Below are 72,089 nucleotides of genomic sequence, written 5' to 3'. Positions count from 1 at the left end.
TCGCTGAGCAGAGACTGATAGCCAAGTTCCGCACACATGAGGACGGTCTCAACAGGGATCTTGGGTTCATGTCGCACTATCTGTAACCCCCGTGACTTGCCTGGGTTTGCAAAACCTCACTTACTGTACTGTCTGGAGACAATACACATCTCTTTAAACTGTGATCAGTGCTCCTACCACTCACATTGTCAGCCACTTCAGGTCTTGAACAGCAGGTTAGGTGTAAGGATTCGCATTTTAATCAGTAATCTCTAAACTGTCTGTGCTTTATATGCTCTGTCTGAGGCCAGAACTCTCCATTCACCTGACGAAGAGGCTGTCCCCTCGAAAGCTTGTGAGAATATTATCAAATAAATAGGTTGGACTAAAACCTGGTGTTGTCAGACTTTTTACTGTGTTTACGCCAGTCCAACGCCGGCATACCCACATCAATCATAGAACACAGAGAGTAGCAGTGGAAGTATGCGTTTCTGAGTGGAGGGCTGTGACAAGTGGCATTCCTCAGGAACCAGTGCTGAGACCTTTGTTGTTTGTAATATATATGTATAAATCATTTGGAGAAAAATGTAACTAGTTTGATTGCAGACGACACGAAGCTTTGTGGAATTGCGGATAGCGATGAGGACCGTCAGAAAATACAGCAGGACATAGATATGTTGGAGACATGGATGGAAAGATGGCAAACGCAGCTTAACAGAGCAAATGTGAGTTAATGTATTTTGGAAGGACTCGTGCAGTTTGGAAATATACAATAAATGGCAGAACCCTTAAGAGTATTGACAGGCGGAGAGATCTATGTGTACAGGTACACGGGCCACTGAAAGTGGCAACGTGAGTGTAGAAGGGAGTAAAGAAGGCATACAGCATGCTTGCACTCATCGGCTGGGGCATCGAGTTTAAAAATTGACAAGTCATGTAGCAGATTTACAGAACCTTAGTCAGACTGCACTTGGAATATAGTGCTCAATTCTGGTCTCCACACTACCAGAAAGATGTGGAGGCTTTGTAGGGGGTACAGAAAAGATTTACGAGGATGTTGCCTGGTATGGAGGGCATTAGCTATGGGGAATGGTTGGAGAAACATGGTTTGCTCTCAGTAAAATGACAAAGGTTGAGAGGTGAACTGAAAGAGGTCTACAAGATTATGAGAGGCATGGACAGAATGGATAGTCTGATTTTTTTTTTTGTCCCATGGTGGAGGAGTCAATTACTAGGGGGCATAGGTTTAAGGTGCGAAGGGCAAGGTTTAAAGGAAATGTAAGAGGCAAGTTTTCTTTACACAGAGGGTGCTGGGCGCCTGGACCTCACTGCCAGGGGAGGTAGTGGCAGCAGAATCGGGAGTGACTTATCTTGACAAATACATCAATAGGATGGGAATAGATGCGTTCGGTCCCCAGAAGCGTAGGGGGCTTTAGTTCAGTCGGGCAGCATGGTCGGTGCAGACTAGGAGGGCCGAAGGGCCTGTTCCACTGCTGTAATCTTCTTTGTTCTCTTTAATCTTTGACATACTTTAATGTTAGCAGGCGTCGCAGTATTACATCATGAATAGAAACTCCAGAAACTCGGCTATTATTCCATGTATTCTAAATTCCTAAATGGGAATTTGATAGCTTTCTTTAAAAAATGAGTCGTTCGAGGCAACCAGATCTTTTTGTTTTTGGAGATGTGCACTGAAGAAAGTGGACATGGCCTCCAACTGAATGTCAGGCCTCTCAGAGCATTGATATGGAATGCTTTTTCGTGAAAATTATGCTGGAGCTGAGCAACCCTTTCCAACAAACTGTCAAAGCTATTAGCTCAATGTATAATTTTAAATCGAAGATCTGTTCCACAAATTGTTTCAGAAGATATGTAACCAAAGCACATGTGTGAGTTTTACAACCAGGTACACTGTTATCTCGAATGGTTGAAAAGGGTCAAAAGATTGGTCCATTCAGGGTTATGTATCAACACAACACGATTCCAACAGGCCCATTCTCTCCCATGACTCTATTTAAGTCATATGCGATTTTCCCAACCACGTTTGTACTCTACAGTTCGGTAACAGAACAATGCAAATCCATTGACACAGGCACTCTCAATAGACCTGCACTAAACCTTCAATAAATCAAGTAACAATTTCAAACAAATCTTCATATCTCTCTTCATAACTCTGTATGCATTAACCGCCATATTCACTCTTCCAGACTTAATGATTACACCTGCATAATTCCAAAATTGTTCCTATTGCCCAATAACTCTATTAAAGGGTACAGTTCATTCAAAATTACCTCAGGATTCCGGAGTACAGACAATCATTTCATAGCCAATGCGTTGGGAGACAACAAACTCAGAGAAAAAAAATCTCTGAAGAAAACTGTAGCCAACTGGACAACAATGAGACACTTAAGCCGTTGAAAATCAATTGGGCAGCATACTGTTTAAATTCTAACATTGCCCATTTTTGTTTCGTGCTCAAAGATTTACAGACAGCATGAGGCAGGGTGCCATTATTTCAGCAATCATCTGTTTTCCCTATTTCAAAGGACCACTTCCCAATGTATTTTTGCTCCCAGGCTTGGCCTTGCACTCCGTGCTTTGTGAAAGCACCGAAGTCACTGGGCGTTTTAGTTATCGGCCTAAATGTGTAAATAATCTTTGTTGACATCAACATGTCCTTTTCCTCTGAATGTGCAATTGTACATCAACTTTCTAAGAAGTTTTCTTCTACGACTCCTCAAGTTCATGTCTTCCAGATCGTACCAAATTTCAATTTGAAAATTTTTCCTGACTGCCTTTAAATTGATTTCGAAAATTACTTTAATTTTGTGATTACGCTATGGAAAGAAGATGCAATTTATCTGGACATCCCAAATGAAAACCCTCTATGAAAGCCTTCTGTGTATAGAGTGTCTAATTATATTTTATCAAGGACAGCAAGTCCAATATCAACTTCAACCTCTGAAATATCTGCAAGGAGGATTGCACCCTCATCCATGTCATCTTTCGAATCAACATTCCTTGCCTAAATCCTAACCGTACTCCATATTACAAAATTTCATTACACCAATAACAATTACATCAATCTCGAAAACATCTTTCAATGGGTATTCAACGTTCAGAAAAAAAACTTCAAGTGCAAGAAGACTTTTTAGATTTCTGATGAGAAATATCTGAATTTGCAACACTGTGATAGCCTACCGAATACGTCATCGTCAAATCCTACAATATTAAATTTCTGTGCTGGCCCTTAATACGGTGAGAAATATAAATAGGTTGACAGGATCAAAGACGTACTGCAGAATTTTGCAAAAAGAAATGTTGAAAACCTTCACTGTCATACAATTAATGGATGTTTTTCAAGTAAGAGGGAGAGAGAGAGGGATAAACTACATTATATGTCTCTGTAGTCCAACAAACATTTAATACCGGACTTCGTGAAGAAATTTCCCCCACAAATTTACCCCATACTCCAGTAGTATTGCCACCCTAATGTCGCAGCCAGCTCTCTTCTTGTGATCCTGACTGAATCAGAAAACTACCATATAAATTTCCTCCAGCTGGTATTAGTTCCAATTAATGACTAAACTCAATTTCCTGGTCTGGAGCTCCGCCGTTTTTCATGTAAACAAAACAGCTAATGTGATTTCAAAATAACTTCTTCATTTCATACAGTTTGGATCAATCTGTTGATGGCCAACTTGAAATTTATTCTTCATGCACAGAAACCATATGCCTTGCAAAGGAGGAAGGCTGAAATACCACAAATGTTGCATCTTAATGATCACGGAAAATCAGCAAAATATTGAGCAAACCTCATGTTTAGTTGTGAGAAAGATCAAATGCTATTTAAAAAAAAGAACTCAACAAATGATTTCAAGTAAAGGGAGGACTCACACCAAGGATGTAAAATGACGCTTCAGTGAAAAATTGGAGCTGGTTCCAGCAACCATGATATGGAAAAAAAGCGATACTGATGCTCAGTGACATTCGCAGGAACTCACTGCCGGCAAAATATTCCCAAGCGAATGAAGAAATAACGGGGGTCACAAATTCACAATCAGGGCAAAATAAATCTTGAAACATTTGAATTGTGTTACACTCTCTAATATGTTAATGATGGTATTGGATTATCAACAATATTGATCATAAATTGACTTTTATGTTCTTTGGTTTGCGATTTATTTTCTAAGGACAGACAACAACACCAGAATGACCTGTGACGGTATCGATGTCTCCATGGTTAACTTTCTGGAAACAAAAGAATTAAACTCAGGAAACGGATACCCGCACAAGCAGCATCAGAACTCAGACACTGCATCTGAGCCATTGCTGTGACTTCGCACCGTTAGCTTTTTCTTGTGGTCGTGGGGAAGGAAAGTGTTGAGAGTGAAAATTAGACGAATAGTTCCGAAGGTGATCGTTTTTTCATGTTTTATTGCTCTTTCAATTATCTTGGATTTAGGGTCATTTTTTCCTGGTCATGAAGTAACGTTCATAAATTTGCCTTGATGGACAGTTCCCCGGCGCCCGCAGGGGAATAGGAGAATCATCCAGTGACATTGTCTGTCATCAACTTCAGGCATTTAACTCAAAGGGATTATAGTGAGGAACTGGAACCGATAGTAACAATATGTGAAGACAAATTTTACCATACGGATATTTAAAGTACACAGTGAGTAATCGCTTCCATATTCACTGTCAAGGATGAAAAGGAAAAAGATGCAAACAAAAGCAATGAAGTTGAAAGACGGTGGAAGAGAGAGATTTGATGTGATGACCGAAATCCACCAAATACAGAAAGAAGTGGACAAACCAGAGGTGAGATGTCTTGTTTTATTTGAGACAGAAAGCTGCACACGTGGCCGAGGCAAAGGGACACCGCGGGCTTGCTGCAAATCTCTGGCGCGTCAACCTGTAGGCAGCCGCGTAGATAGAAAATATATTGCAGCCCCCTGACTGAATGGACAACGTCCTGTGTGAGGGAGGACGCTCAGCTAATTACTGTGCTTTGTACAGGAGATTGAGAAGTGGCAGAGAAGGATTGACAAATTGGGCAGAATGTGACAATTACATGCCAAGATGGGAAATGCTGATAACATTCATTATCGGATGGAGAAAGCATATTCGAACAGGTTCTGAAAGCCAGCACACTGGAGATAATCTAGACTTAGATAATCTTAAACACAAATCAATGAATTATGGGGAAGTGGCGGCCATGGGGTAGGTTATACAAACAAAAGTGATTAGAAAGCTAAATTAAACGTTTACATTCCACTGAAGGCTGCTGCTATATTCAGGAAGTAAGGTTTCACTGTACAGAGTGTTGCACAGCCGGAATTGGAGTGCATTCATTTCTCATCAGCCGAAGTCTCTGCCTTGCAGGTTTGCCATTAAGACTTAACGAAACAAAATTAACAGAGCTTAAAGAGTTGAAATATTGTTTCACTGTATTTGGAGAGTGGGTGGTGATTTGAAGGGTGGGCAGTGATCAAATTGTGAATGTTAAATCATTATATACTCGCTACAATGTAGAAGAAGGCCACGAGAGCTGACAGAATTAATTTCCCAGGCCCAACACGTAATACTATCCACGTAACCTCACAGATTTCCCACGGCTAATACATCTATTCTTCCCCTCCTTGGGGAACTAAGGGACGAGTTAAATGCCAATCCAGCGGACATATCAATCTTTGGAGTGTGAGAGGAAAGCGGAGAACCCAGAGGAAACCCATGATGATACGGGAAGAACGTGCAAACTCCACCTAGTAACCCGAGCTCGGAATTGATACCGGGTCCCGGGCAATGTACGAGAGCGGTGCGAGCTCGTGCAAAAAATCAAATACAGAGGATATGTCGAGCCTATTTTCTCGGCCTAGATAAAATCTGACAAGGTCACACATTTGTACTATTCAGGCGTGCACGTGGAAAGAACTACTTCACAACTATATTCATGGACGACTACATCATACAGTCACTCTCTCTCTCTCACTTTCAACCACGTTCTCTTCCTTCATCTCTCTCCAACGGCACAATTCAGGTTCCAGGGTGGAATTCGGCTTGATAGATCCTGAATTTGATTGTTTGGATACGTGGCAGAAGGCTACTGAACAGTCACGGAATTGATTTTGCCAAAATAATAAAACCTTTGTTAAACTCGGAAAGATGCACCAGAATATACTACCTCTTCATCCCCGTGATACTTGCAGAATTATATACAGATCTTTAAGGCAAGCACACTTTACACATTCATTCTTATGCATGAATTTTCGTTATAATTTCACAGTCCGTGTAAATCAATAGTCAAAGGCGTGCATCCTGTGAAACCAAATGGGAGATGCGTTTCAATTCTACCTCTGATTTGTTCATCAATTCTGCCAAACGCCTCTCACACTGCAGAACTCGCTGACCTTGCTGAAGCTACGCCCTTCACACCAGAGTGTCCGATCTTCACCCTGGAAAACAACACTACAACACCTTCTACCAAATGAAATTTTGAATACAACCCCCTCAGGGTTGTATCATTTACGACTGAGGTTCCTTTCCTATGGAGGGCCACGTTCATTCAAGTTCCACAATCTGTCATATGCCCAGACAGACCAAAGGAACTCCAATAGTCCGGAAGACAAAAATAATGTTTGTCCCACTTTTCCGTACACTTGGTATTCTGTATTTCCCAAAAGGAAAGTTCTGGTACTCTTGCTTCCTGCAGCTTAGAATTTTTTGGAGTATTCTATTGCTCCTCACACTGAACCACATGCAACAGGACCTGTTTCCGGTTCCTGTTGATGTTGATCCATTGAGAGGTCTTCTTGGGACTTTATATTGCACCCCCCTCCCCCCAACACCCCCACTGGTTTTGGGACCTTTCTGCGAATCAGTTTGGGTTTGTTCTCTGCAGTCTCCCAACTTAACTATTCTACAGACTGTGTGAATACATGCTTGATTATAGGCCAATTTCTTTCAACTAAGTTAAAACTACTTTCTGTTTCCTTTCAGAATCAATGTTATTATACATAAGCTAGTTTTAAACTCTTTGTTTTTTACATAAAGTTGTAAAAGCTCAATAACAATGCAGACATTCTGTAAAAAAAAACCTAAAATTTAGTTTCCTGAAGAATTAACTGCAGTAATATCAATTACGCTTGAACAGAAAGAGACAACTAATGCAAAAAAACACAAATCCTATCCTAATAAGGTCGGCAAGGTGCCACCGTGATTAGCACTGCTGCCTCACACCGCCAAGGACCTGGGTTCGAATCCCGGCTTGCCTCACGGTCTGTGTGGAGACTGCAAATCCCCTCCCCACCACCAATACCAACGCCCCCCACCCCCACCCCGCCAGTACCCCTCTCTGTGTGGGTTTCCTCTGGGCGCTACAGTTTCTTCGCACAGTCCAAAAATGTGCAGACTAGGTGGATTGGCCATGCAAAATTCTCGCGCAGTGTACCGGACCCAGAATAAGGAGAATAAAAGATTTTCACAGTAAACTTAATTGCAGTGGTGATGTAATTCTAACACTAAATAAAGCTTTAATTTAATCAAAAGTATCTGTGTTTGCTCACAAGCTGAAAATAAAATCTCACTGTGATGGGTAGGTGATAATTTGCTTAGCTCACCAAGGCATTCGAACCTCAGGTGAGGAAGTACAGACGAAATATTAAGCTGACATAATCTGTAAAGAACAGCGCAGCCCTGTGTTCCTTCATCGGTGACCTAGCAGTATTTGGTCGCTAGGTGGCCCCAAATGCTGTAATGTATAAGTAAACATCTCGCTTTGAGCACATCAAAAACCAGAGTGCACGAACAACACATCACCGCTTATCTTGGTCCTTTAGTTTATTTGATTTAGTTTCGTTCTTCACCGCAATGCCATGTATCATGATTGTGTTTTAGGATAACAGCAAAATGCATTCTCCTGAATTGAGTACCTATGATGCTATGTTCTGTGTTAATCTTTCCATTTTAACCTCGTGCTTTTAGCCAGCGCGGATGTTGCTGTGCATTGGGAAATTGTTCCATGGTATTTAGGATCATGCGAACGGTTTGATGCAAGTTGCTCAAAAGCAATGCTTTAATAGATTCCGAAGATAACATCAGACAACTTTTGCGCCGTTTATTCATTTACAACTGGACTTCGAATTCACTATCTTCAAATGTTCAAGTTTAAACCCTTTTTGTTTTCAGGAACTTTATTAATTATATAGGATGTGAACAAATGGCTGGTTCTTTCAACAAATTTCAACTTTACATTGCACAAAATAGAATCCCTACAGTGCAGAAGGAGGCCATTTGGCCCATCGAGTCTGCACCAACCACAATCCCACCCAGGCGCGACCCCCATATCCCGAGATATTTAGCCGCCAATCCATCTCACTTACGCATCTCAGGACTCGAAGAGACAATTTTTAGCATGGCCAATCAACCTAACCCGCACATCATTCGACTGAGAGAGGAACCGGAGCACCCGAAGGAAACCCGCGCCCACACGAGGAGAATGTGCAAAGTCCATACAGGCAGTGATCCAAGCCGGGAATCGAACACAGGTCCCTGGAACTGTGAAACAGCAGAGCTAACCATTGTGCTACCTACATGCCGCCGACATAAATCCAGTCATTTTCAACTATTTTCATTTTCAACAAAGCACACAAACATTTTGTTCATTTTTTTAATGGAAACAATCATGCTCAAAAAGTGTGAACACTGTTCGCAGTAAATTGCATTGAAATATCATTTGGATTAATTGGAGTGGCATTAGACTTTTGGTCGAATTTACACGAGTAAAAAGGAAGAAGCTCCAAGCAAGTTACTGTTTTGGGATTTTTCCTTTTGCCTTGGATTCGGCATGGCATGCTTGTTGTTTTGTGGAAAGACTGCCGACATGCTCTTGGATCGACTTGTTGCTTAATTAATAATGGCAATTCAAAACTGGTTACAGAGTGACCAAATATATCTTAGCCATTTTCCCAACCTCTCTCTCTCTCTTCTCTCTGTCTCTTGTACTTTTCTCCTCTTTCTCTTTTTTCTCTCCCCTCCCTCTCTCGCTTTCTCTTTCTCTCCCTCTCTCGCTCTTTCTGTTCCCCTGTCCCTGTCTCTCTGCATCGATGTCCCAGTCTCTGTGTCTCTGTTTCTGTATGTCTGTCTGCACTGTCTCCTTGCCTCTGTTTGTCTCTTTCTACCTCCGAGTGGACAAGACGAATTCTTAGTGGAAAACTGACTTGATACACCCTCATTGAATGAAGAAAAGTCTGTGAGACCTGATCGATTTTTTCAACACCCTGTATTGGTATAACACTGAAGTGTCGCAAGGCAGCCCATAATGCGGCAATATATAAAGTAGCATCTTAATACATGTACATCAAAAACAAGAGCTCACAAACAGTGTCCTGGCAATACACATAATCAATTCTATTGGCTCATCCGTTCTTTTTTTGGTCTTATTTCTAAATTCCATGCATCAAGATTGTGTTGTAGGACTAAAGACATTCTCTTGGATTCAATTTCTGTGATGTGTTAGTCCTTTATCCCTTTAATTTGAAACTGGTGCATTTAACCAGTGCAGGCATTGCACATATGAAATTTTACCATATTTAAAATCGGGTGAAGGTTAGAAAAAAATTAGTGAACGGCAATACATTCAGAAATTACGAGTAGATCATTGACGATTTTTCAGCTCTGTCTATTCGCCTCCAACTGGACTTTTTTTTTCTTTCCTGAATGTTTATTAACTGTGATAACATGAAATAACTGATACTTTCTCAGCATCCTTCAAAATACAACGTTGAATCACATGGTATCTTGTAACTTGCACATATTCAGTACTTGTACCAATCCTGGACGAGACATAAATTTGCTCCAAATAGGGAAAACACTAGTTGAAGGAAATTTCATTGCAGCAGCATCAAGACTGATAGTGGTGGCATTCAACTTTGGGTCAAAGATACTCGAGGAAACCTGGAAAAGTTCCAAGCAAGCTTATGTGCTGGCATTGACTTCCTTGACACTGAATTCTGCCTCAGCATGGTTCTTAGTTCTCGGAAAGACTGCAGACATACAAACATACGTTTTCAACCTTAATTATTAGTACTATTTCATAACTGTTTACAGTGTACAAAACTATCTGTTGTGCACCTCCTGCATCCTCCATCTCTCTACGTCCCTCTCTTTTTATTCATATCTCTCGCCAAACAGACGATTAGCTTTTCTCGGTGGTGCCTCATTAACCCACTCATCTACTTACATATTCAATGTTTGAATGCTACGTAATCCAGTTCTAACATAGTTGCAAATTAAACTGTAATCGGCATGTGGCTTCCGTTTTAATCTCGCTTAGATGACTTGCTGTCAGATATTTGAAAGGAATCTGTGCAGCATGTTACAAGTTTTTCTAATGGTTGTGTGTGAGTTGAAAATTGCTGGTGAGGCCAGCAAGGCATTCTTTACTACTCTTTTGCGGGATGTGGTCAAAGCTAGGCGACCATTCATTATAAATTCTTCGGTTCCGTTGAGAAGCAGGTCATGAGGTGCAATCTTGAACCGCTGCAGTCCCTGAGATGTAGTTACACAATCGTGTCCTTCGGGGTGGAATTTCAGGACTTTGAATCAGCAACAGTGAGGGGACGACAATATATTTTCACCTCAAATTGGTAACTGACTCAGAAGGGAGCCTTGTGTTTGTGCTCCCGAGGAACTTGTAAAATCTACAATGCAAAATGATGCCATTCAGCCCGTTGACCATGAACCGACAACAATCCCATCCTAACCCTTTCCACTTAAACCCATGTATTTTACATGCTAATCACCCTCACACCAAGGGACAACTTAGCATGGCCAATTCACAGGACCTGCACATCTTTGAATTGTTGGAGGAAACGGAACACCCAGGCGAAATGCCCACAGACACAGGGAAAATGTGCAAACTCCATCCAAATGTGCAAAGTTGCCCAAGCCGGGAATTGAGCACAGCTCCCTGACACTGTGAGGAAGCAGTGCTAACCATTGCGCCACCGTGCCACCCTGCTGTTCATACCCTTTCAGATGGTATTCGTCACTGGTTTGCAAGGTTCTGAAGATTAAACCTGAGTGACTTTCTGCATGTGCAACTTGCAGGTGGTATACACCTTTTGAACAATTCGGCAGTGATGAAGGGCTCAATGTTTGTGGGTGGGGTGTCAGGCGAGCTGATTCTTCCTGAATAATGTCATTTCATTTACTCTTGTTGAAAGTGCACTCATCCACGCAACTGGAGAGTATCCTATTACAATTCGGACTTGCACATTGTGGATAGTGGGCAGAGTTTGGGGATTCAGAATGTGAGATACTCACCCTGGGATACTTAGCCCTTTGCCTGCTCTGTTAGCAACAAATTTTATATGGTTAATCACGTTCAGTTTCTGTTTAATGGTAAGCAAAAGGATGTTGATAGTGGGGAATTCAGCAATGGTAATGGCATTGACTACCAAAGTCAATGTTTAGATCTCCCATGTTGAACATTTTTATTGCCTGACATCTGAACAGTGTGAATATTGCGACCTGTTGCCCATGCCTGGATATTCCCATGCTTTGCTATTTTTAGACATAGACTGCTTCACTATCTGACAAGCCACTGATAATATTGAACGTTGTGCAATCGTCAGCGAACATCCAGTCTTCTGACCTTATGATGGAAGGTCGGTCATTGATGAAGCAGCTGAAGATAGCTTGGCTTCAGACAATAACCTGAGCAATACTATGATGATTACTTGGAGCTGAGATAATTGACTGTCAATCAACACAATCATCTTACTTGGTTCCAGAAAGACTTGAACCAGCAGAGCACCACCCCCCCCGACGCCCCCCCCCCCCCACCCCCGCCAACCCCCACCCCCAATTTCCATTCTCTCTTCTTTTTTTCGGTCTCCTTCATGCCATACTCTGCCAAATGCTGCTTCGGTGCTAAGTGCAGTTGACGTCACCTCTCGTCTGGTAATCAGCTGTTTTGTGCATTCTTGCACTGAGACTGCATTGGGTAATTTCACAGCAATTTAATTGCAAAGTTAATGTAAGCCTATTTGTGACATTGATAAATAAACTTTAAAGTTGAATGATATTCGGAGCTGAGTGATCCCGACAGGACCCAAACTGAGCTTCTGTAAGCAGCTTAATTCTGAGTCAGTATTCTTGAGCGCACTGTTAGTGACCCATTCCATCACTTTACTGATGATCGACGGTAAACTCATGCTGGTGAATTGGCCAGGTTAGATTTCTCCTGTTTGGCTTTAGAGAACAATTAGAACACTAAGTTAGGCCTCATTTGGAATATAGTGTTCAATCCCGGTCGCCACACTACCAGAAGGATGTGGAGGCTTTGGAGAGGGTCCAGAAAAGAGTTACCAGGATGTTTCTCTGGTATGGAGGGCATAAGCTATGAGGAGAGGTTGGAGAAACTTCGTTTGTTCTCACTGGAATGTCAGAGGTTGAGGGGCGAATTGATAGAAGTCGACAGGATTATGAGAGGCATGGACAGAGTGGATAGTCAGAAACTTTTTCCCAGAGTGCAGGAGCCAATTACTAGGAGGGCATGGGTTTAAGGTGCGAGGAACAATGTTGAAAGGAGGTGTACGAGGCAGATTTTTTTGCACAGAGAGTCGTGGGCGCCTAGAACTCGTTGCCGGAGAAGGTAGTGGAAGCGGATACAATAGTGACTTTTAAGGGGCATCTCGACAAGCACATGAATAGATGGGAATAGAGGGGTATGGTCCCTGGAAGGGTAGGGGGTTTCAGTTAAGTCGGGCAACATGGTTGGCGCAGGCTTGGAGGGCCGAGGGGCCTGTTCTTGTGCTGTAATTTTCTTTGTTCCTCTTCTTTGTTCTTTGCAGGGCAACTCATCGTCTGAAACTGTGTTCTCAATCCTGTGCTTCTGCAGGGAGCTGATCAGTCACACAAAAGTTGCAACTGTCAATTTTGTGAAAGCAATAATAATAACATAGATTGAGGCAGCTGTTGAATGTGACAGAGACTTTAAAGTCAAATAAACTTCCGAACTAGCACGCAGATTTAAAGATTCGTTCCAAAGAGTGAATAGCAGTCTGAAACATAGCTTGAAAAAAAAAACTTAACAGTGAAAATGCTGATACGTGACACTTGCCATCATGGAAGATCTAGCCGCTCAAAAACTGGGCAGCCGCCAGGCGCTGTTGGAAATCAGAAAATCTTTTGGGTCTTGCCAATATAGCAGCTGATCCAATATTAAACCTGTCATTTTCCTGTTCTGGAAGGTGTGGACAATGGGGAGCAAGGCGGCACGGCGTCACAGTGGTTAGTACTGCGACCTCACCGCGCCAGGGACACAGGTTCAATCCGGCCTCCAGTCACTGTCTGTGTGCAGTTTACAATTTCTCTCCGAGTCTGCGTGGGTTTCCTCTGGCTGCTCCGGTTTCCTTCACAGCCCAAAGATGTGCGGGTTTGGTTGATCGGCCATGCTCATTTGAGTCTAATGTCAGGGGAATTAGCAGTGAAACTAAATAGGGCCTGGGTGGGGTTGTGGTTGGTACAGACTTGATGGGCAGAATGGTCTCTTTCTGTGCTGAAGAGATTCTATGATAAAATGATAATCACGTTTGAATTGATAAATGACAAGTAATATTCGTTCCATACAAGTGTCAGCCAAAAGCCATTTCCAACATCTCCAGACCTGCTGATTATTCGCATTTATCATGCTAAAATTTCCCTCAGAGATTACTACAGTTGAGAGGCTGAACTGAGCCAGCCATTCGGATCTCATCAGGAAGATCAGGTCACAGGATGTGCACTGTGCTGTGAGCAAATTTTGGACTCCCTATCATCTACAACTGCAGCTCAGGAGTGTGATGGAATACTTGTCAGTAACCTGGTGAATGCAGCTCTAACAATATTCAGTGAACCCAACATCATCCAGAAAAATGGTGGCCCTCTGTCCACCACTTTATTCATTCACTCCCTCAATAAGTGACAGGTAGTGTCAGCAGAATGCACCACGACAAGATGCACTCTGCAACAACATACCAGGTTCACAATGACAGCATCCTCCGCGTCCGCAACCGACACACTTCTGTCTAGCAAATAATTTGCCTTTCATTCGTTGTTGTTGGACAAAATTCTTCTGGTTGCCTTCGGAATATCAGTGAGGTTATGCCTGAACCATACGGACCACAGCAGTTCAATGAACTAGACCGCCACCACGGTTTAAAGGGTATTTAGACATGGTCAATAAATGATGATCTACGTAGCAACATCCCGTGAGCAGTTTAATGTTTCCCAACTGCACTAATATTCGAACTTCATTCCCATTCCTGTTCCAAATTGGCGCATTCGTCTCATGTTGTGCTCCTGCAAAACATGCGTCATAATTTGAACTCTACGGAACAAGAAAAACGCGCAGGCTAACTCCATTGGCCATGCCAAATCACCCCTCAGTGTCAGCGGCATTAGCAGGCTAAATACGTCGGATTATGGTGTTAAGGCTTGGGTGGGATTGTTGTCGCTGCATGCTCGATGGACTGGTGTTTGTTTTGCACCGTAAGGCTTATATAAAGTGCAAGCGGACTATAGTACATCAGATTGTTAATTTATCAAAATAATTATCAGAGCGGAGCTTGTGAGTGTTGATATCGAAGTCACCAAGTGTGTTTTAATTAATATAATACTTCTTAATAGAAGTGTTCAACATTCAGGGTCATTTCCAACGTTTATGTAACATGTCCAAGTCTACGCTGCGCTGTTCCATTAAATGGTTCTTTCAAATGAACGGGGCTTACAAAGTTCGTTGTCTGAAACTTTGTATGTTGGTGCTTTATTTGTTTTTTCATGTTTCAGCATTTAAAATGTGTACGCATGAGATTCATTGAGTTAATCATCGAAGCACACAAAAACCTCCACTATGTTTAACAGAAAAGCATGTGTTCGAGAGAAACTGGTATATTCAATGGACAGAAACACGGAATCTAGTACGAAACACAAACTTTATTACATTTCACGTCTTTTACCTTTCGAGAGTCGATAAATTGCTTCTACACAAAAATACAACATCAAAATTCAAAACAACCATTAGTACAAAATCTATTGAAGAGAATATGCAATAGCCACACGACCATCAATTGGGCAAAAATTTCCAATATTTCTGTCATTTCACTTAGACAAGTCAGTGCAAATATTAAATTTCAGGTAAAATCAACAAACGATCATTAACCGCAAAGTTAAGGTACATGTCACACATTGTCTAATCTAAAGGCCAATTGTTGTGCAGAATACACAAAATTCGCACTGCAAAAACAAAATATTCCTTTTTTATAACATTCATTCATTTTACATGACAATTGATAAGTACATGAAAGTTAGGATTTGAGCCTAAAATTATATCGAGGAGGGAATCTATCTTCTTGCTTTGGGCATATGCTTCACAGGATATGCTACAGGTTCTACCTTATATTACTGAGAACAGATACTCTTAAAATGCGTTATAATTTCTCTCAGACCCAGAGAAATTAGCCTGGAAGCACTCTTGATCATAAAATAGCAAGGTTCCTTAAGAATTCGGAATCATGCTTCGTATCAAGAATCAGTATTTAAATTACTGTTCCTTCATTACTATAAGTAGCGAGTCAGGAGGCATTTCAGCCTTTCGGTTCGGTTTGGTGTCTGCAAGGGTGGAGTATTGTCAGTATGTCAGGAACAGTTGTGTATGCTAAGCATGTGCCCATGGTAAGCTATGGTGCAATTTTGTGCTCCTCTGGGTTCTGCATGTGAGCTATGTACACACAATTCTTCAAAATGTCTCAGTCTGTATTTCAAACACGCTATGCTCAGCTATGATAGGCTAACAAATGCGATAAAAAATGTCAAAGACAATATTTCCTTGCACAACAGGAATGTAAAGTAAGGTTGTACTAAAGAGAAACATCTTCCTCTTCTTCATCCTGTTTCCAATCTGCTCAACGAATGTCATTGGTTGATTACTCCAATGGGTTTTTATTCGCAGAGAATGCTTCGAACTTCGGTTGCAGCTGACGGGCATAAACTCATCCAAGATCAAGTTCCACAACAACAGCGTTTGTCGATGTGATCAGGATGTGGTAAGGACATTAATCATTTCACATTTTTCAATTCAATTTGACTGGAAAAGTTTAACATATAAAGGAGCTAAGCAAGGCAACTTCTATTTCAAAAGCACAATCAACTTAGCGCATCATTCAGTGATGTATTTACAATTAATTTCAATTGGCTCAGTGGGATTTTCCGAAACACTGCTTTGTTTGACCAATAATGCTTAACCGAACATTGTGAGCCAATTAAAAAAAATGAAGCCAACAAGTTGACATGGATTGGATAAGAATAGATAGGAACATATGATGAGGGGTCGCTGTGGAGCAGCGGTACTTCTGAGAGGGTGAGACAATTTGAAACAAGCAGGGTTCGGAGTTCGAGAGAAGTTCCCTTTGAATATGTGCCAGAAGTCTCTTCAAGCCAAGCAGCCGCTATTTCACCTGCAGTGGGGGGGAAAAAAATGCACTTAAACCACGTGAGTTATTTAAGGAGACAGACGATGTACAATCCAAGGGAACAATCCAGAAAGTACAGACACAATAATAAATATACTAGGTATTATGGTAGTGAAAGATGAAGAAGATTCGGGCCCCCTCAATCAACAATCGTAATCCGAAGGAGAGAAAATCTCACGAAGTCATGTGCTTTCTTAACCTTATCAATGAGAATTGAATTGTATGATTTCACTTTTATAAATACAACACTAATTTAGAATGTTTCGGGGGGAAAATGAGATGATTCTTCGAATAAGTGATTGCTTGTGAGCATACCTGGTGCTGCCTATCTGGATTTGACATGATCTGAGCATGCAATTTCAAATTTGATGTGATTGCCATTTTCTGCTTACTGAATATCTGTTGGTCTGAAAAAAAAACTCAACCTCTTTCCTGTGTTTCGTCAACTGCTGGATTTGAAGCAATCTGCTTTCTGGCGATCTGCACATCACATTGCCGTGTCTGTGTTATTCTGACATACTATTCCGACCCGCAGAACAACATATCCTGTCTGCATTATTGAAATGTTTCTCATGGTCTTTTGACAATTTAATGCAACACCATCCTTACTTTTGCCAGTGGCCGTTTATACTCTCCCACGCCATGACCCTCTCGCCCTTCCCTCTCTCCTAGAAGAAGGATGGAGTCTCCATTGCTTTTGAATTTCACCGCACCAGCCTGCACAAGCAAAGCATAATCCTCTGCGACTTCCGCCAACTCCAGTGTGATGCCGCCACCGAACATATCATCCCTTCACTCCCTCTCTCAGCATTCCGGAGAGACCTCTTCCTCCGGGATAATCTTGTCCACTTCTCCACTCTGCCCAGCATCAGTCCCGTCGCTCATGGCACATTCCCATGCAATCGCAGAAGGTGTAACATGTGCCCCTTTACTTCGTCCATGCTTACCATCCAGGGTCATAGAATCATAGAAACCCTACAGTACAGAAAGAGGCCTTTCGGCCCATCAAGTCTGCACCGACCGCAATCCCACCCAGGCCCGACCCCCAATCCGTACATATTTTACCCACTAATCCTCTCTAATCTATGCATCTACGGTTAATTTAGCATGGCCAATCAACGTAGCCGCACGTCTTTGGACTGTGGGAGGAATCCGGAGCATACCCACGCAGACACGAGGAGAATGTGCAAACTCCACACAGACAGTGACCCAAGCAGGGAATTGAACCTAGGTCCCTGAAGCTCTGAAGCAGCAGTGCTAACCACTGTGCTACCGTGCCGCCCAACACTATTTCCAGGTTAAGCAGCATTTCACTTGCAGTTTTTTCAATTTCCTGCATTGCATTCACTGCTCCCAATGTAGTCTCCTCTATTTAGGAGAGACCAAGCATGGACTGGGCGACCTTTTTGCTGTGCACCTTCAGTCTGTGTGAACTCAGGACCCTGACCATCCGGCTGCTTGCCATTTTAACACACGATCTAGTTCCCATGCTCACATGTCTGTCCTTGGCTTGCTGCAATGTTCCAATGAAGCTCCAGTGAAGCTCAGTATGCAAACTGCATATTCAGATCGCTTTGCAGAGCTTGGCCTGGTGCTGCCGAGTGCTCGTGCACGGCCCCTTGGCGAATTTATTTAAAAAACGATGAAATCGGAAAGTGTAAAAATGAAATGCTTGAGGGAAGTTGGCCGTCAAATTGACTGGTGTTTCTGCAACAAGAAACACGAGTCTCAGTGGTGTGAAGTAACATCACTGCATACTGAAGATAACATTGTGAAGTAAAACAATTCACAGCCCATTTTTCAGACAATCATATAAGGGGGAGTAAAGACGAAAGTACTTTGAAATCGCACTGGCATCTGCAGGAAAACATGGAAGAAAGCAATCTCTTGGTGACTCCAGCTGTTAAGGGATAGTCAGTGCAGCAGCAGCGAAGTAAAATATTTTATTATGGGAGCTGTGAATATTTTGAACAGGTGTTGCACATTACAAGGGCATTGGCATCAGTTTGGGGTCGGTTGAAACATGGCACACCTACAGGGTTACATCTAATTTACCTGCCAGAATGTTCAGGAATGCCGTTGCAGAGAGTTTCAGCTAATATGGAAGAGAAGGGCTAACAAGACACACCAAATGAAGAATTAGATGACAAGTGTAAGATGGAAGGATTTAGCTTCTGGAGGCATTGGAACTGATTCTCGAGAAGGTGCGACATGTGCAAGTGGCATGGGCTGCACTCCAGCAGAAAAAACAGCAATTAGTGTCGTCGATTAGTTATTTGCTAGTAATGCTGGGAATGGGAACCTCTGCGTGGAGACAGGAGAACGGCAAACAAAGGGAATTGAAATAAATAAAATAAAGCAAAAACAGAAAGTAGAGGAAGCAAAAATAAGTAGCAAGTGAGGCCATTGTAGAAAATATGGTGTGTAAAATGTTAGAAGGACTTGTCTAAAAGCACTACAACTGATAGCACTGATCATTCACGGTCAAGAAGATGAATTAAGAGGCAAATAGATACAAACGGGTATGATATCATTGTAATAACAGTTACAGTTAGCTGCAGAATGGCCAATGTTTGGAACTGAATGACCAAGTGTTCTCGATGTTTTGGAAAGATAGACATAAAGAGAAAGAGATGACAGGTGTTGTTACTTAAGGATTAAATCGGTACATTGTGCGAGAGGGTATTAGGTCATAAAATCTAAAAGTTGATTCAGTCTGGGTGGAGATAAGAAGCAACAAGGGGTAGATAAATAGTACGCGTTTTCTACAAGCTTCCAGGCTGTAATGACAAAGTTGAGTGTGGCATTTAAACAAGGAATCAGAGGTGCACATAACAATGGGTGCTACAGTAATCATGGGTGACTTTAATCTGCATACAGATTGAGCTAATAAAATTAGCAGCATTACGGTGGCACATGAATTCCTGGAGAGTGTACGATTTTCCTTTTTCCCAGAAAAGGGAAAATTTACGTACCTTCACACCAGTCTGTCCTCCCCCAGTAGTGGAGGAAGTTTCAAATACCATTACTCAGTGCTCTCACCAATGTTGAGTTGTATCATTCAGGATGTTTAGATTTCGGTAGAACAGCAATAATATTTACTGGAATACTACCAGGAATGAAAGAAGACAGTTAGGGGAAACAGTGAAGAATAATCGGACAGAGGCGTTTCTGAGGAATTTTAAGTAATTAATGGAAACAACTTCTATTGAATTGACACCAGCACGGAGGGGTCGTCTGAATTGTGCCAGACAGTCTTCAACATATTTATCAATGAGCTATGATGAAGGAGAACCATAAACAAAAATTGCTGACAATGTAGCATTAAACAGCTGCAAAGTGGATATAATCTTTGCAGATGTGAGAATGTGGTCAGAGGGTGCACAATGCTATTGAAATACCGTATAGAAACGTGATGACGTCTAATTTGAAACAAAAAAAATGAAATCCTCGTTATGTTACAAACAATTCGATGATTGGAACTGTAGAGTTTGGCATTCCTTTCACATGAATCTACAAAGCTAAATGGCAATGCTTACAATAGCTAAAAGACAAATTGAGCATTTGTTTTAACGCCGGGTGGGCGAAGTCTGGTACAAGGAGGTAGAAGTTTTGCTTCAGTTGTATTAATCACTGGTTATCGAGTTCAATTCAGGGGACAAACAACCCAGTAAGTACTTAGAGGGGGACAACACAAGTTCTCCACCATGACACCGGAAATTAAGGCAGTTGACATTATGCCAACGTGACGTCATATTCGGCTTCTTTTGCCAAGGAAGTTACAGGCCGGCCTCATAGAATCCCGTAAGAAGTCTGACAACACCAGGTTTAAGTCCAACCGATTTATTTGATAGCAAACTCGCAAACTTTCGAGGTTTACATCTCTGTAAAAACTTGACGTCTGTGTCGATATGTGCACTCTTCTTGGAGATCCTCTTCACTTGGATCCGGCAGTTTCCGTGTCGATAGTAGTCATGATGTGAGATGCTGGCGTTGGACTGGGGTAAACACAGTAAGAAGTCTGACAACACCAGGTTAAAGTCCAACCGATTTATTTGAGAGTAATTTGTGAGTTTGCTATCAAATAAATCAGAAAAGTGTTCTTCACACATTGGGTGGACAGAATCTGGAACTTTCTCCACGCAGAAAGACAAACAAACTGATGTGGCTTGGCCAGATTCGTTTGAAAACTAAGTTCCACAGACTTTTTTTTCAGTAAGCATATTAATAAAGCTGGTGACGATGCGTTGTTAATCAGTTAAAAGACTGAACAACCCATTATAAATGGGGCGGATAGGTAGCCCAGTGGTGGGGTGGCATGGTCGCACAGTGGTTAGCACTGCTGCTTCACCGCTCCAGGGACCTCGGTTCAATTCCCAGCTCAGGTCGCTGTCTGTGTGGAGTTTGTACATTCGCCTCGTGTCTGCGTGGGTTTGCTGCAGGTCCTCCGGATTCCTCCCAAAGTCCAAAGATGCGCAGGCTAAGTTGATTGGCCATGCTAAAATAGTCCCTTAGTGTCCTGAGATGCATATATTAGAGGGATTAGCGGGTAAAATACGTCGGGACGTGGGGGTAGGGTGTGGGTGGGATTGTGGTCGATGCAACCTCGATGGGCTGAAGGGCCTCTTTCAGCACTGTAGGATTCTATGATTATAAATGTGTGGTGAGCCAGGTAAAACAGCTAATTTTCAAAATTTCCATTATCCTCCACTGTCAATGTTTTTGTAATTCCATTTACTTAACTTTGATCTGAGAACCATAATATCTGTTTGATTGCTTGTCGTTTCCGTGCCCACAGCTTGCCTCCTTGTACTCGTTGCCTATCAAGCTGAAGGCTGATACTTTCTCCAATACTTCCGTTGCCAATATTTTTTTTGACAACTGTCAACAATTTTCTCCTCTCCCATCCTTCCATAAGAAATGTTTACCTCGTCCATCCACCATGCTCCAAGATTTCCTCGATAAACCTTTCGTCATCGTTTCAAAATGATTCATCTCACATTTTGTCAGTCACTGTTTTCCTCACCCATACACAATACTCCAAATTCCATCCTTCCATTATCAATAATTTTCACATTGATTCATCTCCTGTCAAGTTGGAGTCAATGCTTTCTTCACCTCTGCACAAAGATCCACATCGCCATGTGAAGCATTTTTTGCAGCTTCCCCTCCCAATAGACGTATCATACTCAACGCTCCTCCTTTTTTTCACGAGAAGACTATTTGGATCATTTCTCAAAAACATCATTTTTTTTACGTGTCTAATGATGTCCAATCTGGATTCAATGTATTTATTCATTATTTACTGATTTCCCGTTTTCCTTTGAATGTCCGTATGCATTCAATCTTCTCTTTAATCTTCATGTTCTGGAGGTTTATGAATTATTTCTATGCATCACATGGGAACGAACATTAAATTCAATTGAGAGAGAGTTAACAGTATAAATTGTGTGTATGTTGGAACATTTAGTTAACCATTTGTGCTACAGCAATATATGTGGATGACCTTCAATTTATGAACATATATTTACAATGTTACGGTACAATTGTGAGCCATTATTACCTTGATAGCAGTCACATATGCGCTGTACATCATACTGAGAACGAATAAGGTGACGAAAGCAACTACTGTTGATGAAGTGCTGAGATTTTCATCGAAGTTTTCCAATCCATCTTCCACTACCACTTCGTTCTCCACTAAGTCCGGTATTAGAGGGGTTTCTGTAATCAACAGATGAATGTATTTGTCAATTGAATCCTGTTGAAAATAGACTAGTTATTTTGCATTGTGCACTGAAATAATAGAACATGAAAAGGCCCAAAGATGATCGGGATAGATTTCAGAAAAGATGGAGACAGGTGCTGGTTGGCAATAATTGAAGGCTAGTAGGGGACAGAGAGCTGGTGATTTTTTTAAATGATACATGCATGTATCCTTCCTATATTCCCGTGAACAGAGCCAATCACACGTGTTGCATTTTACTTTCTTTGTTTTTCAACCGTCATAATCAAAGTCTGTCTATAAGCTGAAATCGGTTCCATTTTGAACAGAAGGGTTGAGTAGGGCTCAAATCTTTTGCATATTGACTTAGCATGTTCACATGCCAAATGATCACAAGAACTGAATATTAGAACTGGGAATGAGTCATTTTTCAGCTTAAGATTTGAGGGCTTCAAATTTGTGCAGATTGTATTCTCATCTGTTAAGTTATTGACATTTTACGGCAAAAGTCACTCATAGGATAAAGTCACGCAACTGCAAACCGGCAAAGCATGTCTACTTCTGCTCAATGGTGTTCAACAATGCCCATTGTCATTTGAATTCTTTGTTACACATAATATCAGAATTGCCATACGGCCAGACTTTGTAAGGCTGTACTGTCAAATTACATTTACAGTTCTCTGTTTACCAAGTTAGTGAGTTTTTATGGAATCCACATGCTTGTCTATAGCAGCTCTAGTATTCGGTCATTGAAAAATTCGGAGGTGTGGACACACAATCTTTTTTTATGGTTTCTGAATTACAACGGACATCAACAATTCTCTCAATCTCCTGAAGGCATCACTACGATGAAAGTCGATTTTTTTTTCAAACTGCTGTTTTGGATAATGCTGGTCGATATTTTGCGGAGGGTGTAATGTTTTTATGCTTGCATTAACGTTTACAGTTATTTGTAAAGCATCATAATCTTAGCATGAACTGCCCTACGGCAGGTTTTCTTTTGTCATCTTGTTTGAAATTTATTGTATAATTTAATATCTTCTGGTACATAAAAGGGATTGGTTTAGGTTAGTGGGTCATTGATTTTTAACTGGTCGGCGCAACATCGTGGACCGAAGGGCCTGTTCTGCGCTGTAATGTTCTATGTTCTATGTTCTATGAACTGGCATGCCACATGTTCTAAATAACTGTGTCAGGAAGGGTAAATGCCACCTCAAAACAAGACCTTCCAATAATACAAGATGAACATGACTGTTGCTCCTGCTCGACACATGCCACACTGAGCCATACATGCCCTTCAATAGTGCTAACGAATGAAACAGAGTAAAGTCCAGCGACCTGGTGATGGATCAGTGGTAGAGTAAAACAGCTGTGTATCCTGTTCAGCCACATATAAATCAACGTTAAGTACATGGATGCAAAATGCATTCACTGCATTTGATCAGTTGAACTTTTGTCAAGCAGGCTTTTGTCACCATGTAAAATACACAGCTGGTTACTTCACCCAGACTATGTGGCATGGATAGATGGGCCAAATATCCTTAGTCTGTGCTGGATAATTTCCACTCAATGAAATTTCAGCACGAAAAGCTACCAAACCCATTAGACACAGCATGATATCCCCCAGCATGGAGACACACCACACCACAAACAGCAACAGCAACAGTCACTGGAGGCACAGTGCCTCAGCAATATCTGTTTAACTCTGCGTCAGTTAAGGCAGGTCGACACAACTAGTCACTTCCACACGTTCTCCAACCTGAGAGCAAACGCGCTTTTCTATAAACTAGCTAACATTGATGAATTAATGGACCCTGCACTGTTTCGAAGCCAACTCATTAAGTCACATCAGAATACACACTCCAGTCGGGAGCAATGCAATATTCCCTGATTTGCATAATTTCTTCGCTGCAAAGGTTAATCCACATTATAAGAAGGCGTGAAGTACTCATGCATTGGCTGGTAAAGAGATCGACTGACGTATGAAATTGGTGTCAGTGCATCTTCCAACATCACGAAATCAGTAATGAACTGATGCAATAAGGGAATGGGAAGCCGCTATACAGTTTGCGGCAAGGAGTCAAGCAGCTGATTCCCTTGAAATATTCAGCTATTGATGTCTCCCTTGCCATTGCATAAACTGACAGATTCCGTACCCTGTTTTACATCATGTGGCTTTAGCCAGGTTGACGATCATGGCAACATATAAATATATTGCTTTATAGGTCGTCATTCCCCGGTTGCCGAAGGTTTTTAAGCAAACGATTTCATTTTTAAGTGTTTCAGTTAAATCCGTACAACAAATTTACCCCTCATAAGATGTGTCAAAAATAAAGCCATGTTGCAATTAATGGGATGTCAGTGTAGACAATGCTGCTTTTGGCCGCACACTGGGAGGGATCGCTGCTCCAGCAATTCACCAAAAGAATATTCAACATACATCTGAACAATCAGTTCAGGCCAGGAAGAAATGTTTCGATTGAAACACTGCACTATTATGGCTGCAGCAACACAAAGAGTGTCGAGCTGCATTAATAGCTTTGATGAAAGAGCAAAATGTTGGATATGATCTTGAATGAAACAACTTCTGAGTCAGAAACTATCTCAATATCCACGATAGAATTTGGGCCTTTAACGACAGGGCGATACATTCAAAGTCAATGCATAGTTCCGAATTGGAGCTTGCGTTCAATGCGCAACAACATCAAGTTCCATTTTTATAGCATTTTAAGAGTTGTAAAAGGCCCCAAATTGTTTTTTGTGGCCATCAGCTCACAAGCTTTGTTGCCAAGTCATATAAGCGGACCAGAACGTAAGTGAATGAACACTTTGCAAAATTTTGGTGATTTATATATCTTGTTAAATTAAGAGATTAGACTGGAGGACGTATAGCAACACTATTCTGTTCTATTCCGTCGGACTTGGCCAACTGAAATCAGAAAACCTCATCTACACGTGCACATGGAAAGATAGTAATAATATAGAAACATAAAATAGAAGCAGGAGTAAGCCATTAATCTCTTAAAGCCTGCTCCACCATTCATTTTCATCATTGCTGATCATCAAATTCAATAACCTGATCCCCCTGCCCACCCACCCCCCATAACGCTTGATGCCGTTAGCCCCAAGAGATATATTTAATTTATTCTTGAAAGCATTTAACTTCAACCACTGACTGTGGTAATAAATTCCACAGAGACATCACTCGCTGTGTGATGAAGTTTCTCCTCACCTCAGTCTCATAATGCCCTGATCCTAAAACTAGGAAACTTGGCAAGAACTCACACACCAATGGGAACATTCTTTCCGAATCCACTCTGTTCGAATTTTATAACTAACTATGAGATCCCCTCTCACACTTCTAAACTCCAAGTAATATAATTCTCATAGACATTGAAACTCCTCACATGACAGATATTTCATCCCAGGAATCAGCCCAGTAAACCTTCGGTGCACTGCCTCTATAGAAAGAACATCCTTCCTAAGATAAGGACACCAACACTGCACAGTTCGTCAGGTGTGGCGTGAGCAACGCCCTATACATTTGCAGTAAAACATCCCTATCCCTATTCTCAGATTATCTCGCTGTGAAGGAAAACACAGCATTCGGTTTCTTTACTGACTGCTGCACCTGTGTGCTTATTTTCACTGACTGATACATGAGGACACCAAGGTGTCGCTGAGTATTGACCTCTCCCAATTTGTATCCATTCAAAGAATAGTCTGCCTTCCTTTAATTGGATATACGGAAAGCCTCACATTTACTCACACTATTTTATAATGCATCGGCCATGCATATGCCCATTCACTCAGTCTGTCCAATTGACGCTGAAGCTGCAACCTCCTCACAGCTCAACACCCCCCATCCGCACATTTGGAGATGAAACATTCATTGCTCTCTTCCAAATCATTAATATCAAATATGAACAGTTTCGGCCCTAGCATTGATGCCTACATACTTGTCACATCCTGCCGATCCGAAAAAAAGACCAATTTATGCCAGCACGTTTCTCCCTGTTGCTAACCAACTTTCTATCCAGCTCAAGACAATACCCACAATCTCATCCACATTAACTCTACACAGTAATCCATTATGTTAGATCTCGTTGAGGGCTTTCTGAATTTACAAATAGATCACATCCATCAGTTCTCCTTGGTCATCTTTTCTCGTTATATCCTCCAAGAATTCCAATAGGTTCATCAAGCATGATTTTCCGTTGGTAAACCCATGCTCACTTTGTCTCATTCTACCACTGTTTTCAAATATTGTGCTATGAAGCCCTTGGTAATGGACTCCAGCAACTTCCTCTGTCCTGAGGTTCGGCTGCCCGGTCTATAGTTCCCTATTTTCTCGCTCCCTCCCTTTCAAAGTAGTTACTTGGTAAAACGGAGTTTTTAGCAATGGTGCGCCATGAGAAAATTCATCAATTATTGAAAAGAAAAATCATTAATATTTTAAGGTAAGGAAATATGCCATCCTTGCTTGTGTCCTCCAAATGATTTCAGACGCACAGCAATTTTTGATTCACAACTGCCCTCTGTCATAGAACATAGAACATAGAACATTACAGCGCAGAACAGGCCCTTCGGCCCACGATGTTGCGCCGACCAGTTACAAAAACAATGACCCACTAGCCTATACCAATCCCTTTTCGTCCATAAACCTATCCAGAGATCTCTTTAACGCCCCCAAACTAGACGCATTTACAACTGCAGCAGGCAGGGCATTCCAATCCCTCACCACCCGCTGGGTAAAGAACCTGCCCCTGACATCCGTCCTGTAGCTACCCCCTCTTAATTTAAAGCCCTGCCCCCTCGTGCTAGCTTTCTCCATCCGAGGAAAAAGGCTATCACTATCCACCCTATCTAAACCTCTAATCATTTTATATGTTTCAATAAGATCCCCTCTTAGCCGCCTTCTTTCCAACGAAAACAACCCTAAATCCCTCAGTCTCTCCTCATAGGACCTCCCCACCATACCAGGCAACATCCTAGTAAACCTCCTCTGCACCCTCTCCAACGCCTCCACATCCTTCTTGTAATGCGGGGACCAGAACTGCACACAGTACTCCAAGTGCGGCCGCACTAGAGTAGTGTACAGTTGCAACATGACGCTGCGACTCCTAAATTCAATCCCCCTACCAATAAACGCCAAGACACCGTACGCCTTCTTAACAACCCTATCTACTTGATTCCCAACTTTCAGGGATCTATGTACACATACACCTAGATCCCTCTGTTCATCCACACTATTCAAAGTCCTCCCGTTAGCCCTATACTCGACACCATGGTCTAGAAAACGATACAACAGGGCACCTTGTGATGGGCAACCACTAATGGCCTTCCCAGCGACTTCCCATGAAATAATAAAATAGAAACAAAGGAGGATCGATACAAGTCCTGAATTGGAGGCATATGGAGTTCGGAGAGGAGTGATTAACTCAAGAATAGAATTTAAAAATCCTCCTTGATTGGCAATGCGTTCACATTTCCAAACAATTTCTTTCCCCTCACTTTGATTCACAGTGTGGACTTTCTACAGCAAACACTGCAATCACTTCCCACGGGGCCTCAGATGGCTGCTTCCAAACCCGAGATCTCTACCGCATAATGGACAACAGCAGCATAGGACTATCACCACTACCAAATCGCCCGAAATATCTGTATTGGACAGCAAATTTCCATTTCCTGCATTATTTCTGGATCAATATCCTGTAATGCCTTACAGCGAAGTGCGCACGCATACACCATATGTGTACGTCAATTTGCTCGCCACGATCATCTCAAGGGAAATTATGGATGAGAAACAGATTTTGACCTTTCTAGCAGCATTAACAAATCCAAAAGGAACACAATAAACTGTTGACAGAGCATAGAAGCCGTGGACATATTTGAAAATAGAAGTAAGAATTTTCAAGTCATGTTGCTATTGGACCTGGGAGCATTAGAGGTGAACAGGCACAGGGTGGTGGGTTAATAGCGATATGCAATGAATTCGGAAGTTGGTGAAAACTTTTGGATGGTTCTGGTTGGACTCGGTAACATGAGAATGAGTCTAAGTGAGTCGAAAGATTATAATTTTGATGCTCTCAAAATTAAACTCAAGATTTGTCAGTCTCTGTCCACCTAATGCTGCATCAGATATGCAACGTCAAAAATGAGGAGCAGTGGAGCGTGTAGACAAAACGCAATGAGATACTGCTGGCTGGTATCTGCAAGCAAGTGCAATGGAAAAAGGTGTCTTTGAATTTTGTGCTCGAGAAGCAGCATCCGGTTATAGAATATGAGGGGGTTAATGTTGTGGAAAGCGAAGGCATTTCACTGAAACAGGTTGCCTTTCTAGAACTGGATTAAACCAGACAACCAGTGTTGGTGAATGAATGTGGCTCTATAGGTTGAACAGATACTCCTTCACCTTCATTCATTCCACTCTATGGGTAAAGACTTCATTGTCAAGGAATAAATCACAAGATCACTTGTCAGTAAAGTTGCCAAGACCGCTTATAAGTTAGTTTGATCAGGTGATAGAAGCCCTGAGCTTTTTTAACTGGGTAAATGCAAAGTTATTGCACATTTGGAACCTTACAGTATAGACATAATTTATCTTTTCCTGAAAATATAAATCATCCCCTCAAATATGTCACACACATAAACCAGGAATAGGCAAGTACGAAAGTTTTCATTTTGCATTTATTGCGTCTCGTCAGGCCGATACATATAGAAAAAGGGCACTAAAGCCTCCAAGAGGTCTTCGACAAAATGACAAATTGTATTAAATACTATTTTGCTCATTTGAGGATCTCAGATTCTAAACACAATTATCCTTCATTGAATGACATAGTTTTATGTGTTAGCAAAGTGACAAAGCAAGTATATGCTGCTCTAAAGCGTGATTGTGCCTTCATATGATTGGGAGATTTGCTCGTTCCAATTACCAAAAAGAAATGAACCGAAAGTGGTGACACTTTTAGAGAAAAGAACAATTGAATCGTGGCGGGCTATACACAAGATTTCAAACTGTCAGTTAGGGCAAGCGAAACATTAACTAAAGTTGGTTTACCATAGGAGTTATTTATACTTCGGATTAAATTCCTTTCAAGGGACGGGTGTCCCACTAAACAGGAATAAGTTGTGCCAGTGTTCCACTCCGCCTCTGTGAGCCTCAATCTGCTGGCAATGAAGCTGGAACCATCTCCTTTCTCGCTCACTGCTTGACCGGGGAAACCCGAATCTAAAAGCGTGTCATTGGCCAACCAAGCAATATAAATTTCAGCAGGATAAAAGCCAGTGGCCATGCACATCAAAGTTGCCATCTTCTCTGAGTCAATTTCGGCCGCTGATGGTGGCAGAACGTACACTTTAGGACTATTCATCGCACCAACTATAAAAAGAGAAAAATGCATACATTTCGTAAACCAAATCTTTATATTCCCTCATTTTCTTCTATCCAGTTACCTCTCTTAGAAATATCAGAGACTGCAAATGTGTAATGCTTCCTATCCCTCAGAGTTTTAAGGCATGTTTTCCTTGTTCATGAGCATCATTAATATTCATTAATTCGTTGTGGTTTGATGTTATTTTGAACAGATTAGAGAAATAACCTTTCAGGTACTGACACGTTTTGGGTTTGCAGCTCAGCGGATTCTCATATGGTAGTTTTTATCCATGTGGCGACTGCTGGGTTCCAGGACTATGTGAAGTGTATTATACGAGCATTTAATGATAGAATCAGATTTTTGTTTCCGTTTAACAACATTGATAATTGAACCAGTCTCTGAACGAGTTTTATCTACGCTTACCCTTTATTTTCCGAGTGGATCGCTTCTTCGGTGTTGGTAATTCACTTCCTTCTGCGATGCAGACATATTCCACCCCAGTGTCCCACTCTGCTGCTGTGACTTTCAGTTTACTCATGATCGTTGTTTTACTTCCACTCCATTCAGGAGATTGGGTCTCAACTCCTTCCGTTCTCATTGTCCCATCCACTTGCCAGGAGACACTGACGTTTTCTAACACAGTGTAACGGACTTCACAAACAATTGTTGCTGTCTTTTGGACCCAAATCTCCGCAAATGAAGGGTTCAATATATTTATGGAAATGTCTTCCTCGTAGCAATCAACTAGGAAGAATGTGAAGGGTTATTTTAATGTTTCATGTTGAAATCACTGTTGGCAACAACTACTCCATGCTGACAAAAAACAAACGTGGAAAATACTTACTGCAATATGCTTTGAGATTATATTACCTTGTTGCAGCTGAGCTGATGAGTTTCTGTGTGCTCCTTGCCGCATTAATTTCCTCCTTATGGCTCATTTCAATCATTTCCCAATGAATACATATGTGCAATCAAATGTCCAAATAAAGTAAAAAAAAGTTCCCTGCATTTCAGCTGAGATTATACCCCTAAAACCAACTTGCCCTTCATCCGATTTTGCAGATATGTCTCATCATTTGACACGAAAGTCACTCTCGCGTAGAATTTGGCAATGTTAAAGAGGAAAACAAATGCCAGTTAAGTTCAGAGTGTTAAGCATTGCTGGGTTTTTCAAGCAAATCAAGCATATTTGTTTTCAAATGTAGAGTGGCCACATATATATTATTATGATGATATGTCTGACCCTGAGGTTCACAATATTTATGTGTCTGAAAATGGGCCGGCCTTCTGTATTACATTCCATACCACTGGTTCATTGACACAGAGACAGCAATACTAACCAAAATGGGAAATAAGCCATTTAAATTTCGGTTAAAGACATATCTCTGGCCAGAGAATAAGAACATAGGTGTAGTTAGCACTGCTGCCTCACAGCGCCATGTAGACAGGTTCAATTCTGGCCTCAGATCACTGTCTCTCTTTAGTTGGCACATTCTTCCCGTGTCTGCGTGGGATACCTCCGGGTGTTCCGGGTTCCTCCCACAGTCAAAAGATGCGTGGGTTGGTTTCATTGGCCATGGTAAATTGACCCTGTTGCCAGGTGATTAGCAGGGTAAATGTGTAGGGTTACGGGAAAAGGGCATTAGTGGGTTGGTGGTTGGTGCAGACTCAGTGGGCCGAATGGCATCCTTCTGTGCTATAGGGATTCCATGAGCAGGAGAAGGCCATTCGGTATTTCAATTCTCTGCTCCCATTCAAGATGACAAGCATCCTTGTTATGGACTACATCTCCCTGCCCACAAACACAGGCCGCTTGATTGCCTGAGAGACCAACACTTAGACCTGGTAGACGACGAAACATCCACAGGCCTCTGCGCTCGGGAACTATAAAAGACTTAGAACCATTTGTCTAATTAAATATTCTTCAACTCACTTCAAACAGCCCTGTTACCTTAAATGGTGCGCCCACATTCTGGAGATCCCGAGCAAGGAAAGGACTCTCTCAGTGTCGATGTAAATTTTTTTCAGGGTCGAGTATGGCGTTATAATTTGACATTCTACTGAACTATTCGCCTGAGCGCATAGTCCAAACTTACTCAATCTCTCATCATTCATACACACTCTCTTTCTATGAAACCAGCTTGTGAACTTTCATAATAACATACACATTCTAAGATGTCTGTCCTGAAATGGGAAAAGTAAAACACAGCGAAAAAGGCGAAATGTTTACAAAGCCCGAGAATTGCAGTAAAATGTGGTTATATTCTCCAATCCAGTGCCATCGAAATAAAGGACGGCAGAAATTGACTGCGAGTTCAAACTGGCAATATTCCCTGGTCCCTCCAGCAGCACAACAGTGCCCGCGGGTTTCCTAATGGCGTGGTGTAACGCCAATGGGGTTTCCCAGTCACCGCAGTGAGATATGAGAATCCCACCACCGGCAAACAATGTGCCACCTCTCGCTGCCAGGACCACATGGTAGGAGGCCGGAAAATTGGGTTTTCCGTTCTAATTGCTTCCTCGATCTGAACGATAATTTTCTGAATTCGTGGTAATAGTGCACCTCAGTCAAAAAAGAAACCCATATTAGCTAATTATGTGACTTAATAAAAAGCTTAATTTTCTCTTGTTCTTGCCAAAATTTATTTCTCCACATTTTCTCACATTACTCACCTTCACCCAATTGTTGTTCACGTCTGTGGTAGGTAAAATGTTAGAATCCGTTATCAAAGAGGAAATAGCGAGGCATCTTGAGCGGAATTGCTTGATAGAGCAGACGCAGCACGGTTTCGTTAAGGGGAAGTCGTGTCTGACGAATTTATTGGAGTTCTATGAGGATGTGTCTAAGGCGGTGGATAGAGGAGAGCCGGTGGATGTGGTCTTTCTTGATTTTCAGAAGGCGTTTGACAAGGTACCTGACAAGAGGTTATTGCAGAAGGTAAGGGGGCATGGAATTGGGGGTAGGGTGTTAGCGTGGATCGAGGATTGGCTGTCAAATAGGAGGCAGAGAGTGGGGGTCAAAGGGTGCTATTCGGATTGGCAGTTGGTGACTAGTGGAGTGCCCCAGGGGTCGGTGCTGGGGCCTCAGCTATTTACCATTTATATAGATGATGTGGAGGAGGGAACCAAGTGTATGGTGTCGAAATTTGCTGATGACACCAAGATTGGTGGAACGGCAAATTGCGCGGAGGGTGTGGAGAGTCTGCAGAAGGATCTAGATAGGCTGGGCGAATGGGGCAGGAACTGGCAAATGGAATTTAATGTTGGCAAGTGCGAGGTGGTCCACTTTGGTAGGAAGAATGGTAGGAAGGACTATTACTAACGTGGCGAAAAACTGCAGCAGGCGACGGCGCAGAGGGACCTCGGGGTCCTTGTGCATGAGTCGCAAAAACCCAGCTTGCAGGTGCAGCAGGTGGTCAGGAAGGTGAATGGGATGCTGGCCTTCATAGCGAGGGGGATTCAATATAAAAGTAAAGAGGTCTTGCTGCAGCTGTATAGGGCATTGGTGAGGCCGCAGCTGGAGGACTGTGTGCAGTTTTGGTCGCCGCACTTACGCAAGGATATTTTGGCCTTGGAGGGAGTGCAGAGGAGGTTTACTAGGCTGATGCCGGAGTTGAGGGGGTTGAGCTATGAAGAGAGGCTGAATAAACTAGGCTTGTACTCGTTCGAGTTTAGAAGAATGAGGGGAGGTCTCATTGAGACGTATAAGATGATGAATGGGATGGATAGGATAGAGCTGGAGAGACTCTTCCCGCTCAGAAAGGACAGTAGGACTACGGGGCACAGCCTCAAGATAAAGGGGGGGTGGCGGTTTAGAACGGAGTTGAGGAGGAACTTCACTCAAAGGGTGGTGAATCTCTGGCATTCTCTGCCCGTTGAAGTGGTGGAGGCTGCCTCGCTAAATATTTTTAAGACGCGGGTTGATGGGTTTTTGATAAGCGAGGGGATTAAGGGTTATGGGGAGAGGGCAGGAATGTGGAACTGAGCCAAGACAGATCATCCATGATCTTATTGAATGGCGGGGCAGGCTCGAGGGGCAAGATGGCCTACTCCTGCTCCTGTTTCTTATGTTCTTATGTTCCTATGTGCCTCATTGCAGTCCATGTTTGTTCGCAACATAGTTTACACTTCCACCTTGCTCTTTACTATATATTGAGATGTACCCCTCTTTGACTTGGATATATGGAGATTAAAACCCCTCCCCCACGCCGACCACAACAACTACATCCACAATAATTGTATTGCATTTGTTAGAAGTTGGTGTTGCATATTGCTTAATGGTATGTCCAAGAGTTTCACTCGATCGGAAACGAGTTCATAAAGAACTCCATAACAAAAGCTTTGATTTCACGTTTGCGATTCTTAATTTCCATCAATTCAAATTCCACCTCCAAGTATTTACATCCTTTCTGCTCATTTACTCTTCTTGTCATTTCTGCCACTCCTGCAAACATTTTACCTTTGTGGATTGGTGTTTGCCTCACAATATAAATATCAATTGTTATCATCTTTCAACATGCTTCTATAAGTACATTTACATCTAAACCACAATTTTTAAATCACGGCACATTCTTCCCTTTTCTGCCACCGAGAGACATACAGCACCTCTCTGAAACTAATAAGAAAATCACATTCAAAATACGGTCCGAAGTGGTAATCTCCAAATTTACTAACGTGCTGACAGTGGAACGGATTTGCTGCCCAGAATTCGGCACCCTATTCAATTTCGTTCAAAGCTGTGTTGAAGAAAGTTTGAACAGGATGTCCTTGATCAAGAGCGAAGTGTTTCTGTTTGATCAGCCCTGGATCTTGTTATATTTAACAATTTTTTCAACCTTCCCGGCACTCCTCACTGATTTTCACAAATGCATCGCTAACTCTGCCTGTTCCTGAAAACATTTTTGGAACAGCAACCTTTTTTGTGATATTGGTTTTCCTTAATTGGCATCAACATAAAACATTAGTAGGGGAAAAGCCATGAAAAGTTTGGAAGTTTGACTGAAATATAATGACCCTTCGAGTTAATTTGAAACAACAGAGCACCAACGTGAATGCATTTTGCAACAAAATAGCAAACAATGAAATCCCCGTGCAGGAAACGGATTGGTTTCACCAACTGGAACCTTCAGGTAATCCTCCCAGTCATTCTACTGAGATGCATTTCTTTTAACTTGGAACTATGTGAGGAAGCGTGAAACCTTTAACTGTATCATTTAAACATTGTTTTCTGTTATTACATCTAACAAGGATGGTCACTTTGCCTGTCTCTGCCAAATGCCCTTTTAAATCTGTGACTCCGCAAAAACAAGCACCCATGCCTAATTGCCTTTCAGAAGATAATAGTGAGTCCCTTTCCTGAAATGCTGCCATCAATGTGGTGTTTGTCCGTCCACAGTGCAGTTGTGTTGGGGTTTACATGATTTTGCCTGAGGGAAAATGAAGGAAAGGACCCATATATTTCCAAGTCAGGATGTATTGTGTATTGGAAATATACTGCCTCCTTTTCATTTCCCTGGGTCAAAATCCTGGATATCCCTCTCCAACACAACTGTGGGTTTACTTCAACCAGGTGGACTGCAGTCGTTCAAGAACGCTGCTCACCCCTATCTTCTCAAGGGTATTCAGCGATGAGAAATAATGTTCGCCGACCCAACGACGCCCACAGATTCTTCTTGAATAAGTGTGAGGTGATTCATTTTGGGAGGACAATCTTGACTGCGGATTACTGGATCAACGGCAGAGTTCTGAGGAATGTGGAGGAACAGAGAGATCTTGGGATTCATATCCAAAGGTTGCGACTCAAGTTGATAAAGCCATGAAGAAGGCTTATAGTGTGTTAACGTTCATTAACGGAGGGTTTGAGTTTTAGAGCCCTGAGGTGATGCTGCAACTGTACCGGACTTGGTGAGACGACGTTTGGAATATTGTGTGCAGTTCTGGTCACCAATGTGGAAGCATTGGAGAGAGTGCAGAGGAGATTTAGCAGAGGAGATGCTGCCTGGTTTTGAGGGGAGGTCTTATGAGGAAAGGCTGAGCGAGCTGGGGCTTTTCTCTTTAGAGTGGAGAAGGATGAGAGGCGACTTAATTGAGGTTTATAAGATATTGAGGGGAATAGGTAGAGTGGACGTGCAGAGGTTATTTCCTCAAGTGGATGTAGCTGTTACTAGAGGGCATAACTATGAGATGGGAGATATAGGACGGATGTCCGAGGTATATTCTTTACTCAGAGAGTGGCTGGAGTGTGGAGTGGACTGCCTGCTGTGATAGTGGGGTCGGACACTTTAGGAACTTTCAAGTGGTTATTGGATGGGCACATAGAACACACCAGAATTACAGGGAGTGGGGTAGCTTGTTCTTGGGTTTGGACACAGCTCAGCGCAACATCGAGGGCCGAAGTGCCTGTACGGTGCTGTGCTGTTCTATGTTCTATGTTCTATCAGTTTGAAGTCAGGATATCAACAGCCGGATTTAACACAAATGCAACACAGCCACATGAAGACTTTACTGCATCACAAGAGGAAACATGCCGGCTCCAAAATGGCCCTTTTTGTCGTAGGATGATGAAAGAATGGGTCCCTTTATATTTCCTGGATTTGATGAGACTACTGTAACTTTCAACAGCCACTGTTTTAATGTGGATAACCTGGTGAAGCACAACAGCCGAACTTGGGAGCTATTACATTGCATAAGAAGGTATTACAACCTCATGATGCTTCCCAAATGGATGTGCTCCATTTTACGAGCTTGGCAAGAATCAGTCACCTTTTTGTTCGTGGAATTGTAATACTTGTTATTGCAAGAGTGCGTGTAGGTGCCTCAGTTACTGTAGCCAAAGGACTTTCCTCAAGTGTCAACATATGCAGCAAAGACCAGTAATCACTGTACAATGAGAGCATCACATCATTTGATTCGAACTCGTACACTCCTATACTCGTATTCAGCGATACTGAATAAAGAATTGAACTATTATTTACTGCTAATGTATAAATAAATGGTGGCTAGAGACGGGATGGAGAACTGACAAGATCAATTAAATTATCAAATGCCAGAGCATAACCTGATATTCTGGGAAGTTTTATATTTCCCGGTGCTATTGCCGAGATGCCTGTGCAATTATTGCACAGAGAATGTTTGTGTTCTGAAAAAAACTCCAATCATAAATTAGAAATAAATCATGAGAGGTGACTTCTTTGATCAAAAGCACTGGGCACTTGATTAGTTTTAGGGCATGAAAACTGTATTTGATTAGACCCTGTGATATCTCTCCCACTTGTTACTGTACTTTTTAGACTAGAAATGTGCGCATTTCTTTCCATTATTAGGTTGAATGCCTTGTTTCTGACTTTCAGTTGGCTGACTCGGAGCACACAGTATTGTGCTGCGTTAAAATAGTAAGTTCAGTATGGAAGAGAGAGGTGGTAACGTCTCCTCCCTCATCGTGCGGTGCCTTCATTGTCTTAATGCACTGCTCGGCACTGTGTCAAAGCATGTTCTCATCAGCAGACAACTGCACAATTAACTAACAGGCGTTTTCATCATCATAGAGTCATCATCATCATCGTAAAAACCCTACAGTGCAGAAAGAGGCCATTTGGCCCATCGAGTCTGCAACAACCACAATCCCACCCAGGCCCTACCCCCATATCCCTACATATTTTACCCGGTAATCCTTCTAACCTACGCATCTCAGGACACTAAGGGGCAATTTTAGCATGGCCAATAAACCTAACACGCGCAATTTTGGACATCCTTTATCTGTTCATTTCACTGGATTCTCAGGTAGCTTGCTTGAGTCTACCAATTGAGCGTCGACTATCATCTCCTTTCCGAGGAGAAGACAAATTAATTGGTGTCCAAACATTTTGGATTTGCTGGACCCTACTTGAATCTGCTCGTTATTGTACTCTCTTTTGGATATTGTGGCCGGATTAAGTGAAAAGTCTTATTTTTGAAACAAAAACATTCCAACAAACTGTGCTTACCTTTCGGGCTGTTGATCGTCTTCTTTCCGGTGAATTTTGTAGCTGGGTGTGAAACGGTACAGGTGTATCTTGTTCCTGTCTTCCATTCCCCGGCCGGTAAAATGAGGAGGCTGCTTGTGCTGAAGGTCTGGTCCTGTTCCAGAGCAGTGGGGAAGCGAGTGATGTTCGAGCTCAAAACAGCTCCGTTCTTCTCCCAGGAAATGGATATTTTGTCCGGGTAGAATCCTCTTATCAAACAAGTGAGAGTCGCGACGCTGGATCTTTGAAGCTCCTCTGCTGATGGAGGCAGGAGTTGGAGATTGGGCTTCGAAGGCTCGACTGCAACAGAATAACAACTAGTGATTTCCATCCCTCCAATGTCATTCAGAAAAGAACGATTGTGTTTGCTCATCGTGCTATAACTCACCTTTCGACTTTTGTGTTCGTTTTGAGACTGGAGTCGATGATTCGCTCTGTTGTGCTGAACAGGTGTATTCAGCCCCACGATCCCACTCCTCCACACTGCTGGTCAAGCGGCTGATGGTCAGATACTGGTTTCTTTGTTGAGGTCTTTCAATTTGAACACCTTCAGTCCTTTTCTTACCATCCACTGTCCAAGAGATCCCAACCACACTGGGAACTGTGGATACCACTTCACAAATGAGTGTGACAGTTTTCTTTATCCAAATTTCTTCAAGTGAGGGGTCACTGAGAAATACTATGATTTCTGTCAATGGAAAATAACATAAACCCTAAATCAATGGCAGGCATTAATGGTAACGATTTCGTTTATACCGAGAATTTTAATGTCAATGAGAACCATTAGCGTGGCAATTTTTGCCTTTGCTGGGTTTTCTTAAATGTGAATTATAATTTTGCAGTTTGGCAAGATGCTGATCTGAAACACAATACTGAACGGTGCATTTAGACTGTGCAACTCGCTGAGGAGTACTGGCATATACAGTAAGGCATAAAGAAATGCAACAGAAAGTGCCATGTGCAGCAAAATTCAGAAGCAGAGATTGAGAAAGAAACAATAAATTAGGGAGCATTAGAAAGCGAGATGGAGAGGGTGGAAGCTGCAGGAGGTGGGAGTCAGGGAAATACGTAGAGAAGATATGAGATTGGAAGTTCAGCTCTTGGATGCCGAGTTCTCAAACGGTTTGTTTCTGCTTGAGACAATGTGCGAGAAATCAAGTGGTAGAGAGAGATACACAGAGAGGAAAGAAAACGAGTTTCTGTGTGTGTGTGTGTGTGTTTGTATGTGTGTGTGTGCGCGTGTGTGTGTGTGTGCACGTGTGTGTGAGAGAGAGATAGAGAGCTAGGGGGTCAGAATCGGAAAAAAATAGCTCGAGGAAGAAATGGCGGTCTATGTTTCTGTTCTATTCCACCGAGATTGATTTGGTGACCTGTCGCTATATTTTCGCAATATTGTTAATACATTATTATTATTATTATTATTATTATTATTATTATTATTACAACTGTAGGCAGAAAAAGCACTCAAATATGTTGCAGCATTGAAATACTCTTTGAGGAACCAACCTATGCCCCTGGGAATAACACAAGGAATTAAAAATGTAAGTTGAATGCTGCTTCAGGGAAGAGCTACATTGGAACTATCAGCAGTGACAAGGCAATATAATGAAATGCAGAATGAGAAGACTGAACAAAAAGAAAAAAAAAGGAACAGCTAATTGTCCTCAAGATAAAATTCAAAAACAACACATAATAGTTAAGCAAATGAAGGAATAAAGACTAATTTGAACAGCAGAATGGTAGAACAGCAGAACAAACTCAGTGAGACTCTTTTAAATTCCAAAGAAACCTCAAGATGAAGTAATTGAGTTTTGCAATAAAGAGGATAGCCTGTTGCAAGACCTTCTATGCAACAAGATTCTCTTAGGTCAAAAATTATTCTGAAAAATTACAAAGCGAATTTAATGTTACTCTGAAATAACTGAAGTCCCAGTTGGCAGAGAACACTCAGGAAAACTCTGTATTCCAGGTGGAAGCCAGTACAAAGACGATACTACAGAGCTGAAGAATATGGATGGACGTATGGAAGAAAGTTGGGAAAACTGAAGAGATAAAAATTAAGAACCTAGAATGGCAAGCTCAAATAGAATTATTTTCAAAAGAGTGTGAATATTTTCAGAAGCAATTGGCAAAAGTGCATTACAGACCATAAACTTGATGGATGGCGCAGAGGAATTAGGTTCTGTTCAAGAAAAAGTGATTAGCATTGAAAAAGAACTTCCACATATGAAAGATGAGTTTGTAAAGGAAAAATGAGAATTGATGAGAACACTGGTCAGGAAGGCGAATGGGATGCTGGCCTTCATCGCGAAGGGGATTGAATATAAAAGTAGGGAGGTCTTGCTGCGGCTGTATAGGGCATTGGTGAGGCCGCAGCTGGAGGACTGTGCGCAGTTTTGGGCGCCGTACTTACGCAAGGATATTTTGGCCTTGGAGGGAGTGCAGAGGAGGTTTACTAGGCTGATGCCGGAGTTGAGGGGGTTGAGCTATGAGGAGAGGCTGAATAAATTAGGCTTGTACTCGTTAGAGTTTAGAAGAATGAGGGGAGATCTCATTGAGACGTATAAGATGATGAATGGGATGGATAGGATAGAGGTGGAGAGACTCTTCCCGCTCAAAAAGGATAGTAGGACTAGGGGGCACAGCCTCAAGATAAAGTGGGGGGCTATTTAGAACGGAGTTGAGGAGGAACTTCTTCACTCAAAGGGTGGTGAATCTCTGGAATTCTCTGCCCGTTGAAGTGGTGGAGGCTGCCTCGCTAAATATTTTTAAGACGGGGGTTGATGGGTTTTTCATAAGAGAGGGATTAAGGGTTATGGGGAGAGGGCGGGAATGTGGACCTGATCCACGACAGATCAGCCATGATCTTATTGAATGGCGGGGCAGGCTCGAAGGGCTGGTTGGCCTACTCCTGCTCCTATTTCTTATGTTCTTATGTTCTTATTATACTCAATACATTATTTACCCAAAGTTTATGAGAAGGCATCTGAAAATTGTCTGTTGCAACATTTTCCCAATTGTAATCAACATCGGGTACTTCACGCACCGTAGTTGAAAAGGAGAAAGATAGCAAAATGAGGACATTCCGCCTTTCAAAACTTCACGATCTCTTCTGAAAAGCATTATTAAGCAGCTTGGCCATTACAGCTGAATGAATTCCAACCAATTTTACTGTAGTGTTTAAGTGCAACTTTTACTCTAACTGACCACACTCACAGGATGTCCACTGGGCAGATAAGTGGCAGATGGAATGTAAGCATGAAAAGTGTGACGTGATACACGTTGAATGGAGTCAGTTGACAAACAAGTATTTGTTGAACTCGGAAATTATGTCGAAAAAAAATCCTTGACGTACATCTCCATAAAACCCTGAAGACCGAAGGGCATGATAGCAAGGTGGTGAAAAAAGTATTTCGACACTTGTCTTTCTCCATCGAGTTATAGATTACAAAATCAGGGAAATCATGTTATAGTTGTATCGACCTTTGGTGAGGCCATAGCTAGTGCAGTGAGCGCAGTTCTGGTGGCCAGATTGTAGGAAGAATGTGATTGAACTGAAGGGGTGCAGAGGAGATTCACTGGCATGCTGCCTGGCTTGCAGCATTTAATTACGAAGAGAGGATGGATAGGCTTAGGTTGATTTCTTTGGAGCAGAGAGAAAAGAGGGCTGTCCCGATCGAGGCATACAAGATTATGAGGGGCATGGGCAGAGTGGACAAGGAAAGTTGTGCCCTTTGTTAAAGGATCAGTGAGGAGGGGTTAGAAGTTCAAGCTGAAGGGTAAGCACTTTAGGTGATTTGAGGAAAGTCGATTTACTCCCAGGCTGTGATGACGGTCTGGCCTGCACTTCCTAAGAGGATGGTAGAGGTAGTTTGTCTCACATCCTTTTAAGACATGTCTACATGTGCACTTGTCACGTCATCACATTCAAGGCTATGGGGTCAACTGCTGGTGAATGGGATTAAGCGAGATTTCATGCTTCTTTGGTGTCTTTGCAGATTCCAGAAGCCGAAGGGCCTGTTCTGCAATGAATGTGCTGTGAATGAATGATTCAATTGGCTTGCTCCAGGATCTCCAACAACAAAGTATGTGACATTCTGTGAATCTGAAATTGAAAAAAAACAGAAATTGCTAAAGATGAGTCATACAGATTGCAAAGTCCTACTGCTTCTCTCGCCAAACATACTGCTGAGTTTTCATAAAATTTTCCGAATTTTCTTTCCAGGATTTTTAATGTTTATTGAATAATTTGTATGCCAGCTTCCCAACGAATTGAATCCTGAAATTAAAATAAGATTGTATGACGTCTGGAAGTTTGTGAGTTGGTTCCATTTCCTCACCTGAAGTTGATCTAATTTCTTTCCGTTTGTTGCTGTTGGTAGCAGAATGGGTCACTTGGCAGCTGTACGTGGAACCGCTGTTCCATTCCTGAAGCGGCAACTTAAGGATGCTGCTGGATCGGAATTTTCCATCTGCTGTCGCACATGGGGATGTAGTGGTGAAGCCAGACTGTAGAGCGTTTCCATTCTTCTCCCAGCTCACTCCAATGCTTTCTGGTGTGTATTCACTGATCAAACAAATCAGCTGCACAAACCCCTCATCAGTTTCAGAGGAGAGACTGATGACTGGGGGAGTCGGTCCTAAAATTACAAATCAAGTCTTAGTCCCTTACTTGAATAAAATTAAATCTTTTTCAACATGGTTAGCCAAAATTTATTCCTGAGCCAACATCAAAATCGAAATGAAATAATTCTGGCAAAATCACATTGCTGTATGTGAGAGCCCGTTAACGGCATCATCTGTCTGAATGAATCAGTGCCTATATTCGAAAGATATTTCATGGTCACTATAACATTTATGAGGATGTGAAAAGTGGGTTAAAGTATTTTATTTTTTCTTGGTTTGCCGAGTTAATCCATTGTCGTGTATTACTTTCCATTTATATCATTAGCCTAACAAACCTGACAACACTTGAATTGATTTCAAAAATATAGGACAGATATTTTTTTGTTTCAGATGATATGATTGACTCTTAGCACTGAGTTGAGAGAGTTGATATAGTTGACACATCGCAGATTGTATTCCCCTGACTCATTCCTAGTCATCATTACAGTTGCCTGGAATTTACTGCCATTGCATCATTGTGGGACATAACTGAGGCGCATCTTACACAGCGTAAATTAATGCTCTCATCAGGAAATTGCGTTTTGCCTCAACAGCTTAAGAAAAATTCTATGCTGCAGATAGTAGTGGACCTTCATTTTGAGAGCACAAATTGAGTTCACAGAAATTTCCAAGCTGTTTAATGTCTTTTTCATATTCATGGCCAATGCTAGCAGGTACAGATTCAATTCAGAATTCGTTGAGCAGCGCATTGGCAATCTGAATTTGAGATTTATTTTAAGACGTATCTCAATTTTCTCTGGCAAATTGCAACGGGGCATTGAGCGTTTCACAAGGTGTTGGATAAGATGTTCAATTATATTTTTAAAACATAGCCGTAACAGGTATGAAACTCCCTCGAAATTTACTGTGTACATTTATCTACTGATGAATAGCTGTGAGGGAACAGTTAAGGAGCTGGTTCCCGTACTGTAAAGCTATGTTTTGATAATGTCTTGATAAATACAGACAATCTGGTTAGTAATAGAGTCAACATAAGGACAGTCAGCTCCACATCTACCGCCAGCCATCAATTATGAGCAGAATATTCGGGTATGGACATTGTGTTAACGGAATTGAGATGATAATGAACATTTAAATTTGCTTCTCATTACTTAAATTGATGACCAAATGATTGTGAATTCAATGTGTCAAACAGTTCATTCTTTTTGACTTGATGCAAAATGGTTGCCTAAAATTATGTGTACATTGAATTCATTTTTTCCTCATTTTTTTTATTTCTAATATCAATGTGCGCCTCGGCGACATCATCTGACACCGAAACAAGACTACGCGCCTGTGCACTGTTGTATACTGACAACCTACACCGCCACAAATAGCAATTGCTCAAATGTCACTGAATTAACCAATTGTTAGTCTAACATCCAACACTGCAATGTAACGGTTCCCTTGAAATAGACTTTCGGAATGCAAAGATCATCAGATCCCACTCTCGAACCCACTTTCCGCCTGAGGCCGACGAGACTGATGAAAACAACGGAATATTGTTTTGACCACAAGAAAAGATTCTGACCAAGTGTTCATTTCATTTCGCAAGACCGTTACGTTTCAAAACAGATACAGCGTCCAGCTTCGCCTCCACAAGTGCTGCTGAAATCATCATTCTTTAATTTCCTTTCTCCATCCAAATCCATTCTAAATCATCACTCTTCATTCCCCCTTCCGTGAATTTAAAGCCACCAAAGCCACTATTGACCGATTTTTAACCATGCTAAGTATCTTTGTCTTGATGTGGACATGCTGGCGTTGGTCTGGGGTAAACACAGTAAGAAATCTCACAATACCATTCCAACAGGTTGATTTGGTCGCAAAGGCCATTCGCTTTTGCAGCTCTGCCCCTTCATCAGGTAAGTGGAAGGTCTGTTCACAAACGGGGCATATAAAGACATAAGCTCAATTTACAAAACATTGGTTGGAATGACGTATTTACAGGTAATCAGTCTTAAAGGTACAGACAATGTCAATCGAGAAAGGGTTAAGTACAGGTTAAAGAGGTGTGAATTGTCTCCAGCCGGGACAGTTAGTGAGATTTTGCAAGCCCAGGCAATTCATGGGGGTACGTTGTCCACCTGATACGCTGCGAGGCATGGTACATTGGGGAGACCATGCAGATGCTACGACAACGGATGAATGAACATCACTCGACAATCACCAAGCAAGAGTGTTCTCTTCTTGTTGGGGAACACTTCAGCGGTCACGGGCATTCGGCCTCTGATTCTTGGGTAAGCGTTCTCCAAGGTGGCCTTCATGACACACCACTGTGCACAGAAAACTGTGCAGAAACTGATAGCCAAGTTCTGCACATATGAGGACGGCCTCAAGCGGGATCTTGGGATATGTCACACTATCCGTAACCCCTATGACTTGCCTGGGCTTGCAAAATCTCACTAACTGTCCTGGCTGGAGACAATACACATCTCTTTAACCTGCGCTTAACCACATTGTCTGTACATTTAAGATTTGTAAAGGCTCGCATTCCAATCATTATTTTGTAAATTGAGTGTGTGTCTTTAAATGCCCTGTTTGTGAACAGAACTTCCACTTACCTGACGAAGGGGCAGTATTCCGCAAGCTAGTGGCTTTTGCTAACAAATAAATCTGTTGGACTTTAATCTGGGATTGTGAGACTTCTTAAACTACCTCTGCCCCATGATACTTTATGCTCGATTACATACACCGTGCCCAGGTCAATCAACACACTTATCTTAAAATTCTCTGCAAATCTTTCCATAACATCCTCCTCCGAAATCACAGAACAAAACTGGATGTTCCACAAAGTACAAAGCACCTGTGCATGATTATTTGTGTCCGATTTCAATTGCTCCAACACTGGTCGCCTTCCAATTAGCGGCCGTTCCTCATGTTCTGTAATTCCCTGCCAAAGCATCACCGCCCTTCCAGCTGGCCTCTACCCTTTATGATATTCATTAAATAAAATACAATAACGTAAAATATAAACAAACAAATCAACCCCTCGAATTAAAGTTTTGCCAATTGGCAATAACATCACCTTCAGTGTCTCTTGTTAGACTTCAGTTTTTGACGATCCCATGAACTGCTTTGGGGTTGCATTTTTACGCTAAAACTACGATGCGAGTACACGTTGTCACTGTTCTTAACACTGCCGACATCTTTAATAATAATTAAGCAAGTTGCTTTCTTAAAGAAGGATTCCTACATTAATACAAGAGTGCAATAATGCGTGTGTATGGCAGATGTTATGAAACAGCAATGCTTTAAGTGTTAAGTAAGTGACTGATAGAATAATCACAATGCCAACACAGAAGAATGAAGAATAAAATTATTCTGATGGCATCACTGCTTCTTGCAGCGCATTCATTACTCACACAAACTTCTGCTTAATCTATTTGTCTTCACAAAATGATTTTACAATTGTGCCTTTTCTTTACCGACCAATACAAAGATCGTTTCTGTCCAATTAGGGAACGACAACTCTTCTTGATTATGAAGAATGTAAACTTTTCTTCTGATTAACTGAGATCAAAGCTAACTTGTCCAATAGCTGAATTCACTCTCTACCCTGGCCATTGCTTGAAGCATAGGCTGTCCGCAACATTCACCTTGAACATTAGACTTGCCTATACGACCATAAGACATAGGAACAGAATTAGGCCACTCGGCGCATCGAGTCTGCTCCACCATTCAATCTTGGCTGATGTTTTTCTCATCCTCATTCTCCTGCCTTTTCCCCATAATCCCTGATCTCCTTATTAATCAAGCACATATCTATCTCTGTCTTAAAGACACTCAATGACTTGGCCTCCACAGCCTTCTGTGACAGGGTTCCACCGATTCACCACTCTCCGGCTGAAGAAATTCCTCTTCATCTCGGTTTTAAAAGATCATCCCTTTCGTCTGAGATTGTGCCACCTGGCTCTAGTTTTTCCTACAGTGGAAACATCCTCTCCACGACCACTAAATCCAGACCTCGCAGTATCCTGTAAGATACAATAACATCCACCGCCCCCACCCCCACCCCCGCTCATTCTTCTATGGGTACAGACACAGAGTCCTCAACCCTTCCTCAAACGACAAACTCTTCATTCCAGGGATGACCCTTGTGAACCTCCTCTGGACCCTTTCCAAGGCCAGCACATCCTTCCTTAGATACGGAGCTCAAAACTGCTCAAAATGCTCCAAATGGGGCCTGCCCAGAGCTGTGGATAGCCTAGAAGTAGATCACTGCTTTTGCATTCTAGCCCTCTCGACATGAAAGCTAACGCTGCATTTGCCTTCCTAACTGCCGACTGAACCTTCACGTTAACCTTAAGAGAACATCTAACAAGGACTCCCAAGGACCTTTGTGCTTCTGGTTTCCTAACCATTTCTCCATTTAGATAATAGTCTATGCCTCTATTCCTGTTTCTGAAGTGCAGAACTTCACACTTTTCCATATTGCATTCTATCTGTCACTTGTTTGCTGGAGCAGACGAGTGAAGGAGCAGAGAGAGAGCTAAGATTTTACCTGTTAAAAAACTGTTTAAAATAAGTTTAAAGCACTTTGTTCTTTGTAGAACTGTTTAAAGCATTTATTTACTGTATTTACTGCTTTAAGAATTCTGAGGGAGTGGTTAGAAGGGAGTTGTGGGCCAGACAGCTTTAAATCAGCGCCAGGTTTAAAAGGAGGCCTGGTGCAGACAGCGGGCAGCGTCGGAGCGGGCAGCGGAGTGAGAGGGAAGCAGGGTGAGCTATTAGGGCTTAATATCAAAAAGGGCTTGAGTGAAAATAGGGCAAGTGAGTTCGTCTGAAAAAACAAGGAAAAAAAATTTCTTTTCAAAACTACTACAGTGAATAATGGAGGGGCATGTGATGTGTGGTTTCTGTATGATGTGGGAACTGATGGACCCCAGGGTCCTTCCCAGTGACCATGTCTGTAGTAAGTGCAGGTTGCTGGAGGAGCTCCAGCTCAAGGTGGATGAGCTGGCCTCTGAGCTACAGACATTGAGGCTCATCAGGGGGAGAAAGGGTGCCACTGTCAATGGGGTGCAAGTGACATCCACCCCCCCTAGACTGGCTAACTCTAAGGGTCAGGGACAAGAGGGGGCTGCTGGGAGGAGGAAAGGGGGTGAGGAGCGGAGGCCTCAGCCTCTTAATCTGCATAACAGGTTTGAGGTTCTTGCTTCCAGTCTGGAAGAGGACGAGGCAGGTGAGGTTGGTGAGCAAACTGCACACGGTACAGTGATGCAGCAGGGCATAGGCAAAGAGAAGGGGAAAAGGAACGTAGTAGTGATTGGGGATAGTGGGGTGAAGGGTATTGACACTGTCCTTTGTCACAATGACAAAGTGCACAGAAGGGTGTGTTGTCTGCCTGGTGCTCGGGTACAGGATGTCGCAGCTGGGCTGCAGAGGAACCTGGAGTGGGAGGATGAGAATCCAGTCGTTGTAGTACATGTGGGTGCCGGTGACGTAAGCAAAATGCGGACTGAGGATCTGGGGAGGGAGTATGAAAAGCTGGGAATGGAATTAAAAAGTAGAACCGACAACGTGGTCATCTCTGGGCTACTGCCTGAACAGAGTGCAGAGGGGCGTAGGGTTGACAGGATTAAGGAAGTGAATGGGTGGCTCAGGGATTGGTGTGGGAGGAATGGGTTTGAATTTATGGGGCATTGGCACCAGTATTGGGGTAGGTGGGACCTGTTCGGGCGGGATGGGGTTGGTCTGAACCGTGCTGGGACCAGAGTCCTGGCGAATCGAGTAAAGAGAACTGTAGACAGGGCTTTAAACTAATTAGGGGGGGGGGGAGGGTGCGAGGGTAGGTGACGTTACGAGGTCTAAAGTTAAGGATAGGGTACAGGTAAGGGAAGAGGCCGAGGATGTCCCAATAACAGAGTAGGGGGTGTGAGTATGGTTGGTGGCGTTACGGCAAATAGGGTCCAGGTGAAGGCTGGGATGAAAGCGCTTTATCTGAATGCACGAAGCATTCGGAATAAAGTGGATGAGCTAGTGGTGCAGATCAACACAAATGGATACGATCTGGTGGCCATTACGGAGACGTGGCTGCAAGGTGACAGGGACTGGGAGCTGAATGTACAGGGCTATCAAGTGTTTAGGAAGGATAGGCAGCAGGGAAAAGGGGGCGGGGGGGCGTAGCTCTGCTGATTAAGGATAGCATCAAGGTGGTAGCAAGGGATGATATTGGAGTCAAGGAGCAGAACGTGGAATCGTTGTGGGTGGAGATTAGGAACAGCAAAGGGAGGAAGACGCTGGTGGGTGTCGTCTATAGGCCCCCGAATAATGATCTGGAGGTGGGGCGGGCTGTTAACGCGCAAATAAGTGCGGCGTGCAGGAATGAGACGGCCGTAGTTATGGGGGATTTCAATCTGCATATTGATTGGTCGACCCATGTTGGACGCGGTGGGCTCGAGGAGGAGTTCTTGGAATGCTGCCGGGATAATTTCCTGGAACAGTGTGTGTTGGAGCCGACGAGGGAGCGAGCTATCTTGGATCTGGTGTTATGTAATGAGGCGGGTAGAATTAGGGACCTTGCGGTGAAGGATCCTCTTGGGGAGAGTGATCATTGTATGGTGGAGTTTCTGGTGCAGATGGAGGAGGAGAAAGTGGGTTCCCAGATACGCGTACTTTGTTTGAATAGAGGGGAGTACGGTAGGATGCGAGAAGAATTGGCGATTATTGACTGGGGGAGCGCGTTGGAGGAAGGGTCTGCTGAGGAGCAGTGGAGGATCTTTAAGGAGATCTTTCTTGGTGCTCAGCGGAAATTTATTCCGATGGTCAAAAAGGACAGTAGGAGGAGAGGTAATAAGCCGTGGATAACGAAGGAGGTGAAGGAAAGTGTTAAATTAAAAGCGGAGGAATTTAGAGTAGCTAAGAGTAGTGGGCGAGAAGAGGATTGGGAGAGGTTTAAATGTCAACAAAGATTGACAAAGAAGTTGATAAAGAAGGGTAGGAGAAACTATGAAGCTGGGCTAGCGCTTAATATAAAAAAGGATAGCAAGAGTTTTTATGAATGTATAAAAAGGAAGAGGCTGGCTAGGGTGAACGTTGGTCCTTTAGAGGATGAGAAAGGGGACCTAGTGGTAGGGGATGGGGATATGGCTAAGGTATTGAATAACTTTTTTGTTTCTGTCTTCACGGAGGAGGACGTGAATAATTTGCCGGGTGTTAGCGATGGAAAGGTGGTAGGACTGGAGGGTCTTTATGACATTACTGTTACTAGAGAGGCGGTGCTCGACAGACTGGAGGGGCTGATTCTGGACAAGTCCCCAGGGCCGGATGGAATGCATCCGAGGGTTCTGAAAGAAATGGCGGAGGTGATAGTGGATGCCTTGGTGGTTATTTTCCAGACGTCGCTGGATTCCGGGGAAGTGCCGGAAGACCGGAAAACGGCTAATGTTACGCCGTTGTTTAAGAAGGGTGCCAGGCAAAAGGCGGGGAATTATAGGCCGGTTTGTTTAACGTCTGTTGTAGGTAAAATGTTAGAATCCGTCATTAAGGAGGGAATTGCGAGGCATCTTGAAGGGAATTGCTTGATAGAGCAGACGCAGCACGGTTTCATTAAAGGGAAGTCGTGTCTGACAAATTTACTGGAGTTCTATGAGGATGTGTCTAGGGCGGTGAGTAGAGGAGAGCCGGTGGATGTGGGCTTTCTGGATTTTCAGAAGGCGTTTGACAAAGTACCTCACAAGAGGTTATTGCAGAAGGTCGAGGGACATGGAGTTGGGGGTGGGGTGTTAGCGTGGATAGAGGATTGGTTGTCAAATAGGAGTAAAAAGTCTGACAACACCAGGTTTTAGTCCAACCTATTTATTTGATAATATACTCGCAACGCCGGCATACCCACATCATGTCAAATAGGAGGGAGAGAGTGGGGGTCAACGGGTGCTATTCGGATTGGCGGATGGTGACTAGTGGAGTGTCCCAGCGGTCGGTGCTGGGGCCTCAGCTTTTTACCATTTATATAGATGATCTGGAGGAGGGAACCGAGTGTAGGGTGTCGAAATTTGCTGATGACACCAAGATTGGGGGAACGGCAAATTGTGCGGAGGATGTGGAGAGTCTGCAGAAGGATCTAGATAGGCTGGGCGAATGGGCCAGGAAATGGCAAATGGAATTTAATGTTGGCAAGTGTGAGGTGGTCCACTTTGGTAGGAATAATGGTAGGAAGGACTATTACTTACGTGGCGAAAAACTGCAGCAGGCGACGGTGCAGAGGGACCTCGGGGTCCTTGTGCATGAGTCGCAAAAACCCAGCTTGCAGGTGCAGCAGGTGGTCAGGAAGGCGAATGGGATGCTGGCCTTCACAGCGAGGGTGATTGAATATAAAAGTAGGGAGGTCTTGCTGCGGCTGTATAGGGCATTGGTGAGGCCGCAGCTGGAGTACTGTGTGCAGTTTTGGGCGCCGCACCTGCGCAAAGATATTTTGGCCTTGGAGGGAGTGCAGAGGTGGTTTACTAGGCTGATACCGGAGTTGAGGGGGTTGAGCTATGAGGAGAGGCTGAATAAATTAGGCTTGTACTCGTTAGAGTTTAGAAGAATGAGGGGAGATCTCATTGAGACGTATAAGATGATGAATGGGATGGATAGGATAGAGGTGGAGAGACTCTTCCCGCTCAGAAAAGACAGTAGGACTAGGGGGCACAGCCTCAAGATAGAGGGGGGGGGGGCGGTTTTGAACGGAGTTGAGGAGGAACTTCTTCACTCAAAGGGTGGTGAATATCTGGAATTCTCTGCCCGTTGAAGTGGTGGAGGCTGCCTCGCTAAATATTTTTAAGACGCGGGTTGATGGGTTTTTGGTAAGAGAGGGGATTAAGGGTTATGGGGAGAGGGCGGGAATGTGGAACTGAGCCACGACAGATCAGCCATGATCTTATTGAATGGCGGGGCAGGCTCGAAGGGCTAGATGGCCTACTCCTGCTCCTATTTCTTATGTTCTTATGTTATGTTCTTCTTTGCCCATTCTCCTAGCCCGTCCAACTCCTTCTGCAGCCCTGCCCCTGCTTCCTCAATGCTACCTGTCCCTCTACATATCTTTGTATCATCTGCCAACTTAGCAACAGTGCCTTCAGTTCCTTCTTCCAAATCGTTAATGCATATTCTGAAAACTTGTTGTCCTAGCACCACCCCTGAGACACAGCACAATACACCAGCTGCCGTTAGGAAAAATAACCCTTCATTCCCAATCTCTGTCTTCACGTTCAGCCAATCCTCTAGCCAAGCCAGTATCTTACCCTTAATACCATGAGCTCTTAACTTATTTCACATTCTCCTATGTGGCACCTTATCAAAGGCCTTCTGAAAATCTAAATATGTCACATCCACTGGTCCTCCTTTTTCTAACTTCCTTGTTAACTCCTCAAAGAAATCTAAGGGATTCGTCAGACTTGACTTCCCCTTGCCTGAGCATCAACTTGACATGCTCGACACCCTCAGACCATCCATTCCTTTCACTAAATCATCTCATGCGTCCTTTCCTGTATAAGGTCATATACAACTGAACACATACTGCACAGCATTGGTATCTGTAGATTCCATGATAAAAATATGCCCATACCCATCCCGGCAAAACCTTGCTAATTACAACTGTTCTGCTATTTGCGGCCTTCGAAGAGGCATTGCAAAAGAAACAGCAGCAAAAATCGTACAATCATTTCATGGTAGAGAACAAAATGAGGCAAATCTGTGATTCGGCCTGTGCACAGGGTCTTATTGAAATCCACATATTGAGCCTGACTGTCTCATTTTCAAATAAAACTTGTCTGCATTCTGCCTGGACATTGTTGAAAAATTTATCTTTAGAAATTAATTGAGCATCCACTTCCATCAGGCCTCCTGGCAGTTCATTTCTTATCGGAACACATCAAGACATCAAGCAATCCTTCGACCCACATATGACGCATTCCTACATTTATCTACCTCCAATCAAAGGCTTCTCCTTAATTACTCGGCCAAAGCCGTCTTTGTTAACATCCCTGCTGCACCTTGGCTAACATGCCCTGCTATAACCAGAACAATTAAAATTAATCTTAACTAATATGCCGTAGCACACATACTATTTTCGCACTTTGTTACACACTGTAACAGCGGCAAAACTCACTTTCTCGCCCCGCAGTTTTCCTTGATGTTTCGAACGCTGCAATAAAACAATACACATAAGAACATAAGAAATAGGAGCAGGAGTAGGCCATCTAGCCCTTCGAGCCTGTCCCGCCATTCAATAAGATCATGGCTGATCTGTCGTGGCTCAGTTCCACATTCCCGCCCTCTCCCCATAACTCTTAATCCCCTCTCTTATCAAAAACCCATCAACCCGCGTCTTAAAAATATTTAGCGAGGTAGCCTCCACCACTTCAACGGGCAGAGAATTCCAGATATTCACCACCCTTTGATTGAAGAAGTTCCCCCTCAACTCCGTTCTAAACCGCACCCCCCCCCCCCTCTATCTTGAGGCTGTACCCCCTAGTCCTACTATCCTTTCTGAGCGGGAAGAGTCTCTCCACCTCTATCCTATCCATCCCATTCATAATCTTATACGTCTCAATGAGATCTCCCCTCATTCTTCTAACCTCTAACGAGTACAAGCCTAATTTATTCAGCCTCTCCTCATAGCTCAACCCCCTCAACTCCGGCATCAGCCTAGTAAACCACCTCTGCACTCCCTCCAAGGCCAAAATATCCTTGCGTAAGTACGGCGCCCAAAACTGCACACAGTACTCCAGCTGCGGCCTCACCAATGCCCTATACAGCCGCAGCAAGACCTCTCTACTTTTATATTCAATCCCCCTCGCGATGAAGGCCAGCATCCCATTCGCCTTCCTGACCACCTGCTGCACCTGCAAGCTGGGTTTTTGCGACTCATGCACAAGGACCCCGAGGTCCCTCTGCACCGTCGCCTGCTGCAGTTTTTCTTCACTTAAGTAATAATGACTTATGTTTCTAATCCAACCTGCACCTCACCGTTTGCTTTGAAAGTTAAATGGTAAAATATTCGTCTGTGCTGATGGCACAAAACGGGTGTATTCGTACTGGCCACCTGTCATACAAACATTCATTGCAATCAATGGAAGATAACGTGCCGAACCCATGCCCAAGTTTTGCACTGCTACGCGAGGACAGATTTCCCGACCTCAGACTCCAAATTAACAAATTGCTTCTTCAAATAAAGTAAGGAAACAGACAACATAACTTCTGAAGTGTAAGAAAACACTATTCACAACGAGACTTAGTATAAAAGGACAAAGAGAAAGCTTTTGAATATTATGTTCAATTTCAGTTTCTCCTTTTTAGTTCAATCAGTTAGTTTTACACACAGAGAGCCCTTATTAGCTGAAGGAGACAAGTTTCGATGTAAACAGATTTCTCGCAGAATTACACAACGCACGGTTAAATCTGTCTCATTTGCTGTGCCACACCAGCAGATGGCGAATCGAGAGTCAGATTTCCTCAATGATTTATCTACTGTCCATCTGCTTTCCACTGGTATTCACAAAACTGAGACTGAACTGGTCTGCTGTCGTTTACTCTTCGACTGAAATTAAATCCACATTCCAGGTCAATGGGGGTTAGGGCAGGAGCTGGGGATGTTGAGATGGGGGAGGGTGGAATAAACTTGTCAGATAGGTTGGTGAATAACTAGCGCACTCCTGGCGCCACTGGAATAGAATAACACCATGAGCAGTCAGTCCCTTACTAGATCAGTTGCTTTTTACCTTTGAGCAAATTCTGAAATGTACAGAAATTATTGGCCAACATATACATTTATCTACATCCAGTCAAAGGCTTCTCCTTAATTACTCGGCCAAAGCCGTCTTTGTTAACATCCCTGCTACACCTTGGCTAACATGCCCTGCTAACACCAGGACAATTAAAATTAATCTTAACTAATATGAAGGAGCACACATACTATTTTAGCATTTTGTTACACACTATTGAAGCGGCAAAACTCACTTTCTCGTCCCGGAGCATCCCTTGGTGTTTCGAACGGCTGCTCCACCGCTGCAATGAAACAATACACATGAGTTATGTCTCGAATCCAACCTGCGCCTCACCGTTTGCTTTGAAAGTTAAAAGGTAAAATATTCATCTGTGCTGATGGCGCCAAACGGGTGTATTGGCACGGGCCAGCTGTCACACAAACATTAATTGCAATCAATGGAAGAAAACATGCCGAACCCACGCCCAAGCTTTGCACTGCTACGCGAGGACAGATTTCCCGACCACAGACTCCAAATTAACAAATTGTTTCTTCAAATAAAGTAAGGAAGCAGACAACATAACATAAGTGTAAGAAAACACTATTCACAACGAGACTTCAAACAATTCTTAATGTATTTAAGAATATAAAAGGACAAAGAGAAAGCTTTTGAATATTGTGTTCAATTTCAGTGACTCCTTTGAGGTTCAATCAGTTAGTTTTACAAACAGAGAGCCCTTATTAGCTGAAGGAGACAAGTTTCGATGTAAACAGGATTCTCGCAGAATTACACAACGCACGGTTAAATCTGTCTCATTTGCTGTGCCACACCAGCAGATGGCGAATCGAGAGTCAGATTTCCTTAATGATTGATCTACAGTCCATCTGCTTTCCACTGGTATTCACAAAACTGAGACTGAACCTGTCGTTTACTCTTGGTCTGAAATTAAATCCACATCCCAGGTCAATGGGAGATAGGGTAGGAGCTGGGGATTTCGAGATGGGGGAGGGTGGAATAAACTTGTCAGATCGGTTGCTGAATAACAAGCGCACTCCTGGCGCCACTGGAATAGAATAACACCATGACCAGTCAGTCCCTGACTAAATTTGCTGCTTTTTCCCTTTGAACAAATTCTGATATCTACAGAAGTTATTTGCCAACATATTTTCAGGGCCCGATCAGACGTTAATGTTACTTTCCATGCCATGGTTAACGAAAGAGTTGAGTCGATGGTTAAAAAGAAAAAGGAGGCTTATGTTCGGATGAGATTGGAGGGCTCAGATAGTGCACTAGAAAGCTTTAGATTGGCTAGGAGGGAGTTGAAGAGTGAGTTGAGAAGGGCTAAAAGAGGACATGAGAAGACTTTGGCTGATAGGATTAAGGAGAATCCTAAGGCGTTCTATAGGTATGTCAAGAACAGAAGGTTGGTCAGGGCAAGATTAGGGCCAGTTACAGACAGCAGGGGGAAGTTGTGTGTGGAACCGGAGGAGATTGGAGAAGTATTGAACCAATATTTCTCTTCGGTGTTCACGCAGGGGGACATGAATATAGCTGAGGAGGACATTGGGTTGCAGGGGTGTAAAATAGACAGTATTACGGTTGATAAAGAGGATGTGCTGGAAATTCTTGAGGGGCTGAAAATAGATAAGTCCCCTGGTCCGGATGGGATCTACCCTAGGATTCTCTGGGAGGCTAGAGAGGTGATTGCAGAGCCTCTGGCTCAGATCTTCAGGTCGTCATTGGTCTCTGGTGTAGTCCCGGAGGATTGGAGGATAGCGAATGTTGTCCCATTGTTTAAGAAGGGGAACAGAGACTTTGCCGGGAATTATAGACCGGTGAGTCTTACTTCTGTTGTGGGCAAGGTTTTAGAAAAAATTATTAGGGATAGGATTTATAGTTATTTGGAGTGTAATGAATTGATTAGAAATAGTCAGCATGGTTTTGTAGCGGGTAGGTCGTGCCTTACTAACCTTATTGAGTTTTTTGAGAAGGTGACCAAAGAGGTGGATGGGGGTAAGGCAGTTGACGTGGTATACATGGATTTTAGTAAGGCGTTCGATAAGGTTCACCATGGTAGGCTTCTGCAGAAAATGCAGATGTATGGGATTGTGGGTAATCTAGGAAGTTGGATCAGGAATTGGCTATCAGATAGGAGACAGAGGGTGGTGGTGGATGGTAAATATTCATCATGGAGTGCAGTTACGAGTGGTGTGCCTCAGGGATCTGTTTTGGGGCCACTGTTGTTTGTAATTTTTATTAATGATCTGGATGAGGGTATAGTTGGGTGGATTAGTAAATTTGCTGATGACACCAAAGTTGGAGGTGTGGTAGATTGTGAGGAAGGGTGTCATAGTCTGCAGGGAGACTTAGATAGGTTGCAGAGCTGGGCCGAGAGGTGGCGGATGGAATTTAATGCGGAGAAGTGTGAGGTAATTCACTTTGGTAGGAGCAACAGATGTGTCGAGTATAGGGCTAACGGGAGGACTTTGAATAGTGTGGATGAACAGAGGGATCTAGGTGTGTGTGTACATAGATCCCTGAAAGTTGGGAATCAAGTAGATAAGGTTGTCAAGAAGGCGTACGGTGTCTTGGCGTTTATTGGTAGGGGGATTGAATTTAGGAGTCGCCGTGTAATGTTGCAACTGTACACTACTCTGGTGCGGCCGCACTTGGAGTACTGTGTGCAGTTCTGGTCCCCGCATTACAAGAAGGATGTGGAGGCGTTGGAGAGGGTGCAGAGGAGGTTTACTAGGATGTTGCCTGGTATGGTGGGGAGGTCCTATGAGGAGAGACTGAGGGATCTAGGGTTGTTTTCGTTGGAAAGAAGACGGCTAAGAGGGGATCTTATTGAAACATATAAGATGATTAGAGGTTTAGATAGGGTGGATAGTGATAGCCTTTTTCCTCGGATGGAGAAAGCTAGCACGAGGGGGCATGGCTTTAAATTAAGGGGGGGTAGCTACAGGAGGGATGTCAGGGGTAGGTTCTTTACCCAGCGGGTGGTGAGGGATTGGAATGCCCTGCCTGCTGCAGTTGTAAATGCGTCTAGTTTGGGGGCGTTTAAGAGATCTCTGGATAGGTTTATGGACGAAAAGGGATTGGTATAGGCTAGTGGGTCATTGTTTTTGTAACTGGTCGGCGCAACATCGTGGGCCGAAGGGCCTGTTCTGCGCTGTAATGTTCTATGTTCTATGAAAAGTGTTTTATGGGTCATATAAAACTGTAACCAGCATTTTACGAAACAATGCATTACATGTATTATGTGATTGTAGAGATCAGTCCTCACCACAATATTGCATAGATTTGTTTTGGGTTAGAAATAATATTTATTCATTTTACAAGTTACCAGGTCGGTCAGGATGAAAATTGGATGATTGGTTCCGTTTTAACTCTAAAAACCAGCATCACTTTCCCAATCAAGTCTTTAAAGTGTTTGTTGACAACTAAGTTACCGTTAGAAATCTAATATTTTCAGTCACTATGTTCTAAATTGTTCTAAATGCCAGTCAAATCAAATGAGACAGTTTATGAAGTCAGGATCCGAAAAAGAGCTATGAATGTTACTTCACTTCTTCAGGCAATATTAATGAAAACATTAGTTCTTCTTAAACTTTGTGCACAAAAAAAAATCTTATTGAAGTAGCAAGAAATGTCACTTACCAGGATTCACAGTCAGCACGGTGCCAGCCCCTTCATACCAGGTACTCACAGTCAGTGAGCTTCCATTCCGGCCATGTCATAAACTGCCAATGAAGCAAAATCCGCTATTCAATACCCTGAAGCAACATCGTTGCAAAAATCTTTCGTGTATGTTGCATTTATCAACGCATCTATATTCTTGATCTGTCTCCAACCATGGAGAAATTTTCCATGAGCTACATGTACACTTGTAATACCTTCAAAGAAAGACAGTCCAGTGATTCAATATTAAGGACCATAATGGGGCATTCCAGAAATAAAATTCCATCGGTAATGGATTTCCAACGCTGTGCAGTTCGAGGTGTAAGAAACAGTACTATACAGCCTGGTTCAACAGTCGGAAAGGAAATAACTGTCGTGGAGGTTTTTGTTGTGGCCCACATCATCGTGTCACCACAGCGACACATCACTTCACTCCAGCACAATAAATCCATTATTCAAACTTCACAGAAAATGCTTCAATCATTCCAAAATATCGATTGGAATTTGCGCAAATTGTTCCCTTCATATTAGAATCCGAGCAGCTGCCTCTCGCTCCTGGGGACTTGTCCAAATCATGGAGAAGTCTCCGTGCTATGTTATAAATGCGATTCAAATATTTATAAACATAATTTTCAAAGTAAACAGAGAAAATGTTTCAATGCATCAATCGGTGTTTGAGGAGGATAGCAGTTGTTTAACCATGAGCTACCGTAGCCACTCAGAAAGTAAAATCGGTTTGTTTTGTCTTCAGGAGTGTAGGACGAGTTTTTGTATTAAGAGAATCGACGATTCATTAATGTGGCACCTGCAGTCACACAGCCGCAGAGATCAGTGCAAAAACTTGTCATGTATGGTCATCAAAGCCTCTCAGTTCGAGACGTCTACTCCGATTTGAATTCACATCAAACTGACCTTTTTTCATTCTTTTCATTCCACTACATATGTTATCCTTCCAAAATATTCATTAATAACTTCTCGTAAAACCAGTTGAGGAACAGTTAACTTGTTCCAGTGTTAAAGAAAACAAATCTGAAGATAGTTTGTGTGTGACAGGAACCGTCTTCTCGACTGCTGTGGCAGTACACACACAGTGGTCTAGCCCCGTTCAAAAACAGCTTCTCTGTTTATCTGGGTGTTAAATACAGCTGCTGCGCATCCACATTTCAAATGCTGGGATTTATGATCTTGGAACTGTCATCAGATGTTTAGAAATGTCCCCATTTCAGAAAAGTATCCACAAATAAAATACAGTTTCAGCCTGAAGAGCGTACAATATTGTTCTGTCTTTACTGGGAGAACGGACGATACTTTTGCAGAACCGGAAGTTCAATCTTATTGTTGTGAGCCATCTCGAGCTTTGCAGAACATTACAATGTCCCTTTTCTCATTGTTTTCTTTCGACTAAACGTGCTAAACCTCCTGATTTTCATTAATAACTTCCTGCAGGACCAGTTGAGAAACAGTTAAAATGTTCTACAGTTAAAGAAAACAAATCTGACGATAGTTTGTGTATGACGGGAACTGCCTTCTCGATTGCTGTGGTCGCTCCCACACAGTGGTCTAGCCCCGTTCAAAAACAGCTTCTCTGTTTGTCTGTGTGTTGAATGCATTTGCTGCGCATCCACATTTCAAATGCTGGGATTTATGATTTTGGAACTGTCATCAGATGTTTAGAAATGTCCCCATTTCAGAAAAGTATCCACAAATAAAATACAGTTTCAGCCTGGAGAGCGTACAATATTGTTCTGTCTTTACTGGGAGATCGGAAGATACTTTTGTAGAACCGGAAGTTCAATCTTATTGTTGTGAGCCATCTCGAGCTTTGCAGAACATCACAATGTCCCTTTTTCCTTGTTTTCTTTCGACTAAACGTGCTAAACCTCCTGATTATTCATTAATAACTTCCTGCAGGACCAGTTGAGAAACAGTTAAAATGTTCTACAGTTAAAGAAAACAAATCTGACGTTAGTTTGTGTATGACGGGAACTGCCTTCTCGATTGCTGTGGTCGTACCCACACAGTGATCTAGCCCCGTTCAAAAACAGCTTCTCTGTTTGTCTGTGTGTTGAATGCATTTGCTGCGCATCCACATTTCAAATTCTGGGGTATATGATCCTGGAACTGTCGCTAGATATTTACAAATGTCCTCGTTTCAGAATAGTTACCATAGCTAAAACGCGCTTTCATCCAGAAGAGCGAACAAAATTGTATTATCTTCATTGGAGATCAGAAGATATTTTTGCATGACTGAAAGTTCAATCTTGTTACTGTGGGGCACTTAGAGCTTTGCAGTAAAATGTGACACTGTCTTCAACTGTTAAGTCCTTGATTTGAAGAGAAAACGAGTTGCTTCTCTTGGTGACTCTTTCAACATATCGGCCGCCAATGGTAATACGTTCCCAATTTGTTGAATAAGGATTTTTCCGAAACCAGCTTGTTCCACACAAGCCACAGCTAGCATCCCTTAGGACGCAGTTGATTGTCAGAGAATCGCCTGTTTCTTTCGTTGCCATCCGTGGTGTTTGATCGACATATGCACTGAAGGCATCTGTATGGAGAAAAGATACGAAATGAATTATTTGCCTGAAACAATACAAGAACTGGAAGGCAAAGAATTTTCCACAATGTATGCGCAGCCACCCAATTTTATCCAGTTAACACATTTTTTTCTTCTGAAAGAAACTTACTTGAGAACCACGTTAAAAGGAGCGCAGCCCAGAAAATATGCATTGTTTCTTCACAAGCGCTGAAAACCTCAGCAGGGCGATCACTCGACCTCAGCACTGAGTGCTCTGTGTAACGGTGGGCAGCTGAACACCGACTTTATAAACCTGAAGAGACAGGGTGAATTTGCATAGGGCGGAGCGATCGAAGATGATCAATCTGCATTGCTCAGCCTGTTCCACAGCTTGAAATATGACTATAATGTCCATAGTCACGCTATTGGAATTTGTATCCAATGAATTTAGAGAATCCTTTCGAGTCATAGGGAATACTGCCAACATGTTGAGTTTGTTTCCATTCACAATGTTTCTTTTTCCTTTTTTTAATTTAAACCAATATTATTCCCTGAGCTGCGGCAGTTGCTAGCAGGAAAAGCATTCCTTATGAATGTGAAAGTGGTCGTGATTCGCCTATTTAAAAGTGTACAGTTCAACTGATGCAGGTGCACATAAACTGCTGCGAGGAACGGAGTTCTTATTGATTCGATTAATAACATTATATGTATTCAATCACTGTGAGAGAGCAGTGACATGGTTCCAAGTCAGGGTGTTGTGTGGCTTGGAGGAAAACGTTCAAGTCGCATTTTTCCGATCCGTTTGCTGTTCTTGTTTTTCCCTTCAAAATAATTGCGGATTCGTGTTTGGATTGTCCTTTCGAAGATGTCTCTGCAAATCACTCTACACTCTTCAACAACGCAGCCATACATTAAAGTAAAGCCCAAATGTCATCTTTGAAATAAAAAGATGACATGCAAACAATATGAATGAAGTAGCAATTCTTTAACTGCATTATCGGAAGTAACCGTTGCTCATTTTTGCTGTGGTAGCTTGACTTTCAGTTATACATTGCTCGCGAATTGTACAAACACTTTTGATAGGTTTGCACTGCAGAACCGGCAAAGATATTAGCCAAAACATAATTAGTAAGATTTTCCAAATTGCTTCATGTTCTGTCTGCTTTACTGGCTATCTTTGCATGTATTGCCTCTTTGACAGTGAAGATGCTTTTCGAAAGGGCAAACAGAGGCCTCAGTTCGATTGCAAATGTGTAAATAAAATATTCCACAGGAATCTGTTCTTGGCCATGGTCGTCTACTCAATATATCCATTTTTTGTAATCATCCCTGCTCCAAAAATCCTTTATCTACCGTCAGACCGTGCCCTTTACCATGCAGCAAGCTTACATTAAAGATGCCTCTTTGCAACTCTGATGATAAATTAAATCACTGAGGAGTTTTCCACTTCATATTTGCAATATCACTAACACCCCTTATTTGCAATCCTAAAGCAGCTCGATTCACCTATATCTCAGCTCGCCTTGCATGGACCCCTCATCTTTGTCTCCCTTACCTCTATATTCGATCATTTTAACGTATTCCGATCTCCCACACAACAGCCACAGTAAATGTAACTGATGTCATCATCTAATGTCCATATCGGAACATGCATAAGGTCCCATTTTCCTACAATACCTGTGGTTTCAATATTGTCATCTTTGTTGCGTGCTTCAGATTTTTGTATCCCTGTAATCTCCACCAAACGCTCATCGACGATGTACATGCCTCTAATTTTAGTCTCCAGTACACTCCCAGTTTTAATTGCTCCACCATTTGTGAGATACAAACTGTTTACTTGTCTGCCGCACGACTTTGCTTTCCCATTTTAATACAATTATAAGTTGCCTCTTTATCAGGACTTGCATAAATTGACCTAATATTTCCTTACCTGTCCCAGTCCCATTATTTTTTTCATGAGGAACTGGTTCTAGTTGTTGCGACATCCATTATGTTGAAGGTGTTCTATAAATATTAGTTGTTTTATGCGGTGGCGCTTTGGAGCGCGTTCCAAAAGGTGGGTGTGACACCGGAATTAAAAGCAAATGCATATTGTTCATAATTAGACGATCAAAGCTATTTTTTAAATGGAACAATGAGCTAAAAAGTGACAGAAGACATTCAATCAGTAACTTTGAGATGAGTAAACAAAAAAATATACTGGGAATGGAATGTTGTTCGGTGTTTGGGATTAAGTGATATTGGGTCCGTTAATATGGTATGGAGATTGAGGCTTTAAATACTGCACAAGACATAACTTATAGTTTTATTCATTCAAAGATGCAAATGTCTCTGGGAAAACCAGTATTAATTGTGTACCCCTCGTTACACATGAAAATTGTCGTGAGCTTCTTTCTGAGCAGGATGGCTCTCTTAGATAGAACTTAACTGGAAATTACAGTGTTGCATTTTTTGCTTTTTTTACAAGTGATGTCTGTTCGGAACAGTCGATATTGTTCCATTGTGAAGAATATACCCTAAAAAGCATCATTTTGACAATTGTGCATCTTCATGGTCAGCATTGCAAATTTTAGTTGCAGATTTATTAATTTAATTTTTTAACTCGAAAGCTGTTGTGTTTTTTGAAATGACCTCTCTATTATCAGGCCAGCTGTAAAGTGTTTGATCTGCAACGTCAAACGGCTGCCGCGCCGGTTCATCAGAGATTCCGCAAACAAGAGGCTAAATAAATCCGAATAAACAAATAAGTGAATTGTCCAATTTCCTTCAAAAGAAATTTGAGGACGGATCGATACAATAAGAATGTTTTAAAATATTGAAAAGGTGGAAAGGTTGGATGAAAGAGAAAGAAATGAGTGTTCAATTGTCAGGAGGTGTCAGAGATACATTGTCAAGTATTTTTAGAAAAAATATCGAGTGAATTCAGAATTAAAGTTGTGAATCTGTAAAATTCACCAACATGTTTAATGCTTCGTTCAAGAACTATGTCAACATCCACATTCAGCTTGCGTTGATTGGTGAATAGAAGGCGTGTGGAGTCGCCAGCAATCTTTGATCTCAAGATTGTCTTGATTGTCAAGCAACAAAATTATTCTTAGGGGGTTAGGCGGGGTAAATTTTCAGAGGATATTTGCACTCATGGGAGAGTAGAGGACCAGAGAACATAGTTGCAAGATGAAGCTGTGATCATGGAAGACGGAATTCGGGAAGAATTTCTTTTCTCAAAGGGTTGTGAATCTTTGTAATTCTTCACCCCAAGCTGCGGAAATCTAACAGTTGAGCATTTTCAAGGCTCAGATTGACAGGTTCTAAATAAGTGTGGGAATTAAGGGTGACAGAGATAAGACAGGAACGAGGATTGTGTAAGTGGTAACTCAGCTTTAATATTATTAAATGATGAAGCAGACATGAAGAACTGAATGGTCGACTTCTGTTACTATTTCTAATACTCTTAAGTTCATTGCCGCCGTCAGAATTAAACATGCATTCCCTCCTGACAAGTGCTGGGACATACTTTTGTTGGGATGCACAGGTAGATATCATATTGACAATAGAGATGCATACATTTCCACCACTCCATTCTTGTTGACGATCAGTCCACAGGGGAATTTTTCGGGTGAATTACTGTAATTGAAATTTTTGGACGAGTTGAAAGATGCATTTCCTCTGCTATTCTGTTAACTTTGTTTTGGCACTCTCAATGTGATAATACTTTGATCTTTAATATCTATGGGTGTTAAATCACGTTCTTGAAGCACGTTATGATACAGGAGCAGAGGCAGGCAATTCTAATTAAGTGTGGGAATTCAGGGTGACAGAGATAAAAGAGGATTGTGTTAGTGATATATCAGCTTTAGTATTATTGAATGACGGAGCAGACGCGAAGAGCTGAACGGTCTATTCCTGTTCCTATTTTAATAGTCTTAAGTTAATTGCCGCTGTCAGAAGTAAACATGCATTACCTCCTCACAAGTGCTGGGACATACTTTCGTTGCAATGCACAGGTAGATATCATATTGACAATAGAGATGGATACATTTACACCTCTCCATTCTTGTTGACGATCAGTGCACAGGGGAATTTTTCGGGTGAATTACTGTAATTGAAATTTCTGGAAGAGTTGAAAGATGCATTTCCTCTGCTACTCTGTTAACTTTGTTTTGGCACTCTCAATGTGATAATACTTTGATCTTTAATATCTATGGGTGTTAAATCACGTTCTTGAAGCACGTTACGGTGCTGGAGCAGAGGTAGGCAATTCAATCCCTTGAGCCTGTTCTACCATTGGACAACATGCTGGTTAATCTCTTTGTGCTTTAAGTGCTATGTTCTATAACTTTTGGCCTCTTTCGGAAGAATAATCTGTCTACTTCCGCCTTGAACAGATTCAATTTCCTGGCTTCCTCTCCTTTCTGAGCAGAGAATTCCAAAGCTGCAAATAGAAAAATAATAACTTCATTGCTGTCCCAAAAAGCAGACCACTGACTTGAAAACGATGCCCCTCTAGTTGTGGGTTCACCCATAAGACTCAGAATGTCATCTTTCCCACGTCTACTTCTGAATACTATTTAGAATCGTATGTACTTCAACCAGGTACAACACAGCCCAAAATTCTAAACTCCACTGGAAACAAATATATTATTTCGACTTTAGCCTCATAAGAAAACCCATTCAATCCAGGAATAAATCCAGCAAACCTGTTCCAACCCATGTATATCCTTGTGTAATGAAGGAGACGAAAACTGCTCACATTATTCAAAACGCAGTCTCACCAAAGCCTTGTATAATTGAAGCATAATACATTTATTATTTACAAGTTCATTTCCTCTCTTGTTAAATTATGCATTTGCTTTACTCTTCTTAATTAATAGGTTTTGGGGCTCATGCACCAGATCAATTAGATCCCTCTGAAATTTGGAATTTTGCAGCAGTTCTTCGCATCAGCCATAGTTTTTTTTCCCTCACAATCTTATTCATAGGGCAGCAGTGTAAGAATACCATAGGTGGCCTAATGTTGAAATGGTCGAATTAAATGTTTTGGCACCTGATGCTTAGCTGAAAATTCCTGGCCAATGGAAGATTCGGTGAGCTTCATTGTCCATGAACATGCGACGTGACGATTTTTTTTGTGCAGATTTTTTTTTAATTCAATGAAGTATTTCAAAATCGTCGCATGCATTCCTAGTAAAGCCTACGTCCATTATTCTGCTTCGAATCGCATGCAAGTATAATTATCCTCCTGCATTGAACGCTCCATTATTCCAAATTATATTACTATTTTTTCCGCTCAACGATGTAACATGTGTTTGACTGAGTTTACACAGACTCATTATACGTCAGACATCGAGGGTCCAGATTTCTCTGCTGAGCCTTTGCGAGATATTGCTAATCTCTTTGATTTTTTGTGGATTATGCCAATACGTAGAAATTACTTCTAGTTATGGGTTTACCCATAAGACTTAGGATGTCATCTTTTCCAGGTCTGCTGTGTGAATATTATTTAGAATGGTATATTAATCAACAAGGTCAACATCAACTAAAATGCCAATAAGTAGAGATTAGTGTGTCCCGCGATATTTACTGTGAGGGAATCTGCGGGCGTTCCATAAACTTCCACAACTAAGCTCAGAAAATAAGTTGCATAAGGAAGAATAGAGGAAGCTGGGATAAATGTTGTAGATTCAGATTTATAGAACGTTACAAATGGTAGTTTGACAGGAATCTGCACTGGTGTTTCAAGTATCCACGATTCTCATTCAAAACTTGAACGATAAATCCGAAATTTGCATATCAGTGTCCGAAGGAGAAATAAGCACGTGTCACAATAAGTGGTACAGGTGGGATCACAAGTTTTCATTGGTAAATATACGATTTAAAAATCTGCATCCAACAGTACAGCAGTTGCAGATAAATTCGAAAGGGATTAAGTCACATGCTTTCCCTGCAAGTACAGTCAATTTATATATATTCGAAATGCTAAAGGATTATGAACGGCAGAGGAAGAAGTCGGTTTCCAACTGCACATGGAACAAAGAACAGCACAGCACAGGAAAAAGGCCCTTCGGCCCTACAAGCCCGCGCCGCCCATTTTAACACTCAGAATGTGCCTGATTCAAGTCTTTCGTCGATCGTCGACGTTTTTGTCTACCTCTCGTGGGTGCACTGGGGGTATAAAGGGGGTGTACATTAGGGAATTATATGTGCACCAGATTAAGGGAGACCGCATTCAGGGACAATTTATTGACATCAATCAGCCAAAAAAGCAGAGAAATTAATTGCAGGAGTAGGTCATTCGGTGGTTCGATCCTGCACCATCTTCCAATATAATCTTGGCTGATCATACACTTTCAGTGGCCAACTTTCGCTTTCCCTCCATAATCCTTAATCCCTTCAGCCGGAAAGATCGCGTCCAGTCCATCTTGAATATTTCTAACGAACTGACCCCAGCGGCGTTCTGTGGTGGATAATTCCACAGTTCATAATTCTGAATAAGTTAATCTCCAATAATCTCCGATTGCAATGGGATCTTGACCAACTGGGCCAGTGGGCTGACGAATGGCAGATAGTATGTAGTTTTGTTAAATGCGAGGTGATGTATTTTGGTAGATTGAACCAGGGCAGGACTTACTCAGTTAATGGTAGGGCATTGGGTAGAGTTACAGAACAAAGAGATTTAGGCTACAGGTTCATAGCTTCTTGAAAGTGGAGTCACAAGTGGACAAAGTGATGAAGAAGACGTTCGACATGCTTGGTTTCATTGGTCAGAACATTGAATACAGGAGTTGGGACTTTTGTTGAAGTTGTACAAGACATTGATAAGGCCACACTTGGAGTACCATGTACAGTTCTGGTCACTCTATTAGAGAAATGATCATATTGAACTAGAAAGTGTGCGGAAAGATTTACTGGGATGTTATCGGTGCTTGATGGTTTGAGTTAGAAGGAGATGCTGGTTAGACTGGGAGTTTTTTTCTCTGGAGGGTAGAAGGCTGGGGGGTGATCTTATCGACGTCACTAACATAATGAGGGGCATTGATCAACTAGATAGTCAACATTTTTTTCCCTAACATAGGGGAGTCTAAAGCTAGATGACATAGATTTAAGGTGAAAGGGGAGACTTACAAAAGTGTCCAGAGGGGCAATTTTTTCACACAGAGGGTGATGTGTGTCTGGAACAAGCTGCCAGAGGTAATATTCGAGACGGGTACAATTTTGTCTTTTAAAAAGCATTTAGATCATTGCATGGGTAAGATAGGTATAGGGGGGTACGGGCCAAACACGCACCATTGGGATTAGTTTAGGGGTTTAAAAAAAATGGAGGCATGGACATGTTTGGTCAAACGGCCTGTTTCCATGCTGCAAAACTCTATGACTCTATGAAAGGTGTTCTTCTTCATCTCTGCCCTGAATGCCATATCTTTTTTTCTCAGGTTGTGTTCTCTAGTTCTGGACTTCCCAACATCGGAACATTCTTCCCGCATGTAGCCTGCCCAGTCCCATTTGATGTGATCCGTTTTGATTAGATCCTCTCTCATTCTTCTAAATTCCAGTGAGTAGAAGTCCAGTTGATCCACACTTTCTTCATACGTCAGCCCTGCCATTTGGGGAATCGGTCTGGTGAATCTTTGCTGGACTCCCTTAATAGGAAGCATGTCCTTCCTCAGACCAGGAGATCGAAACTGCACACAATACTCAAAATGTTGCCTACCCAAAGCTCTGTGCAACTGCAGCAAGTCGTCCCTACTCCGAAACTCAAATTCTCTTGCTATGAAGGCCAGCATGCCATTAGCTTTCCTCACTGCCTGTTGTGCCTGCATGCAAACCTTCAGCGACTGTTCTACCATGAAACCCATATTGTATTGCACTTCCTTTTTTTCCTAAACTATCACCATTCAGATAATAATCTTCCTTCCAGTTTTTGCCACCAGGCTAAATAACCTCACAGTCATCCACATTATGTTACATTCACCAACTCAGTCAGCCTGCCCAAGTCACTCTGCAGCATCTGACCATCCTCCTCATAGCACACACATCGTCACCAAGCTTGATGTGTTCTGCAAATTTGGAGATATTACATTGAATTCCTTCATCGAAATCATTAGTGTATATTGTAAATAGTTGGGATCCCAGCACTGAACAATGTGGTGCATGAGTCAATATCTGTCATTCTTTAAAAGACCTGTTTATTCCCACTCTCTGTTTTGTGTCTGGCAGTCAGTTCTCTGTCCACATTACCCCCAATACCATGAGATTTGGTTTTCCTCACTAATCTCTTATTTGGGACGTCGTCAATGTCTTTTGGAAATCCCAATGCATAAAATTCACTGGTTCATCCTTGTACGCTCTGCAAGTCACGAACTTAAAACACACACACACACACACACGCAAGATTTGTCAATCCCGATGTTCTTTTAGTGAATCCACGCCGACTTGGAGGCAACCTATCACTGCTTTCCAAATCCTCAGTTATTACATCCTTAATAACTGATGCCAGAATTTTCCCTACTACCAATGTCAGGCTAAAGCATAGTTCTCCGTTTTCTCTCTCCCAACTCTTTGAAAAAGTTACGCTGCATTAACTCCCCTTCAATCCATTCGAACTCTTCCAGAATCTATCGAATCCTGGAAAATGATCACCAGTGTGTTCACTATTTCTAGCGCCATGTCAAAGAGTTCTCTGAGATTCAGAACATCAGGCCCCTGGATCTTTCGGGTTTTAATTCCAGGAAATTCCAAAATACAATTCCCTGACTAATATCGATTTCCTTCAGCTCCTCCTTCATGCTAAACTCCATCTCCCTTCGAGTTTAAGTCAGTTGTTTTGTGTCCTCCTCAATTAATACACCTGCAAAGTGTTTGTTCAGATGTTCTGTCATCTCTCTGTTGCCCAGGTGACTTCATTTGATTCCAATGCAGGAACCACCCTTTGTCTCCAGCAGCCTAATATTCCCCCCTTTGCATATCTATAGAACCTATTGCAGTCAGCTTTTATGTTTTCTGCAAGCATGCTCTCCTCTTGTATTTTCCCCTTCTGAATTAAACCTCTTGTCCCATTCTGCGGAATGTTTACGTTCTCCCAGTGCTCAGACTTGCTGTTTTGGCTGGCCAATTATTATGCCCCTTCTTTCACTTTCAAGCTGTCCCTTATTTCCCTTGCTATCCACGGTTGAACCATCTTCCCCGTTTTCCCCATACGCCTGAGAGGGATGTACAGTGGGTGAAGGTCATTCATGTGTCATTAAAATCTGTTATTTCCTGTCCACTATTAACACCTTCAGTATCCTTTGCAAGCTTACCCTAGCCGGCATGGTAGCACAATGATTAACACAGCTGCTTCATAGCTCCAGTGACCTGGGTTTGATCGGCAACTTGGGTCACTGTCTGTGTGGAGTTTGCACATTCTCCTTGTGTCTGCGTGGGTTTCCTCTGGGTGCTCCGATTTCCTCGCACAGTCCAAAGATGTGCCGGTAGGTTGGTTGGCCATGCAAATATTGCCCTTTCGTGTTTTGAGATGTGTGCGTAGGAGGAATTAGCGAGTAAATGTGTAGGGATATGGGGGTAGGGCCGAGTGGGATTGTGGTCGGTGCAGACTCGATGGACCAGATTGCTTCTTTCTGCACTGTAGAGTTTCTTTGATTCTGTGATAGCCAATGCACGTCTCGAATCATAAATGTTAGCTTTTCTTCATTTCAGGAAACCAGTCTCAGGATTAACAGTTCTGCTCGCCATTTTAATGAAGCGTTCTGCCATATTGTGGTCACACTTTTCCAAAGATCTCGAACCACAAGGTTGCTAGTTAACCACCTTTCGTTACACAATACCCAGCCTCAGATGGCCTGTTCTCCACTTGGTTCTTCGACATATTGTTCGAGGAATCCATCCTTATACTTTCGAGGAAATCCTCCTCCATCTCATTGTTACCAGTCGGTTGAGCGCAATCAACATTGGGCCGCAGGGCAGCACAGTGGTTAGCACTCCTGTTTCACAGCTCCAGGGACTTGGGGTCGATTCCCGGCTTGGGTCACTGTCTGTGTGGAGTTTGCACGTTCTCCCCGTGTCTGCGTGAGTGTGCTCCAGTTTCCTCCCACAGTCCAAAGATGTGTGTGTTAGATTGATTGGCCATGCCATAAAAATTGCGTGACAATGTGAGTGAAGATAGCATTCAGCACAGGTTAAAGAGATGTGTATTGTCTCCAACCACGACAGTTCGTGAGATTTTACAAGCCCAGGCAAGTCGTGGAGGTTACAGATCGTTTGACATTAACCGAAGATTCCGGTTGACGCCGTCCACATGTGTGTGGAATTTGGCTATCAGTTTCTGCTCAACGACTCTGCGCTGTCCTGAAGGCCGCCTTGCAGAATGCTTACCCGAAGATCAGTGGCCGAATGCCCGTGACCGCTGAAGTGTTCCCCAACAGGAACAGAATGGTCTTGCCTGGTAATTGTTGAGCAATGTTCATTCATCCGTTGTGGTAGCATCTGCATGGTCTCCCCAATGTACCATGCCTCGGGGCATGCTTTCCTGCAACGTATCAGGTAGACAACGTTGGCCGAGGTGTAAGAGGATGTGCCGTGTACCTGGTGGATGTTGTTCTCACGTCAGATGATGGCATCCGTGTCGATGATCAGGCACATCTTGCAGAGGATGATGTGGCAGGGTTGTGTTGTGTTGTGGTCCCTGTTCTCCTGAAGACTGGGTAGTAGATTGCTGTGGACAGTTGTCTGTTTGAGGTTGTGCGGTTGTTTGAAGGCAAGAAGTGGGCATCTTACAAGACCATAGGACACAGGAGCAGAATTAGCCTACCTGGCTTCGAGAATGCCATCGAGCCTGCTCCGCCATTCAATCATGGCTGATATTTTTATCATCCCCATTCTCCTGCCTTTTCCTCATAACCCCCGACCCACTTCTTAACCAAGGACCTATTTATCACTGCCTTAAAGATATTCAACGGCTTCTGCAGCAAAGTGTCCCACAGATTCACCACTCTCTGGCTGAAGGAACACCTCCTCATGTCTGTCTGAAGGATCAGCACTTTAACCTGAGGTTGAACCCCTGCTCCTAGTTTTCCTTACTAGTGGAAACATCATCTCCACATTCATTCTATCCCGTCCTCGCAGTGTCATGTAAGTTTCAATGTGATTCGCCCCTCGTCCTTGAAAACTCCAACTAATACAGACCCAAAGTTCTCAACCATTACTCATACGTTAAGCTCTTCGTTCTGGGAACATTCTTGTGAACATCCTCTGGACCTTTTCCAAGGCCAGTACATCATTCCTTAGATACGGGGCCCAAAACTGCTCACAATACTCCAAATGGGTTCTGACAAGAGCCTCATCCAGCCTCAGTGCATGTCTGCTCTTCTGCTCGAGCCCTCTCGACATGAATGCTAACATTCCATTTGCTTTCCTAACTACCAACTGAAACCTTCACCTTAAACTTACGAGAATTTTGAGCAAGGATTCCAAAGTCCCTTTGTGTTTCTGATTTCCTAAGTATTTCCCCATTTAGAAAATCGTCTATGATTCCATTTCTCCTTCCAAAGTGCAGACCCTTGCATATTTCTATGGGGCCGATCTTTTTGTGCATCTTTTTGTGGTCTCCCTGTGCATGTGGTAAGAATATTTTGCAATATTTTCCTGGACTGACAAGCTACAGGGACATATGAGATATAAAAGCTGGAGACGACTAGATGTTTTCCGACACGGTCACACGATCTGCAGCAAAACATATAATACATTTGCACAATGTAATGGGAAAATATAATGAAACTGCTTCATATGTTTAGCTCAGAGTAATCGCAATAACCGTAGTAATCAGCCTTTATTTCCCACATCACTGTTAATAATTACTACAAATCACCTTGAAGCAGAGAAGGGAGTAGAGATCTGGAGAGCTGTTGGGAAAAAAATGGAGATTAACCCCTGCTAATTGAAAGCCCAATAATGT

The 72,089-nt window shown here is 42.5% G+C and overlaps 1 pseudogene; it reads right to left on the bottom strand.

Annotated features, from left to right (window-relative positions):
- Positions 1 to 29,096: 29,096 nt before the first annotated feature.
- On the bottom strand, positions 29,097 to 60,354 carry LOC145335606 (Ig heavy chain C region-like; annotated as a pseudogene).
- Between the last annotated feature and the right edge of the window lie 11,735 nt (positions 60,355 to 72,089).

Source organism: Carcharhinus amblyrhynchos, unplaced genomic scaffold (assembly GCF_965287045.1).
Source record: "Carcharhinus amblyrhynchos unplaced genomic scaffold, sCarAmb.v2.hapA scaffold_39, whole genome shotgun sequence".
Taxonomy (NCBI): domain Eukaryota; kingdom Metazoa; phylum Chordata; class Chondrichthyes; order Carcharhiniformes; family Carcharhinidae; genus Carcharhinus; species Carcharhinus amblyrhynchos.
Note: the sequence above shows the minus strand (reverse complement) of the source record. Positions and strands in the feature narration are given on the sequence as shown.